The 72,089-nt window shown below is 42.8% G+C and overlaps 1 pseudogene; it reads right to left on the bottom strand.

The window, feature by feature from the left end:
• Window positions 1-11,967: 11,967 nt before the first annotated feature.
• LOC139582277 (methylmalonyl-CoA mutase, mitochondrial-like) lies at window positions 11,968-70,345 on the bottom strand (annotated as a pseudogene).
• Between the last annotated feature and the right edge of the window lie 1,744 nt (window positions 70,346-72,089).

The following is a 72,089-nucleotide window of genomic DNA, read 5'->3' as shown; positions in this document are numbered from 1 at the left end:
CAACACCTGCACAGGATCGGTACATCCGAACATCACACCTGCAGGACAGTTACAGGATGGCAACAACAACTGCCCGAGTTACACCAGGAACGAACAATCCCTCCATCAGTGCTCAGACTGTCCGCAATAGGCTGAGAGAGGCTGGACTGAGAGCTTGTAGGTCTGTTGTAAGGCAGGTCCACATCCGACATTACCGGCAACAACTTTGCCTATGGGCACAAACCCACCGTCGCTGGACCAGATAGGACTGGCAAAAAGTACTCTTCACTGACGAGTCGCGGGTTTGTCTCACCAGGGGTGATGGTCGGATTCACGTTTATTGTCAAAGGAATGAGCGTTACACCGAGGCTTGTACTCTGGAGCGGGATCGATTTGGAGGTGGAGGGTTTGTCATGGTCTGTGGCGGTGTGTCACAGTATCATCGGACTGAGCTTGTTGTCATTGCAGGCAATCTCAACTCTGTGCGTTGCAGGGAAGACATCCTCCTCCCTCATGTGGTACTCTTCCTGCAGGCTCATCCTGACTTGACCATCCAGCATGACAATGCCACCAGCTATATTGCTCGTTCTGTGCGTGATTTCCTGCAAGACAGGAATGTCAGTGTTCTGCCATGGCCAGCGAAGAGCCCGGATCTCAATCCCACTGAGCACGTCAGGAACCTGTTGGATCGGAGTGTGAGGGACACATTATTACATTTCTGTTTGTCACATGTCTGTGGAACTTGTTCAGTTGTTGTCTCAGTTGTTGAATCTTGTTATGTCCACACATTAAGTTTGCTGAAAGTTAACGCAGTTGACAGTGAGAGGATGTTAATTTTTTTGCTGAGTTTATTAAACTTCCAGCCTCTCAAGCCAGAGGCACAATGTATGAATTTATGGTTGGATCAGAATCGCAGTTATAATCATTGCCCAGTACGAATAATTAAGTGAAACGACAAGTCCAAATCCTTATCTCCATCCATGGCTAATTTAAGAAAGGGACAAGAACGACAACACAACGAGTTGCAACAATTCAAGTTGTGTCAATGAAGTTTGGCTTTTGACGTGATTGGTGCGAAGCCAAATCCAAACTGGATTCCCTTGACACTTTTTGTGGTGTGCCAGTACCATTCACAATTGAGCTTGCTCAGTTTAGCTCAACGCTGATTGACTATTTTTGTATACTTTTTTTTATCAAGAGAGGCCAAATGCTCGCTGGTTTCCCTTGCATTCAATGCTACGGGCGGAAACAATATTATACTATTTTTGGCCAGACAGCATCAGATAGATGGGCTACACAGAGACAGAGGGGCACTGTTTTATTCGTTCAGATGCTTTCTCCAGTGAGATACATTCAGCCTCTTGCAAATTGAAGGAAAATTATTAAACAAGAGACAAAAGACACATTACTTTTATGTTTCTTTCTTGGTCCATTTTTGGGCGAAGCCTGGTTTCTCTTGGCATATATGAAAACACGCCACCGTGTGAGAGTATTGACCTAATATACAAAATGACTATCCCATTGCCAGGTTTGTATTAATAAAGGTAATAAAATAAATTAAGGTAATAAGGTATCTTCAGGATACTATGCGCAAGTTAGGGAGACTTTGCAGAATAGCCAGCAGTAAAACTATGAATCAATAAGTAATCAAAATAAGTTGTTAAAGTTATTGATCTTATTTATCAAATGTAATACCTCATCTGAAGCATGGAAGCTTTAACATGAAACAAATCACATTATTTTTAATCACAACAGACTTAAGTCCAGTGACTTAACATGATAGTATGGATCACTTCAAAAAGTCATTAAGAATATTTCACAATCTCCTTGTTCTACCATAATATACAATATATTTTCAGTTTTCACAAGCATCTGTCTATATCAGTGTTGCCCAATCTATTCAAGGGGGACCACTCAGAAAGAGCACATTTTGTTCTAGCCCTGTCACGATCGTGTGGAGGAGAGACGGACCAAAATGCAGCATGTGGAAAATAAGCCATCTTCATTTATTATAACGACGAAGATGAACATGAAACGAAACACTTATACAAACTATACAAAAACAACAAACGTGAAGCTACAAACGCAAGTGCACACACAAACTACTTACGTTCAACATAGACAATTCCCCACAAACAGCTAAAGCCTATGGTTGCCTTAAATATGGCTCCCAATCAGAGACAACAATAACCAGCTGTCTCTAATTGAGACCCAATTCAGGCAACCATAGACTTTCCTAGATACCTACACTCAACCATAGACACAGCTAGACTACTATACTAAACATAAACCCAACTACTCTAATAAACCCCCTAAACCTTACAACCACCCTAGACACTACAAAAAACACATACATTCCCCATGTCACACCCTGGCCTAACTAAAATAATTAAGAAAACAAAGAATACTAAGGCCAGGGCGTGACAAGCCCAGAACTTACTGTACGGAACCAATCACCAAGTCCTAGTACCTGAATAGGGTTGTCCCCCGGGAATGTAATAAGAAACGCTGGTGAAGCTAGACAGATCTGTAGAATTATCTGTATATTATGGTGATGATTTTGGTAGAATTTCACAATCTCATTACTCTTTTTCTATCATCCTGAGCAGATATCACACCCCTACGTTTGCAGTTTTTCCCCCATGGCTGTTTTTTATGTACATATTGAGCCATTGTAGACTATATTATCGAGTTATATTGTTTGTCAGCAGTCTGTCTACATGGCCTGGCGGATCTTGTCCAGGCTCTTCTCAATGTTGTCGATCACCTACACTGAAGCCTGAGCGATTCTGGTCCCGGGGCCGAAGATACAGCACACACCACTCTGGTACAGGAGCTCATAATCCTGTATAGAAACATACAGCACAGATTTATATACTGTAAAACAGAGATTCTCAACTGGTGGGTCGCGATCCAAATTTGGGCCGCGGGAGGTTTTGAATATGTCATGGGTGTCTGAGTAAAAAATAATTATAAAATACTCCAGTCTGAACTTAAACGACTAAAACCAGATAGAAAGTGTATAAATGGAGATGATTTAGTGGTCTCAAACCAGTGAGCTTATTAACATTCTTCATCAAGAATATGAGCAATATGTAATTAATGACAAGGAAAAAGGTGGGAATGTTGTTCCCTTGACATATAATTGCAAAATGTACGATCAATATAGCATTACAAATTGTTTTCCAGATTTCATTGTAGCAAAAGAAAATCTATAATTTTGATGCGACTGAGACAACCTGGTTCAATTTGGGTCCTAAGGCAAAACCAGTTGAGAATCACTGATGTGGAAGATATAGGTTCCTAACAAAATTAAGAAAACAACAACATAAAGTGTCACTGAATGTACAACTGACTAGGTATCCCACATTCCCTTTTCCCCTTTCTTAATAGGGTGTTGGGCCACCACATCCAGAACAGCTTCAATGCACCTTGGCATAGATTCTACAAGTGTCTGGAACTCTATTGGAGGGACGCGACACCATTCTTCCACAAGATATTCCATAGTTTTTTTTGTATGAATTTACCATAAGTGTCAATTGGGTTGAGATCTCGTGACTGAGAGGGCATATGGTTTACATCGTTTTCATGCTCATCAAACCATTCAATGACCACTCATGCCCTGTGGATGGAACATTGTCATCCTATGGGGGCATAGCCATGGTAGACAAAATAATGGCCAAAATAATAACCCTAAGCATGATGGGACTTTAATTGCTCAATTAACTCAGGAACTACACCTGTGCGGAAGCACTTGCTTTCAAAACACTGTATCCCTCATTTACTCAACTGTTTCCATTATTTTGGCAGTTACCTGTACAGCACACACAACTCTGGTACAGAAACTCATAGCCCTACAACATTTTATAGACACACAGACAACATATTACTATAATAAAACTATACTGTACACACTACAGCACAAACCGGTCTGGAACAGCAATTCATAGTCCTGGGAAGAGATCATACATAGTTACAATGAGTAGAATCATATAACTATAATCACAATCAATACTTTTGAGTAGATCACACATAGTTCTGAAATGCACTGGAACGTTCACAGTCCATCCACTGTTGCTTCTAATGTAGAATGCTGAGAAAGACATCACTGAGAATAACATTCTCAGACCAAAGAGGATAAAGTGCATTTTATTTTTTAACAGAGCATGCAGGGACAGTAAACCTTAAAGAGAACCGTTATCTCCCTTAACCCACGACACTCGTGGGAATTGGCCTACATGGATAGGGCTAAATTAAAATGTTTCTTACAAAATAAATATAGAAAGCATATGCATAACCATGGTAGCTATTAAAAAAGGGAACAGTTTGAAGTTCATAGAAAAATTATTAGACTGAAAAGACAACAGTTCACCTGACAAGACATTACACTTGAATTTTTGTGCATTTTACATTTACTGTACTTTTCACCACAATTGTTGACAACGGAATCTGAAAATAGTCTGGATACATTCAGTAACATGATAAGAATATTCTTGGAAAATTTGGGGTAGGTGCAACAATTACAAGGGTTTGAGTGAGAGGTCTAACTGGTGTTTCCAAGTGGCCACACACCTCTCCAAAGTGTGTACAGTTCCTAATTCATTTCAATGCACTTTTATGACTCGAAGAGCCTTCAACTATAAGGTGCTTTTTTGAGCTCTCCTAGCTGTGCCGTTTAGGAACTAGAGCAAGCACACTTGTAGTTGTTTTAATTGGTACACAGCCCTGCATCCCTGCCTCTACACAATTACTGTCATTGTTTACGCAATCCAAAAATGGCACATTATACATCTGGGTCATGACTATCTAAATTGTAAAATATACTGAACAAAAATAAACGCAACATACAATAATTTCAACAACTTTACTGCGTTAGAGTTCATATAAGGAAATAAATAAATTTTAATTAATTAATTAGGCCCTAATTTATGGATTTCACATGGCTGAGCAGGGGCGCATAGGCCCACCCACAGGGGAGCCAGGCCAAGCCAATCAGATGAGTTTTTTTTCCCCACAAAGGGGCTTTAAGAGTCGGCTTATGGTAGAGAAAATAACATTAAATTACCTGGCAACAGCTCTGGTGGACATTCATACAGTCAGCATGCCAATTGCACAGCTGAAAACTGGCCTTCTTTAGACTAGTTGAGCATCTGGAGCATCAGCATTTGTGGGTTTGATTACAGGCTCAAAATGGCCAGAAACAAAGACCCTTCTTCTGAAACTCGTCAGTCTATTCTTGTTCTGAGAAATGAAGGCTATTACATGTGAGAAATTGCCAAGAAACTGAAGATCTCGTACAACGCTGTGTACTACTCACTCCACAGAACAGTGCAAACTGGCTTTAACCAGAATAGAAAGAGGAGTGGGAGGCCACGTGGCACAACTGAGCAAGAGGACAAGTATATTAGAGTGTCTAGTATGAGAAACAGATGCCTCACAAGTCCTCAACTGGCAGCTTCATTAAATAGTACCCGCAAAACACCAGTCTCAACGTCAACAGGCAACTCCGGGATGCTGGCCTTCTAGGCAGAGTTCCTCTGTCCAGTGTCTGTGTTCTTTTGTTTTTATTGGCCAGTCTGAGATATGGCTTTTTCTTTGCAACTCTGCCTTGAAGGCCAGCATCCCGGTGTCGCCTCTTCATGGTTGACGATGAGACTGGTGTTTTGCGGGTACTATTTAATGAAGCTGCCAGTTGAGGACTTGTCAGGCTTCTGAGGACTTGTGAGGCGACATTAATAATGTCTACACTGTATTTCTGATCAATTTGATGTTTGTTTTTTTGCCTACCTCCCTACTCTTCTACATTTGCACACACTGTACATAGATTTTTCTATTTTTCTTTTCTATTGTGTTATTGACTGTACGTTTGTTTGTGTGTAACTCTGTGTTGTTGGCCAGGTCGCAGTTGTAAATGAGAACTTGTTCTCAACTGGCCTACCTGGTTAAATAAATAAATAAAAACAATTTAAATGGACAAAAAAATGTGCTTTTCTTTCAAAAACAAGGACATTTCTAAGTGACCCCAAACTTTTGAACAGTAGTGTATATATTCGTATTCCATTCCTTTACTTAGCTTTGTGTGTATTAGGTAGTTGTTGTGGAATTGTTAGATTACATGTTAGATATTGCTGCACTGTCGGAACTAGAAGCACACGCATTTCGCTACACTCGCATTAACATGTGTATGTGACCAATAAAATGTAATTGATTTGATGTGTCATGGAAAGTGTAGATGTTCCTAATGTTTTGTACACTCAGTGTATATAGTCTTTAGTATTAATAAAGCAAATATAGTCTTTAGTATTAATACAGTATATAGTCTTTAGTATTATTACAGTATATAGTCTTTAGTATTAATACAGTATAAAGTCTTTAGTATTAATACAGTATATAGTATATAGTATTATTACAGTATATAGTCTTTAGTATTAATACAGTATATCGTCTTTAGTATTAATACAGTATATAGTCTTTAGTATTAATACAGTATATAGTCTTTAGTATTAATACAGTATATCGTCTTTCGTATTAATACAGTGCATCACCAGGAACTTGATCAAAGACGCTATTCCCCAGTACAGGTCTCTGGGGTGGTAATCATTAAAAGAGAGTGGGCCACTTTAATACATACATGCAACAGAACACATTTTATCCCTCGATGGAAATTTGACAACAAACATGGTTAGGATGAAAAAACCCATATAGCCAGCGCATGCCACGAAATGAGTGCCCTTTGATATTTTATGTAGAAATTGTGAACCAATATTGAATTTTAAATGCCTGTTATCAATAATTAAATCAGATTTTTAATGTGAAAAGACTTGCTAAAGTGCTCAAATTCAGCATTTTGAGATGTCTCTCCGTGCACCCTCTGACTTCCAGGACAATTTTAACCCACTTCCCCCCAACATATCTCCAAGTTTACACCATCATTGTAAAGCACTAGTAATTTTGTAGCTTTGACAAAGTAATTTCTGTAGATTAACATTTTTTCTCATGTAATTAGTGATACATTTTAAGTAAAACAACAATTTGTCTCTCATTTTAAGGTCAGTCCTGTTGAAAAGGAATTGAACTCTCATTTGAATATGGTGAAACTAATCCTTTTCAAATATTATTTTCAAAAGAAACATTGAACATCTTACAGTCAAACCATGGTGTAAAACCATGTAAACTGGTTCTAATCTTCTTGGCCATTTTCTGGTGCTTTGTGGTGGAAATCCACCCTGCATCCCACTGCTGGCTTGCTTCTGAAACTAAGCAGGGTTAGTCCTGGTCAGTCCCTGGATGGGAGACCAGATGCTGCTGGAAGTGGTGTTGGAGGGCCAGTAGGAGGCTCTCTTTCCTCAGGCCTAAAAAAATATCCCAATGCCCCAGGGCAGTGACTGGGGACACTGCCCTGTGTAGGGTGCCGTCTTTCGCATGGGACGTTAAACGGGTGTCCTGACTCTCTGTGGTCACTATAGATCCCATGGCACTTATCGTAAGAGTAAGGTTGTTAACCCCGGTGTCCTGGCTAAATTCCCAAGCTGTCCCTCATACCATCACGGTCATCTAATCATCCCCAGCTTACAATTGGCTCATTATCCCCCTCCTCTCCCCTGTAACTATTCCCCAGGTCATTGTTGTAAATGAGAATGTGTTATCAGTCAACTTACCTGGTAGAATAATGGTCAAATTAAAAAATAATTAAAAACTGAGTGGGTCGAGCATAGCACGTCAACCCTGTTACCTACCCACAAGATACAAGTCACAGGTTACCGATATAATTGAAGATTAGAAACAACTGCAGCTATCACAAACAGTGTTGTCTATCAGAATCTTAAAAACAGGCACGGACACCAACTCCCCTAACTTTAATGTCTTTGGAAGCATGTTCCAGGATGAAGTGGCATTATGGGGAAAAGATTGTTTCCCCATCTCAGTTCTAGCCTTAGGAACAGACAAGGACAGCAGCAACTGTGATCGAAGACTGTATTGAGTGACTGATCTGGTCAGTAAGGAACAGAGATACAAAGGGAGTTGTCCTATCAATGCTTTGTACACATTAAAGTGTACCAGTGCTTAACCCTCCTAGTGGAGAGAGAGGTCCATTGCACCATAGCATACAGATCACAGTGATAGGTGAGTGATCTAGCATTTGTAATACATCTTCAATCCCCAAGATACACTGTGTCCAGAGTTCTTAAGGTACTTGCTGAGGCCTGCGTATAGATCACCAAAATCCAGCACTGATTTAAAAAAGTGCTTTGAACAAGACCCTTTCCGACTAACATTGAAAAGCAAGATTTGTTCCTTAAATAGAAACCCAATTTCAACTTCAGTTTCTTGGTCAATGTGCTGTTTAAAATTCAGCTTTTCATCAAACAAAATCCCAAGATACTTATAGGTGGTGACCCTATCAATTTGCTGGCCTTTTTTATAGTTAAAATCTACAAGTGACTCAATCTGTTTACTTTCAGGGAAGAGAAACCCATACATTTTGTTTTCCTTGTATTAAGCACAAGAATTGGAGTGGGTCTAGGGTTTCTGGCATGATTGTGTTAATGTGAGCCATGACCAGTCCTTCAAAGCACTTCATGGCTACCAACGTGAGTGCTACGGGGCGGTAATCATTTAGGCAGGTTACCTTCGCTTCCTTGGGCACAGGGACTATGGTGGTCTGCTTGAAACATTTTGGTATTACAGACTCAGACAGGGATAGGTTGAAAATGTCAGTGAAAACACTTCAAGTTGATTAGCGCATGCTCGGAGTACACGTTCTGGTAATCCATCTGGCCCTACGGCCTTGTAAATGTTGACCTGTTTAAAGGTCTTGCTCACATCGGCTGCGGAGAGCGTGCTCACACAGTCTTACGGAACAGCTGTTGCTCTCATGCACGTTTCAGTGTTATTTGCCTCGAAGCGAGCATAGAAGTAATTTAGCGCATCTGGTACGCTCGTGTCACTGGGCAGCTCTTGGCTGTGCTTCCCTTTGTAGTCTGTAATAGTTTGCAAGCCCTGCCACATCCGCCGAGCGTTGGAGCCGGTGTAGTACAATTCGATCTTAGTCCTGTATTGATGCTTTGCCTGTTTGATGGTTTGTCGGAGGGTATAGCGGGATTTCTTATTAGCTTATGGGTTAGAGCCCCGCTCCTTGAAGCGGCAGCTCTAACCTTTAGCTCAGTGCCTATAACCTATACATTAATGAGGTCTCAGAGGGAAAAAATGGGGGGAAATTACCAGAAAAGTCCAGAAAATGCAATCAAATAGGCACAAAAGGTCTAACCATATATGATATCATTAGATATCCCAATAATGCCCACCCTACTGTCGTCCCATTTCAAGGCTGAGACGGCCCAGGTCTGTTTGATCTGGTCTGAATGGAATGTGGAATACAAAACACATGATTGAGAAGAGAAACAGACACAGGACAATACTGGACATTATCATCACTGAGGGATTGGGTCATGTGTTGCTTGACAATATTCATACTATGTTATTCAAAAGAGTCCTTGTGCACCAAATTAAAGCTTATCAGAGAAGCTAGAAAAAATTTAAGCTGATAATGTAATGAAAGTGACATGTAACTCTAGCTCTGTGTGTGTGTGTGTGTGTGTGTGTGTGTGTGTGTGTGTGTGTGTGTGTGTGTGTGTGTGTGTGTGTGTGTGTGTGTGTGTGTGTGTGTGTGTGTGTGTGTGTGTGTGTGTGTGTGTGTGTGTGTGTGTGTGTGTGTGTGTGTGTGTGTGAGAGAGAGCATGAGAGAGAGAGAGCGTGTGTGTGTGTGTGTGTGTGTGTGTGTGTGTGTGTGTGTGTGTGTGTGTGTGTGTGTGTGTGTGTGTGTGTGTGTGTGTGTGTGTGTGTGTGTGTGTGTGTGTGTGTGTGTACTCGGGCTGAAGTCCTGAGGTGTTGGATCAATAGTGATGCTGACATATGACTCAGTAACCATGAATGTTGACACCAGTGAAGAGTGTGTTTTTGACATAGGGCTGCACAACTAACCAAATATTAAGCGAAATTGCAATATGCGCAGTTTCCATATCGCAAGATGCTGCAATATTTTGAAATGCCACTTAGCCATTTGTAATGACGGTTTTGTTTTTTGTTTTACTTTTGATGTATTGCTTGCAGACACGGTCCTTGCTGATATGACGCCCTAGGTGAGACAAAAAAATGTACGCACTCCTCCTATCCTCGCAAAGTAGAATAGTAGCCTAGGCTAAACAGTGTCGGCCAACAACGCACTTTAATGAATGCCTATCCATGTGGTAGCCTACCATTAGTAAAACAGGCAGTTGCACTGGCTTTATAGTCCTGATACCTGACAAAGACAAATCATTTTGATTATTCTGAATATCAGCTACGACAGACGGCGTGTCCTAAAGTAAATTGAAATAAATTTACCAAATGTATATAATTAATCCTGCCTTAAATAAATAAAATCATTTAAAATACTTAGCCACAGAGGATCATTAGCTTCTTATTTAACCTAACCCCTCTGAATCAGAGAGGTGCATGGGGCTGCCTAAAATCGACATCCACGTCTTCAGCACCCGGGGACCAGTGGGTTAACTGCCTTGCTCAGGGGCAGAATGACAGAGTTTTACCTTCCCTGTCATTTGGTTACATAAATTCCTGTTAATGCATGTATTAATTAGTAATTTACCATTCTCATTCTCGGAGTGGAATTGTTGTTTTGGTTTATTTCATATCATAATTTACGAGTTTTATAAATGTTTTCATTGTCTTTTGTTTGGAGCACTCCATATGAGCGTGTGTATGTTTTTTTTCTCTGTGCTGTTAATGTTGACCGAGTGCCTGAGGATGCATAAAGTAGGCTACCTAGCCTGCTGCGTGCAACTGTAGGAAAGTGTGAATTTGGGGATGTCTGATTTCTGACCACCACTAATAACAAGCTGAGTTTAAATCATAAGTGGCACGCAGATTGGTAGAAATGGTAGGATAAGTTCTTAGCTTCCCCAAAAATGAAACTCACACGTTGCCTATTTCAGCTACCCAAAATGATCAGGTGTTGCGTTATCTTGGAAAATGCAGTTCGTATTTTCTTCTTCGCCATGTTCAGATCAGAAATTGACCAATCGCTAATTATCATGACAATTTAGCCCACTGAGGGAAACTCCCAGACAACAGTCGTGAGTAGCATAATTTCATTCCATAGGCTATTGTCAATTTTTCTTTAACCCCATCCTGTTTTTAGGATATGTTGTTTGTTAACATGTTAATTCATATTCACATCAAAGCACATTTTTATTTGATAAGGTTCCATTTAGGCCATTTGAAAGGAAACACGCATGACGTAAATAGTGTCTGTCTCATGAAATTGTCATAAATTTGGTTGCCCTGTAAGCTACAGAAATGGCCACAGAGGCTATATACTCGTTCTACCGTATAGGCTACGCTGCATCATGCCCCTGCCTTTGGCAAAGAGTGCACTGTTCATCAGCGTTCACCTTAATAGCCCATATGCCTCTCTATCCCCCCCATCTCTTCCTGGACTGGGCGAGAGAGTAAGAGGGGCCAGAGGAGAGAGATAGGCGAGAGGGATTAGGAGAGAGAGGTTGAGACTGCTGCCTACTAATGAAACTCAGGACTATAGGGTACAGTAGGTCTACCTAAGGGGAAGTAGCTACTAGAGCACCAATAACAGAACATAAGACTGAGAATAGCCTTATTGTGAAAACAGTGGTGAAACGGTAGCTTAACAGGCAGGTATGCAGCTTTGAAGTTGGTATGCCTATGTAGGGAATGTTTTGGTTGTATTTACCTTCCATGGAGTGGACCAGAAGGACTCACAGACACAGATGAATTACAGCTTTAATCATTTGAAAGGAGGCTTTACCGAGGTATGGCCCACATTTTTCCACGTACGAGTGTTATGTGGTATGTCTGCACATGTTAACATTGCTTTGTTAGAGGTCCATTGTTAGCACACTGAGTTCCATAGCGTGATCATTGTGTTATACCTGGCATACCTGATATATGACTGACTGCCGTAACCTGTAAGAATTAGTTAAGTTATGAATAAAACAACATTGAGGCCAGGATTCAATCCAAAGCAAATAAACAACCTATGCAAAGCAACAGATTTAAATATAAAGGCAACTTCCCAGACAATGGCAGAAATCACATTCGCTGTAAACGACTTAATCGCAGTAAACGACTTAATCGCAGTACACAGGTTGTTTATCTGCTTTTGTTTGAATCCCTGCCTCAGTTGATCTCCACACGCTGTCCTGGAGTTATCCTGTTCTTTGAAGACTTGAAGAAATTGAAAAAGTATTTATTTCCCAAGTCCAGTAGCTAGCTACTAAGTTCACCTGGAAAAACGGTCCGATGTCGAAGTCGAATCCCAGGTCGGCAAATCCCGTGGCGATGAACTGTCCTGGCCCATCTTGGCCACCAGCAGACGAGGGTTTCTGCCCTCGTGCTTCTTAAACTCCACCACCCTGGGAGAAGATTAATAAATCATATCAATAGTGAGACTCAGGAGGTTGACAACAGAGCAGAGGAGAAGACAATTTTAAGTATTATTCTCTTCTGCTTTTACCGGTTGTGTGCTGTAGAGATCTCCTCATGCTCTCCAAACTCGCTGCGATAGGCTCCACTCACCATTCTGGTGCTGGCTTTATGTTCCCCAAACACAGCCTTCATGGCATCCGTGATCTCCCCTACAGAACATCTGGGGAATACACAACAGCATGTCTTAACAAATCTTCTCTTTTAATCACATACAGTGGGGTCCGGAATTATTGGATCCCTTGAAAAAGATCAGCTAAAAAGACTGTATAAATAAATACTGAGCTATTTATTCTGGTCCTGGTGCCCTTGTTAAGGTCAACAACACTCTGTAGGAGTCCCAAACTTGGCCACAAGTGGATCTTCCAACAAGACAATAACCCCAAGCACAAATCAAATCCACAAAGAATGGTTAATTGACCACAAAAATCAACATTTTGCAATGGAAATCTCCGGACTTGAACCCCATTGAAAAGCTGTGGTTTGAATTGAAGAGGCTAGTCCATAAGCGCAGACAAATAATATCAAGGATCTGGAAAGATTCTTTATGGAGGAATGGTCTGATCCCTCCCAATGTGTTCTCCAACCTCATAAAACATTTTAGAAAAAGGCTCAGCGTCATTATCTTCGCAAAGGGAGGGTGCTAGAGTATTGAAAACAGGAGTGCCAATCATTTTGCCACCTATTTTATTTATTATTACTTGTTAAACTAAATATCTTTAGCTGAACAATTGTATTAGTGTAAAATATATATATTTTTTTAAATGTGAGCATACGATATAGCTCAGTATTTATATTATTTATTTTATACAGTCTTTTTTCTCATCTTAATCAAGGGATCCAATAATTCCGGACCCCACTATATATAAGCAGGGTTTTTTACAAGCTCTCCTTTCAATACTCCCTGCCATTTCAGCTTACTTTATTTATTTAACCAGGATAGTCCATTCAATAACAATTGCACTGCACTGATCGCAGGGGAGTCCTGGGTTCAAAGAAAAATGCTGTTATGTATTTCTTAGGTGATTGTATACGCAGTGCTGGGGAGTAGTGAACTACATGTAGTTCAACAAGTAATTTAACAACATTTTGCTGTAGCATGGTAGAAATCTTGGTAGTGTATTTAGTTGTTAATGACTTTTTTGCATTGTAGCGGTGTGGCTAATTACTGGATCTACACACGGCTTTTTTTGCAAAAAGAAAATATTGGTAATGGAGGCAATCATTTTCTTTCTTGTTCAGCATCAGATCTGCCTAATTCTCACTTACATTTTTGTGTGTGTGTTTAATAGGCTAAGTTACACATTATGTTAACATCTGACTCCAGAGAGATCTGTTGTTGCAATTTGTAGTCTATGACAATTCAAATTTAAGTATGATAATTTTTCACAAAGTAGTTTGCATGTAGTGAACTACTTTTTAAAAGTAACTTTAGTTAAGTAAAATACAGAAGGAATTCCATATTTTGTTATGTTACAGCCTTATCTTAAAATTGATAAAATAAAAAAATTGGCCTCAATCTACACACAATACCCCATAATGACAAAGTGAAAACAGGTTTTTAGAAATGTTTGCAAATTCATTACAAATAAAAAACAGAAATACGTTATTTACAAAATACCTTTTGCTATGAGAATCAAAATTGAGGTCAGGTGCATCCTGTTTCCATTGATCATCCTTGAGATGTTTCTACAACTCGATTGGAGTCCACCTGTGGTAAATTCAATTAATTGTACATGATTTGGAAATGCACACATCTGTCTATATAAGGTCCCACAGTTGACAGTGCATGTCAGAGCAAAAACCAAGCCATGAGGTCGAAAAAAAATAGTCCGTAGAGCGCCGAGACAGGATTGTGTCGAGGCACAATTTCCAGCATTGAAGTTCCCCAAGAACACAGTGGCCTCCATCATTCTTAAATGGAAGAAGTTTGGAACCACCAAGACTCTTCCTAGAGCTGACCGCCCGGCCAAACTGAGCAACCGGGGTAGAAGGGCCTTGGTCAGGGAGGTAACCAAGATTCCGATGGTTCTACAGTTCCTCTGTGGAAATGAGAGAACCTTCCAGAGGGACAACCATCTCTGCAGCACCACCAATCAGGCCTTCATGGTAGTGGCCAGATGGAAGCCACTCCTCAGTAAAAGGCATATGACAGCCCGCTTGGAGTTTGCCAAAAGGCACCTAAAGAATCTCAGACCATGAGAAACAAGATTCTCTGGTCTGATGAAACCAAGATTGAAATCTTTGGCCTGAATGCCAACCGTCACGTCTGGAGGAAACCTGGCACCATACCTATGGTGAAGCATGGTAGTGGCATCATCATGCTGTGGGGATGTTTTTCAGCGGCAGGGACTGGGAGACTAGTCAGGATCGAAGCAAAGATGAACGGAGAAAAGTAACAGAGAGATCCTTGATGAAAACCTGCTCCAGAGACTCAGACTGGGGCGAAGATTCACCTTCCAAGAGGACAACGGCCCTAAGCACATGACCCTTGAACCCGATCGAACATCTCTGGAGAGACCCAAAAATAGCTGGGCAGCCACGCTCCCCATCCAACCTGACAGAGCTTGAGAGGATCTGCAGAGAAGAATGGAAGAAACTGTCCAAATACAGGTGTGCCAAGCTTGTAGTGTCATACCCAAGAAGACTTGATGCTGTAATCGCTGCCAAAGGTGCTTCAACAAAGTACTGAGTAAAGGGTCTGAATACATATGTAAATGTGATATCAGGTTTTTTTTTGTAAACATTTGGGTACATTCATTCATTTCTGTCAATGCATGTATTACTTAATTAGTCATTTACCGTTCTCATTCTCGGACTGGAAACACTGTTTGCGGAGTTCACAACCAGCTACGCTTGTGAGAAACAAGTTTTGATTTATTTCATAACCATTACGAGTTTTGTAAATGTTTTCATTGTCTTTTGTTTGGAGCGCTCCATGTGAGCCATGAGCATGTCTGGTTTCTCTTTCCTGATAATGTTGAGGGAGCGCACGTGCCTGAGGACACACACAAGTAGGCTTACCTGGCCTGCTGGCCTGCTGTGTGCAAAAGGAGGAAAGTGCCCATTTGGCAATGTCTGATTTCTGATTGTCATAAATCACCACGTCCACCACCAAATAAGCTGAGCTTCTCAGTTATTTTTTTAACTTCCATTGCAAATGATAGTTCCTCAGTACTTGTAAAATCTTTCCAACACTCCTGGCCTCGATAATCACCAAGCCTCGGTGTGAAAGAGCAAAATATCATGATCTGATGATTCCATATATACAGTGGAAACGTCATACAAAAACAGCTGTCTATCAAGAGCTCACTGGAGCTGGAAACTCTGTGGGCTAGTTGATATAATGTTGCAAGTTAGCTAGCGACAGCTTTGGGGCGACCCAGTTGATGATTTGGTATAATGTTGCACTTCACTAGCAATAGCTCAATTCAAGACAGATAGAAAGGGAGGCAGACAAGCAGACTAGAGATGAATGAAATATTTCCTACTGTTTTAATTTTTCTACTTTACGTCTATGTATTTTACTTAGTTGACAATGAAGTTATAGGTTTACTGCTGCATTGGCCTATAGAATATATCTGAGTTCTACATTTACATTTTACATTTAAGTCATTTAGCAGACGCTCTTATCCAGAGCGACTATGCACTCATTTCTTTAGCCGCCAATAGATCAGTGCATCAATGTGTCCATATGGCAGAGGCTGGTGCTCTCACCTTAGTTGAATTTGAACTTTTTTGATTTTTATTGTTTGTCTTCAGATTTTTATGATGAACCACGTGACAATGATTTTGAGAAACAAAAACGTTATTATTGAAATTAAAGTTTCACAAAAATTAGCATATAAAAATGTGTAGAACTGGCACACAGATCGGTAGAAATGGTAGGATAAATTGTAAGCTTCCCCAAACTTGAAACTCCTGAGCTGCCTATGGTTTTTATTATAAACTGGCTGGTTTGAGCCCTGAATTCTGATTGGCTGAAAGCCATGGTATATCAGACCGTATACCATGGGTATGACAAGACGTTTAGTTTTACTGCTCTAATTACATTGGTAACCAGTTTATAATAGCAATAAGGCTCCTCGGGGGTTTGTGACATATGGCCAATATACCATAGCTAAGGGCTGTGTCCAGGCACTCCGCGTTGTGTCGTGAAAACGAACAGCCTTTAGCCGTGGTTTATTGGCCATATACCACAACACCTCCTCGGGCCTTATTGCTTAAGTATAACACTCATTTAAAAAAATGTGGAATGCGCAAGCACGTGCACACATAGGAGGTCCAGTGAAAAAACATGCTATGGAAACTATGGAAATCAAAGGCCAGTCCAACTGATTAGTTCTACCGCCTTTCCTGGGCGGAAATGATTATGCCATGGCGCAGCGTCACATATAAATGATTGCAGAGGAAACACTACCATCTCACATACTATATGGCTCTAGACAAAAGCAGTGCACTACATAGGGAATAATGGGCCATTTTTTACTTAGCCCATTTTCCATCAAATTTACCCATGTCTCCTTTGATTTCATATACAGTAATAAAATGTATATTAAATGTTATTTTTAATTGCATGTATAATCAAGTTAAAGTATGCAATTGCTGCTGAATTAAATGGTTTAAAAGTCCTATGAAGTGTAATACGAGACTAGCCACCATCCGCTACGATAAGAAAAGCGTCTTTACTTTTCCATCTGTTTTACAGCTTTATTTTATGGTGGCTAGCCTTGTGGGATTCCATACTTGTAGGGTGATCACTCGTCCTGGATTGTGCAGGACAGTCCCGCATTTTGGCCATTTTGGCCCGCAACCAAACAATCATGTCCCACTGTAACGAAAGTTGTCGGGAGAAGGAGAGGAGGACCAAAGTGCAGCGTGGACTGGGGACCCTTACAACGGACCCCGAATAGGAGGGAAACTCTGGCAGCGCCGGACAGGCGGGAGGCTCTGGCAGCGCCGGACAGGAGGGAGGCTCTGGCTGCTCCGGACAGGAGGGGGACTCTGGCTGCTCCGGACAGGAGGGAGACTCTGGCTGCTCCGGACAGGAGGGAGACTCTGGCTGCTCCGGAAAGGAGGGAGACTCTGGCTGCTCCGGGCAGGAGGGAGACTCTGGCTGCTCCGGGCAGGAGGGAGTCGCTGGAGGCTCTGGACTGGAGGGCGTCGCTGGAGGCTCCGGACTAGAGGGCGTCGCTGGAGGCTCCGGACTAGAGGGCGACGCTGGAGGCTCCGGACTAGAGGGCGACGCTGGAGGCTCCGGACTAGAGGGCGACGCTGGAGGCCTCGTGCCATAACTCCTCACTGGAGGCTTCGTGCCATGGATCTTCACTGGAGGCCTCGTGCCATAACTCCTCACTGGAGTCTTCATGCCATGGATCTTCACTGGAGGCTTTGTGCCATGGATCATTACTGGAGGCTTCGTGCCATGGATCATCACTGGAGGTTTCTTACCATGGATCATCACTGGAGGCTTCGTGCCATGGATCATCACTGGAGGCTTCGTGCCATGGCTCACCACTGGAGGCTTCGTGCCATGGATCATCACTGGAGGCTTCGTGCCATGGATCATCACTGGAGGCTTCGTGCCATGGATCATCACTGGAGGCTTCTTGCCATGGATCATCACTGGAGGCTTCGTGCCATGGATCATCACTGGAGGCTTCGTGCCATGAATCACCACTGGAGGCTTCGTGCCATGGATCATCACTGGAAGCTTCTTGCTATGGATCATCACTGGAGGCTTCTTGCCATGGATCATCACTGGAAGCTTCGTGCCATGGATCATCACTGAAGGCTTTGTGCCATGGATCATCACTGGAGGCTTCGTGCCATGGATCATCACTGGAGGTTTGGCTCTGGGAGAAGGCACATGACTCACCAGGCTGGGGAGACATGCAGGAGGATTAGGGCTTAGCACAGGCACAGGACTCACCAGGCTGGGGAGACATGCAGGAGGCCTCGTCCTTGGCCGAGGCACCGGATACACTGGGCCGTGGAGGCGCACTGGAGGTCTCGAGAAAAAAGCCTGCACAACCCGTCCTGGCTGTATGGTGACTTTGGCCCTGCACCTGCGGGGCGCAGGCACAGGACGCACTGGGCTGTGCAGACGCACTGGAGACACAGTGCGCAAAGCTGGCGAAGGATAACCCGGGCCGAGGAGACGCACTGGAGACCAGATGCGCTGAGCCGGCATCATCCCTCCTGGCTCTATGCCCACGCTAGCCCGGCAGATGCGAGGAGCTGCGATGTAGCGCATCAGGCTATGAACACGTACTGGAGACACCGTGCGCTCCACCGCATAGTATGGTGCCTGACCAGTACGACGCTCGCCACGGTAAGCACGGGGAGTTAGCTCAGGTCTCCTACCTGACTCCGCCAATCTCCCCGTGTGCCTCCCCCCCAAAAAAATTCTGGGGCTGCCTCTCGTGCACTTCTCCTCGAGCCAACTCCTCATAGCGTCGCCGCTCTGCTTTAGCTGCCTCCAGCTCCTTTTTCAGACGGCGATACTCTCCCGGCTGTGCCCATGGTCCTTTGCCGTCCAAAATTTCCTCCCATGTCCAGGAGTCCATGTTCCCACGCTGCTTGGTCCTTTGTTGGTGGGTGGTTCTGTAACGAAAGTCGTCGGGAGAAGGAGAGGAGGACCAAAGTGCAGCGTGGTACGTATCCATAATACTTTCAATCAAGATGAATACACGAAAAAAGAAGAAAAAAACGACCAACAAACAGTTCTGACAGGTGCAACAAACACTAACCAGAAAATAACCACCCACAAACAAAAATGGGAAAACAGGCTACCTAAGTATGGCTCTCAATCAGAGACAACGATAGACAGCTGCCTCTGATTGAGAACCATACCAGGCCAAACACATAGAAAACCTAGACCTACAACATAGAATACCCACCCACATCACACCCTGACCAAACTAAAAATAGAAACATACAAAGCAATCTACGGTCAGGGCGTGACACCCACATCACAACAAATTCAAACACCACCAATTTAGATTTTTTTGTTTGTCAGTCCGATATTCCAACCTCTCACGTAGCACTTATGAAAATATCTATATTATAACGATGTGGTAGCCTAAGCCTAATGGTAATTTTAAAAAAAATTCCAATCATTGTTGAGATCTGATATTCTGTGCAGTGCAAGACGAGTTGTAGTGTAGCCCAATGTCATAGGCCAGTGGTTCCCAAACTATGGGTCGCCTGAAATGAAAATGGGGTTGCGGGAGAAAATCCAGAATCCTGAGAATAAAATTATATATACAAACAATTATGTATATTATAATATCGACTTTGTATTTCAAAATCATTGTAATATGGTTAACCTTAATAATCAAAAATTCAACCAAAAAACGCACTTAACACTGTTAAACAAAGAATTTATGTTATTGCTAGCAATCAAGAGGAAACTGACTGAACGACTCAAACTCCCCAGCTTATGCTCCAAATGGACGTTAGCGGTGGCGGCCGAGATGCCCATGCATTGACTTTTGTTCACTATACATGTCGGGGGATGCTAATCACAAGGACATTATTCTGTCTCACGATTCCCGAGCATGAAACGGCATATGGGATGTTGACGAAAAACAGATTCCATATGGGATCGAATGGTGGGCTTTTGCACAGATGGAGCTCCATCTATCATGGGAGGGCGGGCAGGCCTCTGAACTCTGGTTATGAATGCGTCTCCCTCTGCTATATGGAGGCATTGTATGATACACTGAGAGCAACTGGCGGAAAAAGAGCTGAGCACAGAACTCGAGAAATACTGCAGCAGGTAACTTCGACTGTAAACTACATCAAACCACATCCACTGCGCTCACGCCTGTTCACAAAACAATGTGGAGATATGGGATCAGAGCATGACAATGTTCTATTTCACTCCGAGGCTTGGTGGTTATCGAGGGGGAGTGTTGGAAAGATTTTTCACATTGAGAGAGGAACTGTTGTCATTCACAATGGATGTAAAAACAACGGACTTGGTTGACTTTCTGTGTAATGAAAATAACAGAAAACAGCATCAGTAAGTGTTCCACATTAGTGATGACTGCTCATCTCCAACGCTTGGAAGGGCACTTTGGGAACAACTTCCCAATCCGTTGGACTGTTATCCTGGCTCAGTTGACATGCTGGTAAGTGAAATCGAAAAGCTGATCGAGCTCATGTGACCGAATGCTGCAGACAACGCATTCACTGTCACTACGGAGGAGTTTTGGTTCATGGCTCAAAGGGAATACCCTGCCGTCTTCCTCTGAGCATTAATTCCACATTCAAAACAACTGGGAACTTGGAAATCTCCGACTTCAGTGCATGCAAGACAACTGGGCATTCGGAAAGAAACAAGCTCCGAATGGGAAATCTTTTTCAACGGTCATCCAACTCAGAATTCCAACTCGGGAACTCAGGCCTCTTTCTAGAGCTCAGACTTTCCGACCTAAGATCACTGACATCAATATTTTACCTAGTATTTTTCTGAGTTCCCAGTTGTCTTGACAGCACCATAGATATAATCCTGACCACCCTGCCCTCTCAATACACCTCTGCTGTCTTCAACCAGGATCTCAGCGATCACTGCCTCATTGCCTGCATCCGTAATGGGTCTGCGGTCAAACAACCACCCCTCATCACTGTCAAACGCTCCCTAAAACACTTCAGCGAGCAGGCCTTTCTAATCGACTTGGCCCGGGTATCCTGGAAGGATATTGACCTCATCCCGTCAGTGGAGGATGCCTGGTTATTCTTTAAAAGTGCTTTCCTCACCATCTTAAATAAGCATGCCCCGTTCAAAAAATGTAGAACCAGGAACAGATATAGCACTTGGTTGACTCCAGACCGGACTGCCCTTGACCAGCACAAAACATCCTGTGGCGTACTGCATTAGCATCGAATAGCCCCCGCGATATGCAACTTTTCAGGGAAGTTAGGAACCAATATACACAGGCAGTTAAAAAAGCAAAGGAAAGCAAAGGCTAGCTTTTTCAAACAGAAATGTGCATCCTGTAGCACAAACTCTAAAAGGTTCTGGGACACTGTAAAGTCCATGGAGAATAAGAGCACCTCCTCCCAGCTGCCCACTGCACTGAGGCTAGGAAACACTGTCACCACCGATAAATCCACGATAATTGAGAATTTCAAGAAGCATTTTTTTTACGACTGGCCATGCTTTCCACCTGGCTACCCCTACCCCGGTCAACAGCCCTGCACCCCCCACAGCAACTTGCCCAAACCTCCCCCATTTCTGCTTCACCCAAATCCAGATAGCTGATGTTCTGAAAGAGCTGCAAAATCTGGACCCCTACAAATCAGCTGGGCTAGACAATCTGGACCCTCTCTTTCTAAAATTATCCGCCGAAATTGTTGCAACCCCTATACTAGCCTGTTCAACCTCTCGTATCGTCTGAGATCCCCAAAGACTGGAAAGCTGCTGTGGTCATCCCCCTCTTCAAAGAGGGAGACATTCTAGACCCAAACTGTTACAGACCTATATCTATCCTACCCTGCCTTTCTAAGGTCTTCGAAAGCCAAGTTAACAAACAGATCACAGACCATTTCGAATACCACCGTACCTTCTCCACTATGCAATCTGGTTTCAGAGCTGGTCATGGGTGCACCTCAGCCACGCTCAAGGTCCTAAACGATATCATAACCACCATCGATAAAAGACAATACTGTGCAGCCGTATTCATCAACCTGGCCAAGGCTTTCGACTCAATCACCACATTCTTATCGGCAGACTCAACCGCCTTGGTTTCTCAAATGACTGCCTCGCCTGGTTCACCAACTACTTCTCAGAGTTCAGTGTGTCAAATCGGAGGGCTTATTGTGCGGACCTCTGGCAGTCTCTATGGGGGGTGACACAGGGTTCAATTCTCGGGCCGACTCTTTTCTCTGTATACATTAATGATGTCGCTCTTGCTGCTGGTGAGTCTCTGATCCACCTCTACGCAGACGACACCATTCTGTATACTTCTGGCCCTTCTTTGGACACTGTGTTAACAACCCTCCAGACGAGCTTCAATGCCATACAACTCTCCTTCCGTGGCCTCCAACTGCACTTAAATGCAAGTTAAACTAAATGCATGCTCTTCAACCGATCGTTGCCCGCACCCGCCCGACCATCCAGCATCACTACTTTGGACGGTTCTGACTTAGAATATGTGGACAATTACAAATACCTAGGTGTCTGGTTAGACTGTAAACTCTCCTTCCAGACTCATATCAAACATCTCCAATCCAAAATGAAATCTAGAAATGGCTTCCTATTTCGCAACAAAGCATCCTTCACTCAAACATACCCTCGTAAAACGGACTATCCTACCGAGCCTCCAACACTCTACTCAGCAAATTAGATGCAGTCTATCACAGTGCAATCCGTTTTGTCACCAAAGCCCCATATACCACACACCTACCTGTATGCTCTTGTTGGCTGGCCCTCACTTCATATTCGTCGCCAAACCCACTGGCTCCAGGTCATTTAGAAGTCTTTGCTAGGTAAAAACCCACCTTATCTCAGCTCACTGGTCACCATAGCAGCACCCACCCGTAACACGCACTCCAGCAGGTATATTTCACTGGTCACCACCAAAGCCAATTCCTCGTTTGGCCGCCTTTCCTTCCAGTTCTCTGCTGCCAATAACTGGAACGCATTGCAAAAATCACTGACGCTGGAGACTCATATCTCCCTCACTAACTTTAAGCAACAGCTGTCAGAGCAGCTCACAGATCATTTCACCTGTACATAGCCCATTTGTAAATAGCCCATCCAACGACCTCATCCCCATAACGTTTTTTTTTTTTTTTTCCTTTGCACCCGAGTATCTCTACTTGCCCATTCATCTTCTGCACATCTATCACTCCAGTGTTTAATTGCTATATTGTAATTACTTCGCCACTACGGCCTATTTATTACATTACCTCCCTAATCTTACCTCATTTGCACACACTGTATATTAACAAGAAATGTGTGGAGTGGTTGAAAAACTAATTTTAATTACTGAAACATAAGTGTATGTAAACTTCCGACTTCAACTGTACCTGTTCCTGTTCTAACCTATTGCTTTATATAGCCACATAAATAACTTTCAAACCAGCTGTTCTTTATGATGCTTCGCAACAGAGGAAGGGATATGTGGTCATTCACAAGACCAGTGTTACTTGTGTAGATGCATTTACATTTTACTCAGCTAAAGTTGGATGAATTGCTTGTATTATTGTTGGGCATATCATGTTCCCACTTTGGGTATAATGAATAGTCAATCTTATCACGTGTGCTCCCTCTCCGGCCTCTAGGTCACTAGGCTGCTCGTTATGGTGCACACCTGTCACCATCGGTACGCACATCAGCGCATAATGACACTCACCTGGACTCCATCACTTCCTTGATTACCTGCGCTATATATGTCACTCCCTTTGGTTCCTTCCCCAGGTGTCATTGTTTCTGTTTCTTGTTTGTGTTACTTGTTTTGTTCATTTGTTTATTAAATGATGCACTCCCTGAACTTGCTTTCCGACTGCCAGCGCACGTTACAGGTCTTTTATGCATGTGCAAAACAAATTTCCTTCAAGAGCAATTCATTTAGACATATTTATGTTTTAGTCAATTTATCAGATGCTCTAATCCAGAGTGATTTACAGTCTGTACATTCATCTTTAGTAGGAAAAACATCCACATATCTGTCATGGTAGCGCTTTATATTACAGTGCTCTTTACACCGATACTTACCTGGTATTCTATTATATTGTTTGCTTACTTATTCAAATCATACTGCCAAAGTTTCCTTTAAAGTGACAATGGGCACAGGGTTGCTGACTACGGGACTAGCGAAGTATACTAGTTCCTCACCTGGCTCTGGCAGCCTCCACAGCCAGCTCCAGCAGGTTCCCCTCCCTGGTACGAGCACACTCCTCTATGGTCGCCAAACACCTCTTCGCAGCCTCAGCATTACTACTCGCCCTCACCTGCAGGAGAGAGACATAGACTTGATATACATATAGAAATAGATCTTAACTTACTTATTCCTTTAGCTCCTAGTGAAGCAAATGGCCTCAACAGTGCATCTCCAGCGAACCCTATATACAGTTTCTGCCAAATACAATAAATAAATGAAGCATTCAAAGAAAAGAACACCCTGCCCACAATCAAACATGGGAAATGTTAGATAACGCTGTGGGGTTGCTTTGCTGCCTCTGGTACTGGGGATTTTGAATGTGTGCAAGACATCATGGAATCAGCCGATTATCAAGGTGTTTTAGAGTGCAATGTGTCCAAAATCTGTCTCTCTGTTAAAGGTTGTGGGCCTTCCAGCAGGACAACAACCCTAAACAAACATCAAAAGCACCCTGGAATGTTTCAAGAAGGAACATTGGACTGTTCTGGAGTGGTCAGAGAAGAGTCCAGATCTGAATCACATCCATAACCTATAGTGAGAGCTAAAAACAGCAGTTGGTAGAGGGCACCCATCAAACATTGAAGAATGAGAGCAGTTTGCTGCTGAAAAGCGGCCAAATTGCCAGTAGGTAGAGCAAGCTCAGCAAGGGCGGCATGTGGCCTAGTGGTTAAGAGTGTTGGGCTAGTAACCGAAAGGTTGCTGTTTCGAATCCCAGAGCCGGCAACGTGGAAAAATCTGTTGTTCTGCCCTTGAGCAAGGCAGTTAACCCCCAACAACTAACCCCTGGGTGCCGATGAAGTAGATGTCCATTAAGGCAGCCCCCCCACACCTCACTGATTCAAAGGGGTTGGGTTAAATGCAGAAGACACATTTCGGTTGAATGCAATCAGTTGTGCATCTGACTAGGTATCCTCTTTCCCCTTGTGGCTACAGTTATCCTGGCCAAAGGCTGTGCTTCAAAGTACTAGCTCCGGGGTGCCAATAATTTTGTTCATGCCATTTGTCTTTATTTTATAAATTAAAATAGTAAACTTAAGTTACTAAAAATACATTTGGTTCTGCAATGTTGAAAATCCAATAACGCGTGGAGACAAAGTGTTGTTAAATGTCTTAGTAGAAAATATAGAATTATTTAATTATAGAATTATTTATTTAAGAAAAGGTCAAGGGTGCCAATATATTTGGCCGCAACGGTATACAGTGCCGTCAAGTATTCATACCCCTTGACTTAATCCACATTTTGATGTGTTACAGCCAGCAGCATACCACCCTGCATCCCACTGCTGGCTTGCTTCTGAAGCTAAGCAGGGTTGGTCCTGGTAGGTACCTGGATGGGAGACCAGATGCTGCTGGAACTGGTTACCAATGTAATTAGAGCAGAAAAAAAAAAAAATAATGGTCATACCTGTAGTGTATGGTCTGATATACCACGGCTGTCAGCCAATCAGCATTCAGGGCTCGAACCCCTGTTTATAATTACATTTAGACACAGTGCCATCACGCTCCAGTTTTTTCACATTTGTAATCCCAGTTGTTAACATGTGTTTCTGTCCTAATCAACCCTGTTAGAAACCCAGCACATTAATAGTGAAAACACAATACCAGATATTGGCAGCTTATCACTTGATAATGAGATTGTCTTAATTGACCTGTCCTGACTGGCCGAGGAGTCTTTTCCAGTAGCAGTGATTGTGAGTGTGATTGGGACAACAATATAGAGAATCAGGGAAAAAAAGAGGATGATGTCAGAAAGGCAGGAATTACGGATTAATAAAACGATGTCAGAAAGGCAGGAATTACGGATTAATAAGGGAAAATCACTATGGTAACTCAACCTTGAGTACCGGTAGTGAGCCCGTGATGGGTTTTTCCATTACAAGATTGAAGCTGCCAAGCTAATGACCTTGTTAGAAATTAATTGGCTACTAAACCCAGTCAGACAAAGGAATCACTAAATACTAAGCCTCGAGGACACAGTAGCACACACACCAATCAAGACGTGATCACACAGGAAACTGCAAGCTAGCAAAGGACGGAGAGGGGAGTGACACAGTATAGGCAGGTCGGCCACCAGGCAGACAGTCAGAACCGGGCACTAGGCCCATTTATCGGCAATCAAAAGCTGTCTTTAGCAATGGAATGGTGTATCCCGCAATTTCTTGCCCTGAAATTTTTCGCAACTTCCGTAAAGCAGGGCATATCATCAATGAATAGGCTACGATATTGAGATGAGCGAGATGCAACACTTCGCTCTCACACAGTCACACACAATACCTGTACGCCACACTGTTCAAAGAGTGGTAGCCAGCGCACCAAAACAGGGGAGAAGTTGAGCCTCGTGTCTCAACACTCTTAGTTGTTGCTGAAATTGACCCAATATGCGGTTTACTTTTTGGTTAGGGATTTTTCTTAACGTTAAGGATCACAATTTCACACCCCTACTGTGTAGAGTGTATTTTCAACCAGCAACTATCAGGAAATAACACTGATAAAACATAAACACTTTACAGTGTTCGTTTGATCAGTTATTGTACAATAAGATACAACACACAGATATTTTTTAAATACTTCATACTCAACACACCAGTGTTTCCTTCAGGTGTTTATTCAACAGCGGTGGCAGAGGTAGAACTGGGGGGTGTAAGATGGGTGGGGTCTTCCTAGAGAAACATTTTTACGATTATAATTAGGTTTCCATACAAACCTTTTATGCGAGTGGGATCTTTTTGTGATGGTAATATGTATTATGCAAGAAATGGCGCAAATATTGATATAATAACCATCATATCAAAGTAAACTTGGAGTCACGCAATGATATGTTGCATGGTCCTCCCACTACGACTCAGGAAAGCATGCAGTTTTAGGCTACAGATTAAATACATTTTGAACTTCACAGGTTGGTGAAAGTGCAAGGTGATGAGTTTGATGCCCCTTTCCAACAAATATCAAGGGTCTTATTCTGGTGACATGATGATCGATGCTTGGCTGCCATTTGACAAATAAAAATAATATTACTCTTTTATCCATAATCATCTCATCATGTAGGCTATACCCAAACTGTATTTGCGAGCTGTACGCTAGACCAGAGTGGGCACATTTGCTTTATAATGCTACATTTTTAATGACAACCATCAGTAGAGTTGAAAATGCGATGAAAACCCATTTAACTTATTCGGTACATGGGAATGTATTTTTATGTGCACTACGTCATCACACCGAGCCTTTCCCGCAACAAGTCAATTTGATGGAAACACATCTCTGGTGGGAAAATGCACAAATAGTTTTTAGGCAGATTTATTTTATATTCGCATAAAAATCTGTCACCAATTGGATGGAAATCTAAAGGACAATTACTCAAATGCATGAACATTTGAATATTCTCTCTTCCTTTGAAAGTTATCGGAAAATCGAGGACAGTTTAATTTGATCTCTTGATCTTAATGACATCGCCAACCAATTCTATTCGGTGAGCTGCTGCTAAATGAATATAGGGGAAACACTGCACACAGAGAACATAGTCAAGATAATCTCCTTTCCTCTTTTCTCCCTTTTGCTCTCCTCTCATCTCCCTCCCACTATCCTCTTCACATCCTCTCCTTTCCCACCTCATTGTCCTAAACCCAGTCTGACAAAGGATTCACTTATACTGTCTCGAGGATGCAGTAGCACACATACACACCAATCAAGACATGATCACGCAGGAAACATCTAACAATGCTTCATACTCAACATCTGAGATGTACCTCAGTAGAGATGCCTTAATAAGGAAGCACTGGTACAAACTCCTCTTCTCTGAAGATGCTTTAGGTAAGACATCTCATGACGTCAGATGACAACCAGCAATACTTCATAGTTAAGAGAATGTCAACTCTTGATGATGTCAACTCTTCAACTCTTGATGATCGGCTATGAAAAGCCAACTGAAAATTATTCATGATTATTATTTGACCATGCTTGTCACTTATGAACATTTTGAACATCTTGGCATAGTTCTGTTATAATCTCCACCCAGCACAGCCAGAAGAGGACTGGCCACCCCTCATAGCCTGGTTCCTCTCTAGGTTTCTTCCTAGGTTTTGGCCTTTCTAGGGAGTTTTTCCTAGCCACCGTGCTTCTACACCTGCATTGCTTGCTGTTTGGGGTTTTAGGCTGGGTGTCTGTACAGCACTTCGAGATATTAGCTGATGTACGAAGGGCTATATAAAATAAACTTGATTTGATTTGAATGTAAGTAAGTAAAGTAGCCTTGGCTCATAGCAGCAGGAGCCTATCTCCGTTTTCTATAGCATGAGGCAGCTTGATGTACAAGTACACCCCCTGAACAGTACACTAGTCTATCGCAGGGCATTACCCCCTATCTATCTCCTTTATGCTGAGTGACAAGCAGGCCACTGACACCAACCACAAGGCTACTGAGTTGGTCCAAGAACACAGACGAGCCCTTAAGAGAATCTCCTTTCTTAATTTCTCCCTTTCGCTCTCCTCTCTTCTCCCTCGTACTCTCATCTTCATATCCTCTAATTTCCCTCCTTCATTCCCCCTCTAACCCCCCCCACACGTCGCCTCTCTTGTCTCCTGCTCCTCAGTCCCCCTCCCTTCTCCCTTGCCCACCTTTCTATGAATAGGTCCTAAACCTGTCGTCTCCATTTGCCTCAGGTCAAAGTATATGATTGGTTCCATGGCCTGTCTAAAACCTGAAGGGATAACTCACCATAGACAAAACATTTTGAAAATAATGATTTAAAAAACTGTTGAACATTTGAACATAAAATTCAACTGAAATCTGTCTAAATGATGAGCTTTCTAAACTGAAACTAACAGAAAGAGGGAGAGAGGTGAACATATCTTATCTTCCTTTAAAAAGGTCCAATGCAGCTGTTAATAAAAATACACAGTACCAGTCATAAGTTGACACACCTACTCATTCAAGGGTTTATCTTTATTTTTACTATTTTCTACATTGTAGAAAAATAGTGAAGACAACAAAAACATTAAATAACACATATGGAATCATGTAGTAACCAAAAAAAAGTGTTAAAGCAAAATATATTTTAGATTCTTCAAAGTAGCCACCCTTTGCCTTGAGAGTCTTGGCATTCTCTCAACCAGCTTCACCTGGAATGCTTTTCCAACAGTCTTGAAGGAGTTCCCACAAATGCTGAGCACTTGTTAGCTGCTTTTCTTTCACTCTGCGGTTCGACTCATCTCAAACCATCTCATTTGTTGAATAACAAATGATGGTCCCACTAAGCGCAAACCAGATGGGATGGAGTACCGCTGCAGAATGCTGTGGTAGCCATGCTGGTTAAGTGTGCCTTGAATTCTAAATAAATAACTGACAGTGTCACCAGCAAAGCACCCCCACACCTCCATGCTTAACAGTGGGAACCACACATGCGGAGATCATCCGTTCACCTATTCTGCGTCTCACAAAGACACGGCGGTTGGAACCAAAAATCTAAATTTTGGACGTATCAGACCAAAGGACAGATTTCCACCGGTCTAATGTCCATTGCTCGTGTTTCTTGGCCCAAGCAAGTCTCTTATTCTTATTGGTGTTCTTTAGTAGTTGTTTATTTGACCATAAAGGCCTGAATCACACAGTCTTCTCTGAACAGTTGATGTTGAGATGTGTCTGTTACTTGAACTCTGTGAAGCATTTATTTGGGCTGCAATCGGAGGTGCAGCTAACTAATGAACTTATCCTCTGCAGCAGAGGTAACTCTGGGTCTTCCGTTCCTGCGGTGGTCCTCATGAGAGCCAGTTTCATCATAGCGCTTGATGGTTTTTGCGACTGCACTTGAAGAAATGTTCAAAGTTCATGACATTTTCCGAATTGACTGACCTTAATTTCTTAAAGTATTGATGGACTGTCGTTTCTCTTTGCTTATTTGAGTTGTTCTTGCCATAATATGGACTTGGTCCTTTACCAAATAAGGCTATCTTCTGTATACCAACCCTACCTTGTCACAACATAACTAATTGGCTCAAACGCATTAAGGAAAGAAATTCCACAAATTAACTTTAAATAAGGCACACCTGTTAATTGAAATGCATTCCAGGTGACAGCCTCATGAAGCTGGTTGAGAGAATGCCAAGAGTGTGCAAAGCTGTCATCAAGGCAAAGGGTGGCTACTTTGAAGAATCTCAAATCTAAAATATATTTTGAATTGTTTAACACCTTTTTGGTTACTACATGTGTTATTTCATAGTTTTGATGTCTTCATTATTATTCTACAACGTAAATAATAGTCAACTGCATTGTTGGTTAGGGCTTGTAAGCAAGCATTTCACTGTAAGGTCTACACCTGTGGTATTGGGCGCAAGTGACATACGATTAGATTTTTAAGTACCTACTTTACTTTATTGAATGATCGCTCATCATGAGCGGCACCGTTAGTGGGTTTATGTTTTCACATTATCCCAAAACAGTATATAGCCTATGTTTATTTATCACAATGTTTTTGGGATGTTCTGTTTTGCAATGTAAGGTTACACAATGTCTATTGTCTCTCAACCCCCCTGACATAAATAAACTCAGCAAAAAAAGAAACATCCTCTCACTGTCAACTGCATTGATTTTCAGCAAACTTAACACATGTAAATATTTGTATGAACATAACAAGATTCAACAACTGAGACATAAACTGAACAAGTTCCACAGACTTGTGACTAACAGAAATTGAATAATGTGTCGCTGAACAAAGGGGGGGTCAAAATCAAAATTAACAGTCAGTATCTGGTGTGGCCACCAGCTGCATTAAGTACTGCAGTGCATCTCCTCCTCATGGACTGCACCATATTTGCCAGTTCTTGCTGTGAGATGTTACCCCACTCTTCCACCGAGGCACCTGCAAGTTCCTGGACATTTCTGGGGGGAATGGCCCTAGCCCTCTGATCCAACAGGTCCCAGACGTGCTCAATGGGATTGAGATCTGGGCTCTTCGCTGGCCATGGCAGAACACTGACATTCCTGTCTTGCAGGAAATCACGCACAGAACGAGCAGTATGGCTGGCGGCATTGTCATGCTGGAGGGTCATGTCAGGTTGAGCCTGCAGGAATGACCTGCCTTGCAACATCCCTACAAGCCCTCAGTCCAGCCTCTCTCAGCCTGTTGCGGACATTCTGAGCACTGATGGAGGGATTGTGCGTTCCTGGTGTAACTCAGGCAGTTGTTGTTGCCATCCTGTACCTGTCCTGCAGGTGTGATGTTCGGATGTACCGATCCTGTGCGGGTGTTGTTACACATGGTCTGCCACTGCGAGGACCATCAGCTTTCCGCCTGTCACACTGTAGCGCTGTCTTAGGCGTCTCACAGTACAGACATTGCAATTTATTGCCCTGGCCACATCTGCAGTCCTCATGCCTCCTTGCAGCATGGCTAAGGCACGTTCACGCAGATGAGCAGGGAACCTGGGCATCTTTCTTTGGTGTTTTTCAGAGTCAGTAGGAAGGCCTCTTTAGTGTCCTAAGTTTTTATAACTGTGACCTTAATTGTATACCGTCTGTAAGCTGTTATTGTCTTAACGACCGTTCCACAGGTGCATGTTCATTAATTGTTTATGGTTAATTGAACAAGCATGGGAAACAGTGTTTAAACCCTTCAAAATGAAGATCTATGAAGTTATTTGGATTTTTACGAATGATCTTTGAAAGACAGGGTCCTGAAAAACACGCCTTTGTATTTTGACACTGCGCCAGATCCAGGTGTCAGAGGCTTTGTCAGAGGAAAGCCCCCAAAAATTGTCAAAGACTCCAGTCACCCAAGTCATAGACTGTTCTCTCTGCTGGCAAGCGGTACCGGAGCGCCAAGTCTAGGACCAAAAGGCTCCTCAACAGCTTCTATCCCCCAAGCCATAAGACTGCTGAACAATTAATCAAATGGCCACCCGGACCATTTCCATTGACACCCCCCCCCCCCCCCCCCCCCACACGCACTTTGTTTTGACACTGCTGCTACTCGCTGTTTATTATCTATGCAGTGTCACTTTACCTCTGCACCCCTGCACATTGACTCGGTACAGGTACCCCCTGTATATAACCTCATTATTTTTTATTGTTTTTTAAATGTTGTTTAGTTAATTTAGTAAATACTTTCTTAAGTCTACTTTCTTAACTGCATTGTTGGTTAAGGGCTTGTAAGTAAGCATTTCACTGTAAGGTCTACACCTGTTGTATTCGGCACGTGATAAATAACATTTGATTTGGAAATACAGTAGTAACAGCTGTATCTTTTAGTATCCTTCAGTTTTCTGTCCCCATCATTTCAGATTGACCATCTCGTTCATATGCATTGTTGCTGAGGCACTTGCTAGACACAAGCGGCGATGCAAGGTTGGCTGCAGGAGTATTTACATCATATTTACCATTTCAAACTGCTACTAACAATCCTCTGCATCTCTCTGTATCTTTTATTGGAAAACAGTGACCTTTGGTGCCTTCTTCCCTTGATTTTCTGTATAAAGTGCATCCAGGGACCGAACACTAGCTTGCTGCCATCTCTTTTTCCACTTTGCATAACTATCTTTACCTGCAATATGCCTAACTATCAACTCTATCAGCTCCTCCCCCCCCAATTTTTTTTATTTTTATCTGTGACATCAAGCTCCATATAAGGGCATATCGTGACCTAACCCGTCTCCTCCCCTTCATCTACACTGATTGAAGTGGATTTAACAAGTGACATCAATAAGGGATCAGCATTAGAATCACAGGATCAGGGAAAAGGAGAAGATGATCATGCTCACAATACAGTACAAAATGAGGTAAATCTGCTTCCCATCGCCATCTGTAGACAAAGTGAAGATGACAGAACACAAATCCAATTGTAACTAACACCAGCCAGCCTTGATTATAACTATAGGAAGCACAATCAGAAGGAAGAGAAAAAAAACATACCATTCCGGGAAACCCGGTAATCAATACAGAACGACGATATAGATCACTTTTCTGAACCTCTACTTGCAGTTGATTGCATCGATGGTTTTCGGAAATATGGAACACAAAACGTTTATCTACCATTTAAAAAACAATCTGGAAAATGCGTCTGCTAGTGGGTCCCGATGTGCGCTAATCAGTGAAGACAAGATTATACATTATGATGATGGCTTACCTAGACATCTGTATGTTAAGTATGTGTTGTGGGATTTAGTCTCCATTCCTGTGACTGAGGTGGAAAAATCAACAAGACAAAGACACATTTCCATTTTAACATAAAACTGCTGAGAAAGCTTTGAAATTGAGCTTGAACTCTTGACTTTCCTACTGAAGCTGATAGACAAAAGAGTCTACTGATAAATCTGGGTCTTGATTCAGGCTGGTTAAATTGACCAGGATCATAGGGCTATCAACAGGCTATTTGTTTAATCGGCATGGGCACGAATGCATCAAAAGTATGTACTGTAAGACAATGAGGGTTTGTTTTGTTGGGTAAGATTGTTGTTACACACCATCTTTATGAAATCCATTCATTTTAATTCTCTCCCAACCTCAAGTCTCATGATTCGGCCTTAATGTTATATTTCATGGACAAAAAAATAAAATAAAACTGAAACAGAAATGTATTCTATTCATAAAATAATAAAAGGATTAGGGTGATAGTGCTGGTAAAGATGTTGAGTGAGAGCAACGTGAGGGGAAATGACAAGAATAAGCAGTTAAAATGTAACAAATCAAATCATAAGCTTTAAATCAAAATGTCTTGTCACAAATAATACATTTTCAATAAGCAGTTAAAATGTAACAAATCAAATCATAGGCTTTAAATCAAAATGTCTTGTCACAAATAATACATTTTCATTAACCTTGTTATTATCTCATGTCTATTCCCTTAGATTAGCCGGTCGTTTGGGGGAAACTACTGTTAGAGAGAACAATGTGTTCCTTCAAACCAGTCGATCAAGAGATGGGGGATTTTGAGCAAGAATAATGTGTCCTTTCTGACTAGGGATCACTCTCTGGTTTCTAAGGGGAGAAATGGATTATCAATGTGACAATCAACAGTTATCTGTGTTAATAGCACCTAAATCTCTTCTAAAAGAATAGAATCTCTTTTATGAGGAAGATACATTTGTACCATGGGGAGTGAAGACAGACCCGGGCGGTCAGATTTGAGGCCGCATTAGTTGTACTCAGCAGTAACTTTGGGTGTCTATTGAAACCACACAAACAGACGCCGTATGTAACAGACGCCGTACGTTGCAGCAGCGGTTTCTGAACGTTGCATCCCCTTTGACTATCCAACCATAGCTCTGGAGCTAGGGCTTTTGATCTTTCTATTCCTCTTCCTTAATTTAGCAAAATGCTCTTATTTCGAGAAATAGGTGTTATTATGGGGGGACCCCATACATTTCAATATCATAGGCAACTGTTTGTTGTATACTGAACCACCGTTGCCTATGGAGTTATTACATTATTTAACATTTCCTTGTCTCTTTGTAGAGATAAAAATGATTCAAGGAAGATCAGTGCATTCTGGTGTAATGTAAATAACTGGTGAACAATATAATCATAAAGGCATCATTCTTTTTAATCTTTCAGTTGAACTTTGACTTCGCACTTCAAAGTTTAACCAATCCAAAGTCTAACCTTTTGTCAGCTTAATACATATCCCTTGAGGATAAAAATAAATAAAAAATCTAGGAAAACCTATTTGTAGTGTTATAGGTCAGAGGTTGTCAGACTGATGAGATATCTAGAGCCAGTCTAACAACATAACAACATCTCCCCGGGTTCCAAGAGGTTGTTATCCTTTTGGTATGATTAGGATTATGTAGCAAGGTCAAGAAAAACATGGCCTTAGCTTTGATGCATTGAAGCATTGTAGGCCAACAGTGCACGGCTTATGTTATATGACATGAACTTACCAGGAATCTCTTATGTTTCCTAGAGGTCTGGACCATTTAGACTATCATACTACTCCCGTAGAGCCATTATCTATGCTCTCTGACTGACCCACCGAAGGGTCTACCAGGCCCAAAGAGCAGAGCACACGTGTGTGTGTGTGTGTTGCCTCCCAGGCCCAGCAGCAGGTCCATATTTGGAAAAATGAACGTAAGAGAGCTTGAGGACTGGTTGGGTCATTTTACACATTGAGTCTTGGGGTGAGTGTGACCCTGACCTTCTTTATTTTGTCAATCTGCTTGTTGCGTACGTTGGTGTTGTCAATAGCCAGCACATCCACAGACTCCTCTTTCTCCAGACGGTACTTATTCACCACAACAATCACCTCTGAACCTGGGGGACACAACCAGAGAAACACACAGTCAGAGAGGGGACCGAGTCAAGCACACACACGTGTAACAGAGTAAGGAATATATTCTATTTTATTTGTGAGGTTCGCAAAAATTAGTTACATAAGCAGTGACTTCATGTTATTGAGTTCATGTTTGAATAATAATAATATATTTTAAATTATTCCTATTGACAGGTTTCATTCATGGGGACTTGACTGACGTCATGTGGTTGGTTGATAGTATTGCACCCTAGCTCCTGTATTATTTTTGACCATGATTTTCCCTAAGACTGTTTCATGCTGATGGAATTTATGGTAGGTAGGAAATGCTTCTCCACTCCTTTCCCAGTTAAAGGCACTTTCTTTTGATATAATTACGTCCAAATTGTCACAGAATATGTATGAACTAACGTACAATGTAATGACATGTAGTTTTATTGTAATCTAAAATGTATTATGGTTGTTTTAACCGAGTTTTCATGCTAACTTGTTAGCTGTGCTAGCTCTTGTCCTGTTAGCCATGTACACTGTTAGCTAGCTTGTTTTCAACATGTGCGCCCCAAACATAGAAGGTTCAACATTTTTGTTGAGTTATCCTTTTCTGTTGTAGGAGTGTGAGAAGCCATAAGTCAACTAACACTGCAGTGCATGTTATTGTCTGTCCCAAGTATGTGAAGGAATGTGTTGTCTACGGGGTATTTGTTCTATGTAATTGTGTATTTGATCATTTTACATGGAGCTCATATGAATTAAGAAAACATGTTAAAATACTATACGATCAAAACAAGAATAATATAAGGTTGTTTCATGCTGATGGAATTCATGGAGTTTGAGAGAAGCCAAAAGTCAACTAACACTGCGGTGTGTAAATGTCTGTCACAGAAATAAAAAAATAAAGTTTACATGAGCTCCAATACCATCCTGTCCATGCCTGCTGATTGGTTGCCTTGGAAAAAGTTAACAAGGCCAACCACTGCCAATGTTTACAAGAAGCACATCGTAAATGTGGTACTGGCACCAACCCTTTTTATACAGTTTTAGTCGGAAGATTACAAACACTTAGGTTGGATTCATTAAAATTAATTTTTCAACCACTCCACAAATTTCTTGTTAAAACTTCTTATGGCTGCAGGGGCAGTATTGAGTAGCTTGGATAAAAGGTGCACAGAGGTGCCCAGAGTAAACGGCCTGCTGCTCAGTCATAGTTGCTAATATATGCATATTATTATTAGTATTGGATAGAAACCACTCTGAAGTTTCTAAAACTGTTTGAATTATGTCTGTGAGTATAACAGAACTCATATGGCAGGCAAAAACCTGAGTAAAAATCCAAACAGGAAGTGGGAATTCTGAGGCTGGTGGATTTTCAACCAAGATCCTATTGAAATCACAGTGAGATATGGATGAGTTTGCACTTCCTACGGCTTCCACTAGATGTCAACAGTCTGTAGAACCTTGTCTGATGCCTCTACTGTGAAGGGGGGCCGAATGAGAGGGGAATTAGTCAGGTCTGCCATGACCTGACCATGCTTTGACCATGCGCGTTCACATGAGAGGGAGCTATGTTCCATCGCTCATCTGAAGTCAATGTAATTCTCCGGTTGGAACGTTATTCAAGATTTATGTTAAAAACATTCTAAAGATTGATTCAATACATCGTTTGACATGTTTCTACTGACTGTTACGGAACTTTTGGACATTTCGTCAGCTTTTAGTGAACGCGCTTCCTGACGTTGGATTTGTTCACCAAACACGCTACCAAAAATAGCTATATGGACATAAATGATGGACATTACCGAACAAAACAAACATTTCTTGTGGGAGTCCTGGGAGTGCATTCCGACGAAGATCAGCAAAGGTAAGTGAAGATTTATAATGCTTTTTATGAGTTTTGTGGCTTGCTTTTGTGGCTGAACGCTGTTTTCAGATGATTGAATATTGTGTTTTGCCGTAAAGCTTTTTGAAATCTGACACAGCAGTTGCATTAAGAACAACTGTATCTTTAATTCTATGTAAAACATGTATCTTTCATCAAAGTTTATGATGAGTATTGCTGTTATTTGACGTGGCTCTCTGCAATTTCTCCGGATATTTTGGAGGCATTTCTGAACATGGCGCCAATGTAAACGGAGGTTTATGGATATAAATATGAACTTAATCGAACAAGACATATATGTATTGTGTAACATGAAGTCCTATGAGTGTCATCTGATGAAGATCATCAAAGGTTAGTGATTCATTTTATCTCTATTTGTGCTTTTTGTGACTCCTCTCTTTGGCTGGAAAAATGGCAGAACTTTTCTGTGAGTTGGTGGTGACCGAACATAATCGTTTGTGGTGCTTTCGCTGAAAAGCCTATTTGAAATCGGACACTTTGGTGGGATTAACAACAAGATTACCTTTTAAAATGGTATAAAATACATGTATGTTTGAGGAATTTTAATTATGAGATTTCTGTTGTTTGAATTTGGCGCCGTACACTTTCACTGGCTGTTGTCATATCATCCCGTTAACGGGATTGCAGCCATAAGAAGTTTTAACAAACTATAGTTTTGGCAAGTCGGTTGTGCATGACACCAGTAATTTTTCCAACAATTGTTTATAGACAGATTATTTCACTGTATCACAATTCCAGTGGGTCAGAAGTTTACATACACTAAGTTGACTGTGCCTTTAAACAGCTTGGAAAATTCCAGAAAATTATGTCATGGCTTTAAATCAAAACAAAGTTTATTTGTCTGTCAAGTGCGCCGAATACAACAGGTGTAGGTAGACCTTACAGTGAAATGCTTAATTACAGGCTCTAACCAATAGTGCAAAAAAGGTATTAGGTGAACAATAGGTAGGTAAAGAAATAAAACAACAGTAAAAAGATGGGCTATATTCTCAGTAGCGAGGCTACATACAGACACCGGTTAGTCAGGCTTATTGAGGTAGTATGTACATGTAGATATGGTTAAAGTGACTATGCATATATGATGAACAGAGAGTAGCAGTAGTGTAAAAGAGGGGTTGGCGGATGGTGGGTGGGACACAATGCAGATAGCCCGGTTAGCCAATGTGCGAGAGCACTGGTTGGTTGGCCCAATTGAGGTAGTATGAATGTATGGTTAAAGTGACTACGCATATATGATAAACAGAGAGTAGCAGCAGCGTAAAAAGAGGGGTTGGGGGGGCCACACAATGCAAATAGTCCGGGTAGCCATTTGATTACCTGTTCAGGAGTCTTATGGCTTGGGGGTAAAAACTGTTGAGAAGCCTTTTTGTCCTAGACTTGGCACTCCGGTACCGCTTGCCATGAGGTAGTAGAGAGAACAGTCTATGGCTGGGGTATTTATAGGGCCTTCCTCTGACACCGCCTGGTGTAGAGGTCCTGGATGGCAGGCAGCTTAGCCCCAGTGATGTACTGGGCCATACACACTACCCTCTGTAGTGCCTTGCGGTCAGAGGCCGAGCAATTGCCGTAACAGGGAGTGATGCAACCAGTCAGGATGCTCTCGATGTTGCAGCTGTAGAACCTTTTGAGGATCTCAGGACACATGCCAAATCTTTTTCGTTTCCTGAGGGGGAATAGGCTTTGTTGTGCCCTCTTCACGAAAGTGTGTTTGGACCATTCTAGTTTGTTGTTGATGTGGACACCAAGGAACGTGAAGCTCTCTACCTGCTCCACTACAGCCCCGTCAATGAGAATGGGGGGCGTGCTAGGTCCTCCTTTTCCTGTAGTCCACAATCATTTCCTTAGTCTTTGTTACGTTGAGTAATAGGTTGTTATTCTGGCACCACACAATGCCAGAAGCTTCTGATAGGCTAATTGACATTTCAGTCAATTGGAGGTGTACCTGTGGATGTATTTCAAGGCCTACCTTCAAAATCAGTGCCTCTTTGCTTGACATCAAGGGAAAAATCTAAAGAAATCAGCCAAAACCTCAGAAAAAAGATTGTAGACCTCCACAAGTCTGGTTCATCCTTGGAAGCAATTTCCAAATGCCTGAAGGTACCACGTTCATCTGTACAAACAATAGTACGCAAGTATAAACACCATGGGACCATGCAGCCGTCATACCGCTCAGGAAGAAGACGTGTTCTGTCTCCTTGAGATGAACGTACTTTGGTGTGAAAAGTGCAAATCAATCCCAGAACAACAGCAAAGGACCTTGTGAAGATGCTGGAGGAAATGGGTACAAAAGTATCTATATCCACAGTAAAACGAGTGCTATATCGACATAACCTGAAAGGCTGCTCAGCAAGGAAGAAGTTACTTCTCCAAAACCGCCATAAAAAAGCCAGACTACGGTTTGCAACTGCACATGGGGACAAAGATCGTACTTTTTGGAGAAATGTCCTTTGGTCTGATGAAATAAAAATAGAACTGTTTGGCCATAATGACAATCGTTATGTTGGGAGGAAAAAGGGGGATGCTTGCATGCCGAAGAACACCATCCCAACCGTGAAGCACGGGGGTGACAGATTCATGTTGTGGGGGTGCTTTGCTGCAGGAGGGACTGGTGCACTTCACAAAATAGATGGCATCATGAGGCAGGAAAATTATGTGAATATATTGAAGCAACATCTCAAGACATCAGTCAGGAAGTTAAAGCTTGGTCGCAAATGGGTATTCCAAATGGACCATGACCCCAAGCATACTTCCAAAGTTGTGGCAAAATGGCCAACAAAGTCGGTGTGGCCATAACAAAGCCCTGACCTCAATCCTATAGAAAATGTGTGGGCAGAACTGAAAAAGCGTGTGCGAGCAAGGAGGCCTAGAAACCTGACTTAGTTACACCAGCTCTGTCAGGAGGAATGTGCCAAAATTCACCCAACTTATTGTGGGAAGCTTGTGGAAGGCTACCTGAAACGTTTGACCCAAGTTAAACAATTTAAAGGCAATGCTACCAAATACTAATTGAGTGTATGTAAACTTCTGACCCACTGGGGATGTGATGAAATAAATAAAAGCTGAAATAAATCATTCTCTCTAATATTATTCTGACATTTCACATTTTTAAAATAAAGTGATCCTAACTGACCTAAAACAGGGAATATTTACTAGGATTAAATGTCAAGAATTGTGAAAAACTGAGTTTAAATCTATTTGGCTAAGGTGATATAAACTTCCGACTTCAACTGTAGCTTCCTCTCTTATGTCTTCTGTTTCTTTCACACACACACACACACACACACACACACACACACACACACACACACACACACACACACACACACACACACACACACACACACACACACACACACACACACACACACACACACACACACACACACACACACACACCAACGTTCAAAGGCACTTAGAAATGTCATTGTTTTTGAAAGAAAAGCATATTTTTTCCATTAAAATAACATAAAATGTATCAAAAATACGTGTAGACATTGTTAATGTTGCAAATGACTATTGTAGATGGAAACAGCAGATTTTTTGTGGAATATCTACATAGGCGTACAGAGGCCCATTATCAGCAACCATCACTCCTGTGTTCCAATGGCACGTTGTGTTAGCTAATCCAAGTTTATCATTTTAAAAGACTATTTGATCATAAAAAAAAACTTTGCAATTATGTTAGCACAGCTGAAAACTGTTGTGCTGATTAAAGAAGCAATAAAACTGGCCTTCTTTGGAATAATTGAGTATCTGGAGCATCAGCATTTGTGGGTTCGATTACAGGCTCAAAATGGCCAGAAACAAAGAACTTTCTTCTGAAACTCGTCAGTCTATTCTTGTTCTGAGAAATTAAGGCTATTCCATGCGAGAAATTGCCAAGAAACTGAAGATCTCGTACAACGCTGGCTACTACTCCCTTCATAGAACAGCGCAAACTGTCTCTAACCAGACTAGAAAGAGGAGTGGGAGGCCCCGGTGCACAACTGAGCAAGAAGACAAGTACATTAGTGTCTAGTTTGAGAAACAGATGCCTCACAAGTCCTCAACTTGCAGCTTCATTAAATAGTACCCACAAAACACCAGTCTCAACGTCAACAGTGAAGAGGTGACTCCGGGATGATGCTATTTTAAATGGGCAAAAAAGTTGCTTTTCTTTCAAAAACAAGGACATTTCTAAGTGACCCCAAACTTTTTAACAGTAGTATATATATATTAGTACCAGTCAAAAGTTTGGACACACCTACTCATTCAAGGGTTGTTCTTTATTTTTACTATTTTCTACATTATATAACAATACTGAATACATGAAAACTATGACATAACACACATGGAATCATTTAGTAACCAAAAAAGATTTGAGATTCTTCAAAAAGCCACCCTTTGCCTTGATGACAGCATTGCACACTCTTGGCATTCTCTCAACCAGCTTCACCTGGAATGCTTTTTCTTACTGTTTTGAAGGAGTTCCCACATATGCTGAGCACTTGTTGGCTGCTTTTCCTTCACTCTGCTGTCCAACTCATCCCAAACCATCTCAATTGGGTTGAGGTCGGGTGATTGTGGAGGCCAGGTCATCTGATGTAACACTCCATCACTCTCCTTCTTGGTCAAATAGCTCTTACACAGCCTGGAGGTGTGTTGGGTCATTGTCCTGTTGAAAATCAAATGATAGTCCCACTAAGTGCAAATCAGATGGGATGGTGTATCGCTGCAGAATGCTATGGTAGCCAGGATTTCTAAATAAATCACAGACAGGGTCACCAGCGAAGCACCCCCACACCATCACACCTCCTTTTCCATGCTTCATGGTGGGAACCACACATGCGGAGATAATCCGTTCACCTACTCTGCGTCCCTCGACAACACGGTAGATGGAACCAAAAATCTCAAATTTGGACTCATCAGACCAAAAGGACAGATTTCCTCCGGTCTGATGTCCATTGCTCGTGTTTCTTGGACTAAGCAAGTCTCCTCTTCTTATTGGTGTCCTTTAGTTTTTGATAATGGTGGGACCCAGGCCTCTAATGTAAGCTCTGTTACAGTCAACTATGATATAGGCCATTTAACTTTGAGCCTGTTTCTTATACTGAGGTCTATAAAGCACTAAAGGCTATAGACAGTAAAAAGTCTGCAGGTCCAGACAACCTGGACCCCCACCTCTTAAAGATAGCAGCTGGTATTATTACTGAACCTGTGGCTCACATTTTCAACTTGAGTCTCTTGACCAATTCCATACCCAGCATTTGTCCTCGCACTGCTAAAGAGTGGAGATCCCTCAGATGCTAATAACTATCATCCTGTCTCTAAACTCCCTATCCTGGCCAGTCTGAGTCCCTAGTGAACTCACAGTTCAAAAACTTCTTCATTGAAAAGAACATACTGAGCGGGGTTCAGTCTGGCTTTAGATCGGGGCACAGCACCACAACTGCAGCTATGGCAGTGGCAAACGGCATTAATGCACTTGATAAAAAGCAACATTGTGCTGCTCTGTGGATTTATCAAAGAGCTTTGATTCAGTTGACCATAAATTGTTGCTTGCGAAACATTCTCAGAAACATTGGTCTCAGTGAAGGGGCAGTAAATTGGTTGAGGAACTATCTTTCTGACAGAACACAATGTGTGTATATACTGACAATCACATGTCTAGCTTTCTTGAGATTAATAGTGGTGTGCCCCAGAGTTTCATTTTAGCTCCTGAGTTGTTCTCAATAGAGACTGCCAGAGGTCCGGACAACAGGCTCTCCGATTTGACACACTGAACTCTATCAGAGAGGTAGTTGGTGAATCAGGCAAGGCAGTCATTTGAGAAACCAAGGCTGTTGAGTCTGCCGATAAGAATGTGGTGATTGACAGAGTCGAAAGCCTTGGCCAGGTCGAGGTCGATGAATATGGCTGCATAGTGTTGTCTTTTATCGATGGCGGTTATGATATTGTTTAGGACATTGAGCGTGGCTGAGGTGCACCCATGACCAGCTCTGAAACCAGATTGCATAGCCGAGAAGGTACGGTGGGATTCGAAGTGGTCGGTGATCTGTTTGTTAACTTGGCTTTCGAAGACCTTAGAAAGGCAGGGTAGGATAGATATAGGTCTGTAGCAGTTTGGGTCTAGAGTGTCTCCCCCTTTGAAGAGGGGGATGACTGCGGCAGCTTTCCAATCTTTGGGAATCTCAGACGATACGAAAGGAAAGGTTGAACAGGCTAGTAACAGGGGTTGCAACAATTTCGGCAGATAATTGTAGAAAGAGAGGTTCCAGATTGTCTAGCCCGGCTGATTTGTAGGGGTCCAGATTTTGCAGCTCTTTCAGAACATCAGCTATCTGGATTTGGGTGAAGGAGAAATGGGGGAGGCTTGGGCGAGTTGCTGTGGGGGGTGCAGGGCTGTTGACCGAGGTAGGGGTAGCCAGGTGGAAAGCATGGCCAGCCGTAGAAAAATGCTTATTGAAATTCTCAATTATCGTGGATTTATCGGTGGTGACAGTGTTTCCTAGCCTTAGTGCAGTGGCCAGCTGGGAAGAGGTGCTCTTATTCTCCATGGACTTTAGTGTCCCAGAACTTTTTGGAGTTTGTGCTACAGGATGCAAATTTCTGTTTGAAAAAGCTAACCTTTGCTTTCCTAACTGCCTGTGTATATTGGTTCCTAACTTCCCTGAAGAGTTACATATCATGGTGGCTATTCGATGCTAATGCAGTACGCCACAGGATGTTTTTGTGCTGGTCAAGGGCAGTCAGGTCTGGAGTGAACCAAGGGCTATATCTGTTCCTGGTTCAAATTTTTTTGAATGGGGCATGCTTATTTAAGATGGTGAGGAAGGAACTTTTAAAGAATAACCAGGCATCCTCTACTGACGGAATGAGGTCAATATCCTTCCAGGATACCCGGGCCAGGTTCGATTAGAAAGGCCTGCTCGCTGAAGTGTTTTAGGGAGCGTTTGACAGTGATGAGGGGTGGTTGTTTGACCGCAGACCCATTACGGATGCAGGCAATGAGGCAGTGATCGCTGAGATCTTGGTTAGTGTGATATCTATGAGGGTGCCCGTGTTTACGGATTTGGGGTTGTACCTGGTAGGTTCATTGATCATTTGTGTGAGATTGAGGGCTTGAGCTCTGAAGATAGATGAGGGGGCAATCAATTCACATATGGTGTCCAGGGCACAGCTGGGGGCAGAGGGTGGTCTATAGCAAGCTGCAACGGTGAGAGACTTGTTTCTGGAAAGGTGGATTTTTAAAAGTGTAAGCTTGAATTGTTTGGGTACATACCTGGATAGTAAGACAGAACTCTGCAGGCTATCTCTGCAGTAGATTGCTACTCCACATTCTTTTGCAGTTCTGTCTTGTCGGAAAATGTTATAGTTAGGGATGGAAATTTCAAGGGTTTTGGTGGTCTTCCTAAGCCAGGATTCAGACACGGCTAGGACATCCAGGTTGGCAGAGTGTGCTAAAGCAGTGAATAAAACAAACTTAGGGAGGAGGCTTCTAATGTTAACATGCATGAAACCAAGGCTTTTACGGTTACAGAAGTCAACAAATGAGACCACCTGGGGAATAGGAGTGGAGCTAGGCACTGCAGGGCCTGGATTAACCTCTACATCACCAGAGGAACAGAGGAGGAGTAGGATAAGGGTACGGCTAAAGTCTATAAAAACTGGTTGTCTAAACTGGTAGGATGTGAATACAGTGGAGGTAAACCTAGGCATTGAGTGACGATGAGAGAGATATTGTCTCTAGAAACATCATTTAAACCAGGTGATGTCACGGCATGTGTGGGAGGGGGAACTAACGGGTTAGCTAAGGCATATTGAGCAGGGCTAGAGGCTCTACAGTGAAATAAGACAATAATCACTAACCAGAACAGCAATGGACAAGGCATATTGACATTAGGGAGAGGCATGCGTAGCCAAGTGATCATAGGGGTCCAGTGAGTAGTTAGGCTGGCTGGAGACACGGCGATTGAGACAGCTAGCGGGCCGGGGCTAGCAAGCTACCATAAGGGCCTTAGAGGGACGTCGCAACGGAAGAAGTCTGTTGTAGCCTCCTTGTGCAGAGCCTCCTCGTGTGGTTAGTAAGCAGACCAGTTGTGATGGATTAGTAGGGTTCCGTGTAGTAAAGGGGTCCAGTCCAATTGGCAAAATAGGTATAGTGGCCCAAGAAATTGGCCGATGGATCTCTTCAGCTAACAGTCCAATATGCTCTAGACAGCTAGCGGGCCGCGGCTAGCAGGCTAGCAGATGGGCATTCAGGGGACGTCGCGACGTAGGAGCCAGTTGAAGAACCCCCTCGGGCAGATTACATCGGTAGCCCAGTCGTGAAGGATCGGCGGGGCTCCGTACCGGCAGTAAAAGGGGTCCATGCCAATTGGCAAAATAGGTATTGTAGCCCAAGGAGTGGCTGATGGACCTCTTCAGCTAGCCGGGAGAAGGACCTAGCATGGGCTAGCTCCCTGTAACGCTTGTCGTGGTTGGAAGAAGAGGAGGACCAAAGCGCAGCGTGGTAAGTGTCCATAATGATAATTTAATAAATCAAACAGAACACTGAATGAAATAACAAAAGTACAAACAAATAACCCGAAACAGTCCCGTATGGTGAAAACACTAACACAGGATACAACCACCCACAAAACACAAAGGAAAACAGGCTACCTAAATATGGCTCCCAATCAGAGACAACGACTGACACCTGCCTCTGATTGGGAACCATACTAGACCAAACACATAGAAATATAACCATAGAACAAAACATAGAAAAACAACATAGAATGCCCACCCCAACTCACACCCTGACCAAACTAAAATAAAGACATAACAAAGGAACTAAGGTCAGAACGTGACATGAACCTCCCCCAAAGGTGCGGCCGCAAAACCTGAACTCCGGCCGCAAAACCTGAACTTATAGGGGAGGGTCTGGGTGGGCATTTACCGCGGTGGCGGCTCTGGAGCGGGACGAGGACCCCACTCCACCATAGTTTCGGCCCACTTCTGTGACACCTTAGGAGCGGCGACCCTCATCACCGACCCTTGATTGAACACCCTAGTAAAGGGCACCACTGGACTGAGGGGCGCCTCTGGACTGACGGGCGCCTCTGGACTGAAGGGCGGCTCAGGCACCTCCGGACTGAAGGGCGGCTCAGGCGCCTCCGGACAGACGGGCGGCTCAGGACAGACGGGTGGCTCAGGACAGACAGGCGGCTCAGGACAGACGGGCGGCTCAGGCGGCTCAGGACAGACGGGCAGGACAGACGGGCGGCTCAGGCGGCTCAGGACAGACGGGCGGCTCAGGCGGCTCAGGACAGGAGGGCGGCTCAGGACAGACGGGCGGCTCAGGACAGGAGGGCGGCTCAGGCGGCTCAGGACAGGAGGGCGGCTCAGGACAGGAGGGCGGCTCAGGCGACGCTGGACAGACGGGCGGCTCTGGAGGGTCCGGACTGGAGGGAGGCTCTGGAGCATCCGGACTGGAGGAACACACAGGAGACTTGGTTCTTAGAACAGGCACAGTACTCACGAGGCTGGAGAGATCTACTTGGAGGCACAGGATAGACCGGTCCGTGGAGGCGCACTGGAGGTCTCGAACTAAGGGCCTGAACAACCCGTCCTGGCTGGATGTTGATTTTAGCCCGGCACTTGCGGGGCGCAGGCACAGGACGCACTGGGCTGTGCAGACCCACGGGAGACACAGTGCGTAGGGCTGGTGCCATATAACACGGACCGAGGAGACGCACTGGAGACCAGATGCGCTGAGCCGGCTTCATGATAATTTAATAAATCAAACAGAACACTGAACGAAATAACAAAAGTACAAACAAATAACCCGAAACAGTCCCGTATGGTGAAAACACTAACATAGGATACAACCATCCACAAAACACAAAGGAAAACAGGCTACCTAAATATGGCTCCCAATCAGAGACAACGACTGACACCTGCCTCTGATTGGGAACCATACTAGGCCAAACACATAGAAATATAACCATAGAACAAAACATAGAAAAACAACATAGAATGCCCACCCCAACTCACGCCCTGACCAAACTAAAATAAAGACATAACAAAGGAACTAAGGTCAGAACGTGACAATCCCGGGTAAAAGTCCGACTTCAGCTGTATATGGTTGGATGACAAATTGTCCTTTAAAGTTCATGTGGATAATCTTGTGACAAAGCTTAAATTGAAATTGGGTTTTTATTTTCATAATAAGGCTTGCTTCCCGCTTATGGCTAAAAAGAAGCTTGTTCATGCCACTTTTCTCTTTGTAATTGATTATGGTGACTTGTTGTATATGCATGCAGCCTCCTCTGTCTTACAGAGACTGGACTCTGTTAATCATGCCTCCTTGCGCTTTATTACAAATGCCAAGTCACTCACCCACCATTGCACCTTGTACCAAATGGTAGGTTGGACCTCACTTTATATGCGCAGAAAGATACATTTATATGTGTTCATCTACAAAGCCCTTTTGAGTAAACTCCCTCTTTACCTCTGTAGTCTGGTCTCCTTCACCACCAACAGTTACCATACTCGGTCTGCTAGGTGTTGCTACTTAAAGTCCCCAGGACATTCACAGTATTAGGCAAGACTGCCTTCTCTTCTTGTGCACCAGAGGCATGGAATGGTCTACAATCCATGCTTCATCTAGATATGTTAGTGCCACTGATACACATGCTAAATATTGATGGGAGACTCTGTTACAGAGGAGTGTAAATGCTATTTTTAGGCTGGATCATGTTGTTGTATGTTTTAATTATGTAATGTATTGATTGTTGCTGCCTTCTTGGACAGGTCTCCCTTGAAAAAGAGAATCTGGGTCTCAATGGGCTTTTCCTGGTTAAATAAAGGTTAAATAAATAAATAAAATGTGTGGTTTCTTTGCAGCAATTTGACCATGAAGGCCTGATTCACACAGTCTCCTCTGAACAGCTGATGTTGAGATGTGTCTGTTACTTGAACTCTGAAGCATTTATTTGGGCTGCAATCGGAGGTGCAGCTAACTAATGAACTTATCCTCTGCAGCAGAGGTAACTCTGGGTCTTCCTTTCCTGTGGTGGTCCTCATGAGAGCCAGTTTCATCATTGCGCTTGATGGTTTTTGCAACTGCACTTGAAGTTCTTGAAATTGTCCATATTGACTGACCTTCATGTCTTCAAGCAATGATGGACTGTCGTTTCTCTTTGCTTATTTGAGCTGTTCTTGCCATAATATGGACTTGGTTTTTTACCAAATAGGGCTATCTTTTGTTTACCACCCCTACATTGTCACAACACAACTGACATGCTCAAACACATTAAGAAGGAAAGAAATTCCCCAAATTAACGTTTAACAAGGCACACTTGTTAATTGAAATGAATTCTAGGTGACTACCTCATGAAGCTGGTTGAGAGAATGCAAAGCTGTCATCAAGGCAAAGGGTGGCTACTTGTTTAACACTTTTTTGGTTACTACGATTCCATATGTATTATTTCATGGTTTTGATGTCATCACTATTATTCTACAATGTAGAAAACAGTAAAAAAGTCAAACACTAAAATGAGTAGGTGTGTCCAAACTTTTGACTGGAACTGTATATATTTTAAAAGTTAATTAGTTATACTATTTTGATATTGATTACTGCACTGTTGTGTAGAGCTTGCAAGTTAAGCATTTCACTGTACTCGTGCATCTGACAAAAAAACTTAAACACCAGCCCTCACCATGTTCATAGGACCCGGCACTGTGCAGGCATCTGATAAGGACAGCCTCGGGTCCTCGATCCTCGAGCAGATCAAACACTTTGAAGGAGAGGTTGGTGCTCAGTGTTTGTGTGTGTGTGTGTGTGTGTGTGTGTGTGTGTGTGTGTGTGTGTGTGTGTGTGTGTGTGTGTGTGTGTGTGTGTGTGTGTGTGTGTGTGTGTGTGTGTGTGTGTGTGTGTGTGTGTGTGTGTGTGTGTGTGTGTGTGTGTGTGTGTGTGTGGGCGCGTGTGAAAGCATACATGCGTGCGTGCGAGGGAGACCATATATTATGTGTGTGTGTGTGCGAACTATGGTTGAAATTACAATATTATGTTATAATGCTGTTATTGCATCAAATGGTTGTTTTATGCAACAGAATAAGGGGTTGTTAGAACGCTCATCTGTGTGTGTTCTTCTGAGGATGGGCCTCTGGAAGATTTACAATGTCTTTGGGTGATACCACATTCCAGAGCATGAGTTAATGTTTCTGTTCTATATGGTACCACGGAGAGATGACCCCAGGGCTAGACCTTGGTCTCTACACAAAGATAACTGTTTTTACAGCAGATATTGTCTGCTGTAAATTATAAGTATCTTTCATACAAATCTTAACCTTGTGACCCATTCCATACATCTGTTGTTCGTCATGTAGACTGAAGGGGGTGAATCTTGGCTATAAAAGACCTTTGTATCTTTGTCTCGGGGCTCTCAACGAATAACCTGAGGGTAATTCACCGACCAGCCATTATTAACGTAGAGCACTCAATCGATTCACTCTTTATGTACTTGTTTTTCCTTTTTTGTACTGACCTGCTCCCTTATTAATAAGTGAATAAAGATGTAGTTTAAGTATAACTCTGACTTGTGTGATAAGTTTCTCTCTCCTCATTTGATATTAAAGAAATGAACCACCACAGAACGTGTACGTGCGTGCGTGCTAGAGAGACCGTATGTTATGTGTGTGTGAAGCACAAAAAGACTGCGCTTTATATTGTAACACTTTTGAGAGCTGCTGGATTTCATTGCTACCTCCCTTTACCCGGCAAGCATGGAGAGATGACAGCAATACAGAACTGGATATAAGAGATCATCCATCTACAGTGGGGAGAACAAGTATTTGATACACTGCCGATTTTGCAGGTTTTCCTACTTACAAAGCATGTAGAGGTCTGTAATTTTTATCATAGGTACACTTCAACTATGAGAGACGGAATCTAAAACAAAAATCCAGAAAATCACATTGTATGATTTTTAAGTAATTAATTTGCATTTTATTGCATGACATAAGTATTTGATACATCAGAAAAGCAGAACTTAATATTTGGTACAGAAACCTTTGTTTGCAATTACAGAGATCATACGTTTCCTGTAGTTCTTGACTAGGTTTGCACACACTGCAGCAGGGATTTTGGCCCACTCCTCCCTACAGATCTTCTCCAGATCCTTCAGGTTTCGGGGCTGTCGCTGGGCAATACGGACTTTCAGCTCCCTCCAAAGATTTTCTATTGGGTTCAGGTCTGGAGACTGGCTAGGCCACTCCAGGACCTTGAGATGCTTCTTACGGAGCCACTCCTTGGTTGCCATGGCTGTGTGCTTCGTGTCGTTGTCATGCTGGAAGACCCAGCCACGACCCATCTTCAATGCTCTTACTGAGGGAAGGAGGTTGTTGGCCAAGATCTCGCGATACATGGCCCCATCCATCCTCCCCTCAATACGGTGCAGTCGTCCTGTCCCCTTTGCAGAAAAGCATCCCCAAAGAATGATGTTTCCACCTCCATGCTTCACGGTTGGGATGGTGTTCTTGGGGTTGTACTCATACTTCTTCTTCCTCCAAACACGGCGAGTGGAGTTAGACCAAAAAGCTCAATTTTTGTCTCATCAGACCACATGACCTTCTCCCATTCCTCCTCTGGATCATCCAGATGGTCATTGGCAAACTTCAGACAGGCCTGGACATGCACTGGCTTAAGCAGGGGGACCTTGCGTGCGCTGCAGGATTTTAATCCATGACGGCGTAGTGTGTTACTAATGGTTTTCTTTGAGACTGTGGTCCCAGCTCTCTTCAGGTCATTGACCAGGTCCTGCCGTGTAGTTCTGGGCTGATGCCTCACCTTCCTCATGATCATTGATGCCCCACGAGGTGAAATCTTGCATGGAGCCCCAGACCGAGGGTGATTGACCGTCATCTTGAACTTCTTCCATTTTCTAATAATTGCGCCAACAGTTGTTTCCTTCTCACCAAGCTGCTTGCCTATTGTCCTGTAGCCCATCCCAGCCTTGTGCAGGTCTACAATTTTATCCCTGATGTCCTTACACAGCTCTCTGGTCTTGGCCATTGTGGAGAGGTTGGAATCTGTTTGATTGAGTGTGTGGACAGGTGTCTTTTATACAGGTAACGAGTTCAAACAGGTGCAGTTAATACAGGTAATGAGTGGAGAACAGGAGGGCTTCTTAAAGAAAAACTAACAGGTCTGTGAGAGCCGGAATTCTTACTGGTTGGTAGGTGATCAAATACTTATGTCATGCAATAAAATGCTAATTAATTATTTAAAAATCATACAATGTGATTTTCTGGATTTTTGTTTTAGATTCCGTCTCTCACAGTTGAAGTGTACCTATGATAAAAATTACAGACCTCTACATGCTTTGTAAGTAGGAAAACCTGCAAAATCGGCAGTGTATCAAATACTTGTTCTCCCCACTGTATCTAGATCTCTCCTTACCCCCACACACTATAGGCAGGTTGCCTAGCGGTTAAGAGCGTTGGGCCAGTAACCGAAAGGTTGCTGGTTTGAATCCCTACGCCAGCAAGGTGGAAAAATCTGCCGTTCTGCCCTTGAGCAAGGCAGTTAACCCCCAACAACTGCTCCTAGGGTGCCGATGACGTTGGCATAGATTAAGGCAGTTCCCCGCACCTCTCTGATTCAGAGGGGTTGGGTTAAATGTGGAAGACACATTTCGGTTGAATGAATTCAGTTGTGCAGCTACTAGGTATCCTCTTTTCCTTCAAATAATTGTCTCACTTCTAAGCCTCAGACTGTTTTGTAACACACACACACACACAGTCTTTCACTTTCCCCTGGCCAGTTTTCACTAGGCCTTTGATGAATGTATGATCCAAACCACAGCTGTGGAAACAGACCTCTAAGACCCTAAATGCTCCTTAATTCCAGGCAGACTTGTGTTGCTATGCTCCCGGGCAGAACACTTAATCCACCTGCCACAGGCAAATAGTTTAATGTGTCTATGTGTTCCACAGTCTGTGTGTGTGTGTGTCTGTGTGAGGGCACTCGCGTGCAAATACATATCCACTTTTAAAAATACATACGTGCATAGTTGGAGCTGCATGTAGGCTATGTGAATTAAATTCGCTAAAACCTCTGAGCACAGCTTGGGCTATATAAATGCATATTCATACCGGGAGGCTGGAACAAAACTTTCCAATTCATAACCAGTTATAAAATAGCCTCTGGGGTAAATTTGAAAGTGAATGAATGCATGAATCCTGAGGGGAAACAGCAAGTCAGAAAGTCGTGCATCAACCATGCCCTCATGGGGTGTATTTAAGCAATAAGGCCCAAGGGGGTGTGGTATATGGCCAATATACCACAGCTAAGGGCTGTTCTAAGGCACGTCGCAACACGTGCCTGGATAGAGCCCTTAGCTGTGGTATATTGGTAATATACCAAAACGACCCGAGGTGCTATTATAAATTGGTTACAAACTTAAATAGAGCAGTAAAAATAAATACTTAGTTAGTCATACCCATGGTATACGTCTGATATACCACAGCTTTCAGCCAATCAGCATTCAGGGCTCGAACCACACAGTTTATAAACGTAGATAAGAGTTGACCAACTCTCTGGTCTTCCTGGTGAGATACTGGGTACACAGACTTTCTTTCCTACCTGTTGATCAGATCCCGGATGTCTCATCTCCCTCTCTAGTGACATTAAAGAACTGGACAGATGAAAGCTAATTCCAGGTAGTACTGTTGACAACCGCCACAATGTTTCCAACTACACAGAGATATGCACAGCAGGAGTGCTTGGTTGTAACAGTCTTCCAGAACTAGTCAAATGCGAATGTCACTTCTGTTTTTAGTTTTTCCTTGAATAACAAATGTAAGCCTATGACTTCACGATACTATCTGGGTACTGCTTCAAGATTTATCAGACATATTCTTTGGAGTGGAAACTGACAGTTGAAAACGCATAAGAGACCACAGTTAAATGTATGACACTAAACCACAGCTCCCTGACTGAAGTTGGACTATTGAGACCACAGTTAAATGTATGACACTAAACCACAGCTCTCTGACTGAAGTTGGACTATTGAGACCACAGTTAAAGGTATGACACTAAACCACAGCTCTCTGACTGAAGTTGGACTATTGAGACCACAGTTAAAGGTATGACACTAAACCACAGCTCTCTGACTGAAGTTGGACTATTGAGACCACAGTTAAATGTATGACACTAAACCACAGCTCTCTGACTGAAGTTGGACTATTGAGACCACAGTTAAAGGTATGACACTAAACCACAGCTCTCTGACTGAAGTTGGACTATTGAGACCACAGTTAAAGGTATGACACTAAACCACAGCTCCCTGACTGAAGTTGGACTATTGAGACCACAGTTAAATGTATGACACTAAACCACAGCTCTCTGACTGAGGTTGGACTATTGAGACCACAGTTAAAGGTATGACACTAAACCACAGCTCCCTGACTGAAGTTGGACTATTGAGACCACAGTTAAATGTATGACACTAAACCACAGCTCCCTGACTGAAGTTGGACTATTGAGACCACAGTTAAATGTATGACACTAAACCACAGCTCTCTGACTGAAGTTGGACTATTGAGACCACAGTTAAAGGTATGCCACTAAACCACAGCTCTCTGACTGAAGTTGGACTATTGAGACCACAGTTAAAGGTATGACACTAAACCACAGCTCTCTGACTGAAGTTGGACTATTGAGACCACAGTTAAATGTATGACACTAAACCACAGCTCTCTGACTGAAGTTGGACTATTGAGACCACTGGTACCAGACTATCTTACACATCACGTCAGCTACTTCCTCCGGGTCTTAAAATTACATCTTCCCTTATTTTTTTATTTAACCTTTATTTAATTAGGCAAGTCAGTTAAGAACAAATTCTTATTTACAATGATGGCCTACCAAAAGGCCTCCTGCGGGGACGGGGGCTGGGATAAACACAAAATCACAGCAAGAGAGACACCACAACACTACATAAAGAGACACCTAAGACAACATAGCATGGCAGCAACACATGACAAAAACATGGTAGCAACAACATGGCAGCAGACCAACATGGTGCCAGCACAAAACATGGTACAAACATTATTGGGCACAGACAACAGCACAAAGGGCAAGATGGTAGAGACAACAATACATCATGCGAAGCAGCCACAACTGTCAGTAAGAGTGTTCATGATTGTAACGGCAGCCTTCCTCCTCTTCACGAGAAGAGAAGGTGTAGCAAGGATCGGACCAACACGCAGCGTAGCCAGTGCTCAACATGTTAATTTAAAATGAAACTGTGAACACTTACAACGATACAAAATAACAAAATGTGGCAAACCGATACAGCCCTATCTGGTGCAGAGAAAATACAAAGCCAGGAAACAACCACCCACAAACCCCAACACAAAACAAGCCACCTATATATGATTCCCAATCAGAGACAACACAAAACACCTGCCTCTGATTGAGAACCATATTAGGCCAAACATAGAACCAGACAAACTAGACACACAACATAGAATGCCCACCCAGCTCACGTCCTGACCAACACTAAAACAAGCAAAACACACAAGAACTATGGTCAGAACGTGACAATGATTGAGTCTTTGAATGAAGAGATTGAGATAAAACTGTCCAGTTTGAGTGTTTGTTGCAGCTCGTTCCAGTCGCTAGCTGCAGCGAACTGAAAAGAGGAGCGACCCAGGGATGTGTGTGCTTTGGGGACCTGTAAAAGAATGTGACTGGCAGAACGGGTGTTGTATGTGGAGGATGACGGCTGCAGTAGATATCTGATAGGGGGAGTGAGGCCTAAGAGGGTTTTATAAATAAGCATCAACCAGTGGGTCTTACGACAGGTATACAGAGATGACCAGTTTACAGAGGAGTATAGAGTGTAGTGATTTGTCCTATAAGGAGTATTGGTGGCAAATCTGATGGCCAAATGGTAAAGAACATCTAGCCGCTTGAGAGCACCCTTACCTGCCGATCTATAAATTACGTCTACATAATCTAACATCGGTAGGATGGTCATCTAAAATCAAGGTTATTTTGGCAGCTAGGGTGAAAGAAGAGCTATTACGATAGAGGAAACCAAGTCTAGATTTAACTTTTGCCTGCTGCTTTGATATGTGCTGAGAGAAGGACAACATACCATCTAGCCATACTCCCAAGTACTTGTATGAGGTGACTACCTCAAGCTCTAAACCCACAGAGGTAGTAATCACACATGTGGGGAGAGGGGAATTCTTCTTACCAAACCACATGACTTTTGTTTTGGAGGTGTTCCGAACAAGGTTAAGGGCAGAGAAAGCTTGTTGGACACTAAGAAAGCTTTGTTGTAGAGCGTTTAACACAAAATCTGGGGAGGGGCCAGCTGAGTATAAGACTATCATCTGCATATAAATGGATGAGAGAGATTCCTACTGCCTGAGCTATGTTGCAGATGTAAATTGAGAAGAGTGTGGGGCCTAGGATTGAGCCTTTAGGTACTTCCTTGGTGACAGGCAGTGGATGAGACAGCAGATGTTCTGACTTTATACACTGCACTCTTCGAGAGAGGTAGTTAGCAAACCAGGCCAAAGACCCCTCAAACACACCAATACTCCTTAGCTGGCCACAAGAATGGAATTGTCTACCATATAAAATGCTTTGGCCAAGTCAATAAAATAGCAGCACAACATTGATTAGAATCAAGGACAATGGTAACATCATTGAGGACTTTTAAGGTTGCAGTGACACATCCATAACCTGAGTGGAAACCAGATTGCATACCAGAGAGAATACTATAGACAATCAATCAACTGACTGGCTTTCTTTAAATCAACTTTTGATAAACAATGCAAAATAGAAATAGGCCTATGACAGGATCAGCTTGATCTACCAATTTAAATAAAGGACGAACAGTGGCTGCCTTCCAAGCAATGGGAACCTCCCCAGAGAGGAGACAGGTTAAAAAGGTCAGAGATAGGATTGGCGATGATGGGAGCAGCAACCTTAAAGAGGAAAGGGTCTAAACCATCTGACCCAGATAGTTTTTTGTGGTCAAGTTTAAGGAGCTCCTTTAGCACCTCAGACTCAGTGACCGGCTACAGGGAGAAACTTTGTAGTGGGGCAGGGGAAAAAGAGGGAGGAGCATTGGGGCTAGTCGCATTAGAAAGGGGTGGGAGATGAGGAAATGTTGGATGGCAAGTTACATACTGTAGGTCAGGGTTCCCAAATAGGCAGCCTGCATATATACTGAACAAAAATATAAATGCAACATGTAAAGTGTCGGTCCCATGTTTCATGAGCTGAAATAAAAGATTGTCCATACACACAAAAATATTGTTTCTCTAAAATGTGGTGAACAAATTTGATTACATCCCTGTTAGTGAGCATTTTTCCTTTGCCAAGATAATCCATCCACCTGACAGGTGTGGCATATCAAGAAGCAGATTAAACAGCATGATCATTACACAGGTGCACCTTGTGCTGGAGACAATAAAAGGCCACTCTAAAATGTGCAGTTTTGTCACACAACACAATGCCACATGTCTCAAGTTTTGAGGAAGTGTGCAATTGGCATGCTGCCTGCAGGAATGTCCACCAGAACTGTTGCCAGATAATGTCATGTTAATTTTTCTACCATAAGCCGCCTCCAACGTCGTTTTAGAGAATTTGGCAGTATGTCCAACCAGCTTCACAAACGCAGACCACGTGTAACGACGCCAGCCCAGGACCTCCACATCCGACTTCTTCACCTGCGGGATCATCTGAGACCAGCCACCCGGACAGCTGATGAAACTGTGGGTTTGCACAATTTCTGCATAAACTGTCAGAAACCATCTTCAGGGAAGCTCATCTGAGTGCTTGTCATCCTCACCAGGTCCTTGACCTGACTGCAGTTCAGCGTCGTAACCGACTTAAGTGATCACCGGCATGCTGGAGAAGTGTGGTCTTCACGGATGAATCCCGGTTTCAACTGTACTTGGCAGATGTCAGACCACGCATGTATGGCATCATGTGGGCAAGCGGTTTGCTGATGTCAACACAGTGCCCCATGGTGGAGGTGGGGTTATGGTATGGGCAGGCATAAGCTATAGACAAACACAATTGCATTTTATCGATTGCAATTTGAATGCACAGAGATAACGTGACAAGATCCTGAGGCCCATTGTCGTGCCATTCATCCACCACCATCAACTCTTGTTTCAGCATGATAATGCATGGCCCCGTGTTGCAAGGATCAGTACACAATTCCTGGAAGCTGAAAATGTCCCAGTTCTTCCATTGCCTGCGCACTCACCAGACATGTCACCCATTGAGAATGTTTGGGATGCTCTGGATCACCGTGTACGACAGCGTGTTCCAGTTTCTGCCAATATAAACCAACTTCACACAGCTATTGAAGATGAGTGGGACAACACCCCACAGGCCACAATCAACAACCTGATCAATTCTATGCAAAAGAGATGTGTTGCGCTGTATGAGGCAAATGGTGGTCATACTGACTGGTTTTCTGATCCAGGCCCCTACTTTTTTTTTAAGGTATCTTTGACCAACAGATGCATATCTGTATTACTGTGAAATCCATAGATTAAGGCCTGTTGGGTTCTCAGAATATGAAATATACTTATTCATGTCACTGAGGGAGAGAGGGTAATGTATAACGTTTACATTATGTCAGGATATGTTATTGTTAGCCATCAGGGATCCTATGGGAGGAGAAGAGACACAGTCTGGTACCAGGCACCCTGACAGCCGTGAGTTGGGGAGGAGTGAGCACTTTGGGGTAGAGGTCAGGTCAGATGAAGTGAGGAAGAACAGATATCACCAAGGTTCTGTCTAGCAACAGGGATGCATTTGTTGTTCGGATGTGTAGGAGGAGACTCAGCCTAGGAGGAACGGCTAAATATCAGTGCTTGTGTGATTTTTTTTTTGTCTAATGCAGCTGTATTGATCCTCTGGGAAGAATAAACTTGGTTAATTGACGCTAGGGGTCAGATTTTTTTATTTTTTTTTAAATAACGTTCCCAAGGTAAATGGACTATTTCTCAGGTCCAGATCGTAGAATATGCATATAATTTACAGATTAGGATAGAAAACACTCCAAAGTTTCCAAAACTGTCAAAATATTGTCTGTGAGTATAACAAAACAGATTTTGCAGGCGAAAACCTGAGGAAATCTAACCCGGAAGTGATTATTATTTTTTTTATCTGTGTTTCATTTCCCGTCTTTCTTCCATTTAAAGGGGTATCAACCAGATTCCTTTTCCAATGGCTTCCTCAGGCTGTGACCAGGCTTTAGACATAGTTTCAGGCTTTTATTTTGAAAAATGAGCGAGATTTTTCAAAACTAGCTCTCCATTTTCTTTCTCTCTTTTATTGAATAGGTTACGGTCCGGTTTAAATATTATCGATTATGTATGTTAAAAACAACCTGAGGATTGATTATAAAAAACATTTGACATGTTTCTACGAACATTACGGATACTTTTTGGAATTTTCGTCGAACGGAAAGAGGCTGTAGTTTTCCGAACATAACGCGCAACCCAAATGTCATTTTTTTGTTATAAAAGTAATATTTATCGAACAAAAATAACATTTATTGTGTAACTGGGAGTCTCGTGAGTGCAAACATCCAAAGATTATCAAAGGTAAGCGATTAATTTTATTGCTTTTCTGACTTTCGTGACCATGCTAATTTGGGGCATTGATTGATACACTCACAAAAGCTTGGATTGCTTTCGCTGTAAAGCATATTTTCAAAATCTGACACGATAGGTGGATTAACAACAAGCTAAGCTGTGTTTTGGTATATTTCACTTGTGATTGCATGATTATAAATATTTGTAGTAATATTTTGCGCCCTGCAATTCAGCGGTTGTTTAGGAAAATTATCCCGCTAAAGGGATCCGTAGCGCAGAGAAGTTAAGCTTTCATAGTGTCCGTAGAGTTTTTTACTCTGAGAATTAAAACCTAACAGGCCTAAGGAATTGATTTCAATTGACTGATTTCCTTATATGAAATGTATTCAGTAAAATCTTTGAAATTGTTGCGTTAATATTTTCTGTTCAGTATATAACATTTTTGTTCTTGGACATATAATAATAGAATCACCATGAAATTAGCTCAGTGATTTTAATTTCTAAAATCTGTTCCCAAGTATTTCCACGCATAAATGGAGGCAAATGTGATTGTATCCAAATGGATTATGTTTTTGTCAAATACTATAAATGTTAGGGATTCTTGGGATACAAATTATTTATAACTATGTTCTGCCCCTCAAGGAAAAATCTGCCCACGGCTGAATGTACTTGGGGACCCCTGCTGTAGGTAATGTCTATATACAGTATATACTCTATATATACACTCACAGTATATATACTGTGTGTGTGTGTGTGTGTGTGTGTGTGTGTGTGTGTGTGTGTGTGTGTGTGTGTGTGTGTGTGTGTGTGTGTGTGTGTGTGTGTGTGTGTGTGTGTGTGTGTGTGTGTGTGTGTGTGTGTGTGTGTGTAGGGCTCTAAACTAACTTTTTCACTGATGGTACTGGTGCTACCAACTTTTTCAGTTGATGGCACCAGCACATGATTTGGTCACACCAATTTCTTCTGATAATAATGACCTGACCTGTCCCATGATGTACCTAGATTCAATACAGAACCAGGCTAGTAATGACTAGCTATTTTTTTAATTAGCATGCCCTTTGCAGGGCTTGACATTCAGGTAAATTTGCCAGTGCCAACTGAAAGCTACTGGCCCGAATGAAAAGACTACAGGCCTGGGAAAGCAGGTAGTCTTACTCTTTAGTCAACATTTAGTTGGGGAGATTTTGGGGGAAAGCCTTTAGAAATGATCATTCAAACAGTGCATGATGACTGGAATGCCCATCGCAAAGATTCAACCAAGACTTTTTGAAAACCTGGTCTGCATACCCATTGCTGTTTGAATAAATCTTGATAATAAAAACAAAAAACTAATTGTGAACCATCTAAAAACAAATTGTGAACCATCTATTAGCTACATTTCTTTCACTGGCACCCTAGCTACCAGTTAAAAGTTGGTGTCACACTGCCAAGTCAAAGGGTCGCAAATGCAAGAATTTTGGTCAAGGGCACAACTTTGGTTTTAGAAGAGGGGGTGGGACATACAGTACCAGTCAAAAGTTTGGACACACCTACTCATTCAAGAGTTTTTCTTTATTTTTACTATTTCCTACATTGTAGCATAATAGTGAAAACATCAAAACTATGAAATAACACATATGGAATAATGTATTAACCCTAAAAAAGTGTTAAACAAATCATTGAGAGTGGCTACTTTGAGATTCTTCAAAGTAGCCACCCTTTGCCTTGATGACAGCTTCACACACTCTTGGCATTCTCTCAACCAGCTTCATGAGGTAGTCACCTGGAATGCATTTCAATTAACAGGTGTGCTTTGTTAAAATTACATTTGTGGAATTTATTTCCTTAATGCATTTGAGCCAATCAGTTGTGTTATGACAAGGTAGGGGTGGTATACAGAAGATAGCCCTATTTGGTAAAAGACCAAGTCCATATTATGGCAAGAAAAGCTCAAATAAGCAAAGAGAAACGACAGTCCATCATTAATTTCAGACATGAAGGTCAGTCAATTCAGAAAAGTGAAGAACTTTGAAAGTTTCTTCAAATGCAGTCGCAAAAACCATCAAGAGCTTTGATGAAACTGGCTCTCATAATGACCGCCACAGGAAAGGAAGACCCAGAGTTAACTCTGCTGCAGAGGATACGTTTTTTAGAGTTACCAGCCTCAAAGTGCAGCCCAAATAAATGCTTCAGAGTTCAAGTAACAGACACATCTCAACATCAACTGTTCAGAGGAGACTGCATGAATCAGGCCTTCATGGTCGAATTGCTGCAAAGAAACCACTACTAAAGAACACCAACAAGAAGAAGAGACCTGCTTGGGCCAAGGAACACAAACAATGGACATTAGACCGGTGAAAATCTGTCCTTTGATCCAAATTTGAGATTTTTGGTTCCAACCGCCATGTCTTTGTGAGACGCAGAGTAGGTGAACGGATGATCTCCACATGTGTGGTTCCCACCGTGAAGCATGGAGGTAGGCATGGAGGTGGTGGTGTGATGGTGTGGGGGTTCTTGCTGGTGACACTGTCTTTCATTTATTTAGAATTCAAGGCACACCTAACCGGCATCGCTACCAAAGCATTGTGCAGCGATACGCCATCCCATCTGGTTTGCGCTTAGTGGGACTATCATTTGATTTTCAACAGGACAAAGACCCAACACACCTCCAGGCTGTGTAAGGGCTATTTGACCAAGAAGGAGAGTGATGCATCAGATGACCTGGCCTCCACAATCACCTGACCTCAACCCAATTGAGATGGTTTGGGATGAGTTGGACCACAGATTGAAGAAAAAACAGCCAAAAAGTGCTCAACATATGTGGGAACTCCTTCAAGACTGTTAGAAAAGCATTCCAGGTGAAGCTGGTTGAGAGAATGCCAAGAGTGTGCAAAGTTGTCATTAAGGCAAAGGGTGGCTACTATGAAGAATCTCAAATCTAAAATATATTTTGATTTGTTTAACAATTCTTTGGTTACTACAGGATTCCATAGTTTGATTGTCTTCACTATTATTCTACAATGTAGAAAATAGTAAAAATAAAGAACAACCCTTGAATGAGTAGGTCTGTCCAAACTTTTGATTGGTACCGCATATATTTTTGTAAATATATTTTTTATCCGGTTGGATAAACACTCCAAACAGCCTAGCCGACTGCTCGGAAGTGTCCGCATGGTCCTAAAGCATACCGCTGCCTCGTTTTGTATCACATTCCAATTATAAAACTTGGGGAGACAAAAATGCAATTTCAGACTGTGCCCTTGGTTTTGGTGGCAGTTTTGAGCCCTGGTGTGTGTGCATGCGTGCCTACCTGCGTGTATCTTCAGAGCGAGCAGTAAAAACTGCATGACATGCATTTTTGAAAGAGCAGCTATGAAATGCGGAGTGGAGAACTGATGCTTTCCAGCACTACCCGCTAGTGTTCGGGGAAAATGTCTATACAGTTACATATCGGGATAATATTTGACGATATATTATATCGTTTTGACAATATCGCAATATTATTTTGTGCTAGTTGTCTATACCTGCACCAAAACGCCAGTATTTCTCCTTAATATCTTGTTCTCCATTTTATTTTTAATTAGGGAATCAATTTGTTTTGGCACTTTCATTTCACTGAATGATGAAACTTCTCATGGCTCCCTCGTGTCCCTCTGCAGCAGACATATGGTGAGCAATATGTTTGGAACATCGAATCAAAAAATCACATATACAGTAGAATCGTGATAATCGTAATACATATCGTATCGGCACCTAAGTATCATGATAATATATTGAGGACCCTGGTAATTCCCAGCCATAATACCCACTAAATTACACCTCGGGCTTATAGGAGGGGAGGGGAGATGGAAGGGAGAAAGAGGAGGGAATAAGAGACTGAGGAGGGAGGGTGGGAGGAGAGAATAAAGGGGGGACAGGGAAGTGGGGAGATGGGAGAAGGACAGAGGTGCACGTGTGCCTGCACTACACAAGTGTGTGTGTGTATTGCTGCAGTACCTGAGTCAATGCGAGCCTGTCTGCGAGCAGCACACTCCTAGATGCGTAGTTTAGGAATGCCTTCAGCCACAGCTCTGGCCATGCCTCCCACCTCCTCGATCTCATTGATAAACTACAAGAAAGGAAAAGACATGTCAATAAACTACACATAGAGGAGACACATGGAAAAACATTTGAAGTACTGAAACAACAGAACACAATCAATACAAACAACCATTAAAATTACAATAAAGGGTGTGCAACCCCATGGGCCCAAGCCCTGACCTCCAAACCCTCACCTTCAGGGCAGTCCTGTAGACATCGTCGGTCAGCGCCTCCATCATGTGTGACCCTCCCCAGGGGTCAGCAACCTTGGGTATCCCAGACTCCTCTTGGATGATGATCTGTGTGTGACGTGCAATGCAGGCGCGCTTCACCGTGGGTAGACCCAAAGCCTCGTCAAAAGAGTTGGTGTGGAGAGACTGGGTCCCTCCGAACACCGCAGCCATCGCCTCGGTCACCGTACGCACCACGTTGTTATACGGGTCCTGGGGAAAACAGAATACAACACAGAAAGGTCACAATAGATTAAATTAGACTAGACTACGTGGTGTAAAGAGACTGTGTGGGACAGGAAGTATCCTCTATCAGCACAGGTGAAGAAATTCTCAGACGACAGCTAAGTTCGATGTTTATTAGATGACATAAGACCAGACGAGAGTGGGTTCACCCTTCATTAATGACTTGGCCACAATCAAAGTTATTGTGTTTGTCCTCCCCCCACCTGTTCAGTGAGGGACCAGCCTGAGGTCTGACAGTGGTTCCTGAGGAGCAAAGACTTGGCCAGCTTAGGTTGAAACTTCTCCTTGATGAGTGTGGCCCACAGCCTCCTGCCTGCCCTCAGCTTGGCTATCTCCATGTAGAAGTTCATATCGATACCCCAGAAGAATGACAACCTGGAGAGGAGACAGAGGGATATAGAGTGTTGTTGTATGTACAAGTACCTGAGTATCAAAGGATTTTTGAAGAACATTTTATTTGGTGTTAACATTACTTGAGAAATAGTTTGACAAATTGAGTGATGTTTGAAGGGACCTGCATTATTGTAGATGTCAGATGGACTAAATGAACGATGGAGGGCAATTCCACAATAACAGAATGATGCAGAGACTGATTGTTCACATTAAACTGCATGTCAAACAAAAAACAATGATTGCAAAGTTAAACAAACCATACAACTCTATGCAAAAGGACAACTTCTAAAAAATGTTAACTGAAAACTTTACAAAAATACAACAGTGCAGATGAAAAGTTTGGTAACAGAATGATGGCACAAACAGCACAAACTTTGCATCTGCTATGTTCTTCAAGTAAATGTGTATTTGTAAAATGTTCAGTGGAAATTGTTAAAAGTAGTCCTTGTGCATAGAGTTGTATGGTTTGTATAATTTGTAATCATAGTTTTTTTCATTGGTTTTTGATTCCCTGAGGTCCTGACAAGATTTTTTTTTTTTATTAAGTTGGAGGAGTTTCTCTTCTGCACTGTTTAACCAATAGAGTAAATGTGGAGGAGGAGTTAAGATCAAGTATTGCCTTATTAATGTCAAAAAACAGAACTCGTGTTTCCATTTCCACTGAAAACCACATGCCTCCTGTTGCATCTGAGCTCGCTGAGAATGCTGTGCAATTGCCCTCGACAAAACACAGGCTGGCTAAAAATCATGGCTAAACGAAAGAACAGTCAATTCACAGCAACTTTAAAAAGGGGGGTATGTCCTTTGACCTCGCTGTCAATCATATGGCTCTACATCAATAACATGACATGAAGCAGCGAGCCAGGAAATCACAGACAACCACTCCAGAAACAACCCATAGATAGCACTTAAGCACCATGCAAGAATGAGGTCCCGGGGACAACACACACGTATGATCTCACTGTGTGTGTTACCTGGGGGCGAACTCGTCGATAGTGAGGCCCAGCTTTCAGCCCAGTACGGCAGTACTCCAGGCCGTTGGCGATGGTGTAGGCCACTTCCAAGATGGCGTCCGCGCCGGCCTCCTGGAGATGGTACCCACTGATGGAGATGGAGTTGAACTTGGGCATGTGCTGCCAGAGGAAACAACAAGTTGGTCATCCAATCAAATCAATCATAATCAATCAATCATGATAGGGAAACAGTGCGTTTCAACATGGCCCTCCTGTGTTTGAGTTACATGCCTGTATCAAGTCAGACATTATTTCCATGGAAATAAGAAGAGGACCTTTACTGTATTTGTGAAGCAGCGAGATACAGAGGACGCTTTACCCTGTTGTAGTTGTTATGTCTTACCTTGGATGTGTAGGCGAAGATATCGGCAATGGCGTGCATGGAAGGTTCGGGGGGGAAGATATAGGTGTTGTGCACCATGAACTCCTTCAGGATGTCATTCTGGATGGTTCCTGTCAGCTTCTCCTTGGGCACGCCCTGCTCCTCCCCCGTAACAATGAACATGGCCAGCACCGGGATCCCTGCCCCGTTCATCGTCATGGAAACCGACATCTTCTCCAGAGGGATGCCATCAAACAGCATCTTGGTGTCCTCCACGGGATCTATGGCAACCCCCGCCATTCCGACGACACCGTGGACGCGGGGGTTGTCGGAGTCGTAACCTCGGTGAGTCGGGAGGTCGAAGGCCACCGAGAGACCCTACTGACCCGCTGGGGGGGGGGGGGGGGGGGGGGGGGTTAGGGTTAGGGGGGGTGGGGTGAGATTATGTATTGTAATGGGAGAGGTGACTGTCTCAACCAAAATTAAGCACTTAAAAATATGCATTTAAAGCAGCAATCAGGAGTTGAAACAATAGTGTTCTTCAAACTTAGGAGGATGAAGAAATTTGGCTTGGCCCCTAAGACTCTCTCAAACTTTTACAGATGCACAATTGTAAGCATCCTGTCAGGCTGTATCACCGCCTGGTACTGCAAATGCAACCGCACCGCAGGTTTCTCCAAAGGGTAGTGCGGTCTGCCCAACGCATCACCAGGGACACACTGCCTGCCCTCCAGGACACCTACAGCACCCGATGTCACAGGAAGGCCAAAAAGATCATCAAAGGCAACAACCTCCCGAGCCACGGCCTGTTCACCCCGATACCATCCAGAAGGCGAGATCAGTACAGGTGCATCACAGCTGGGTCCGAGAGACTGGAAAACAGCTTCTATCTCAAGGCCATCAGACTGTTAAATAGCCATCACTAGCCAGCTACAACCTGGTTACTCAAACCTGCCCTATATACACAGACATGGAATCACTGGTCACTTTAATAATGGAATACTAGTCACTTTAAAAATGTTTACATACTGCTTTAATCATCTCATAGTTATATACTTTATTCTATTCTACTGTATTTTAGTCAATGCCACTCTGACATTACTCATCCTAATATTTCAATATTTCACTTATAGATTTGTGTGAATTGTTAGATATAACTGCACTGTTGGAGCTAGGAACACAAGCATTTTGCTATACCCGCAATAACATCAGTAAAATATGTGTATGTGACCAATAAAATTTGAGCTGATTTAGGCCATCAGTTGTATAATTTGTCAATATACAGTGCATTCGGAAAGTATTCAGACCCCTTGACTTTTTCCACATTTTGTTACGTACCTTATTCTAAAATTGATTCAATTGTTTCCTCATTAATCTACACGCAATGCCCCATAATGACTAAGCAAAAACAGGTTTAGACATTTTAGCAAATTTACATAAGTTTTCAGACCCTTTGCTATGAGACTCGAAATTGAGCTCAGATGCATCCTGTATCCATTGATCATACTTGAGATGTTTCTACAACTTGATTGGAGTACACCTGTGGTAAATTCAATTGATTGTACATGATTTGGAAAGGCACACACCTGTCTATATATGGTCCCACAATTGACAGTGCATGTCAGAACAAAAACCAAGCCATGAGGTCAAAGGAATTGTCTGTCGAGCGCAAAGACAGGAGTGTGTTGAGGCACAGATCTGGGGAAGGGTACCAAAAGAAATGCAGCATTGAAGGTCCCCAAGAATACAGTGGCCTCCATCATCCTTAAATGGAAGAAGTTTAGTGTACAGGCCTCGGTGTAACGCTCATTCCTTCGACGATAAACGCGAATCCGACCATCACCCCTGGTGAGACAGAACCGCGACTCGTCAAAGAGCACTTTTTGCCAGTCATGTCTGGTACAGCGACGTTGGGTTTGTGCCCATAGGCAACGCTGTTGCCGGTGATGTCTGGTGAGGACCTGCCTTACAACAGGCCTACAAGCCCTCAGTCCAGCCTCTCTCAGCCTATTGCGGACAGTCTGACCACTGATGGAGGGATTGTGCGTTCCTGGTGTAACTCGGGCAGTTGTTGTTGCCATCTTGTACCTGTCCCGCAGGTGTGATGTTCAGACGTACCGATCCTGTGCAGGTGTTGTTACACGTGGTCTGCCACTGCGAGGACCATCAGCTGTCCGTCCTGTCTCCCTGTAGCGCTGTTTTAGGCGTCTCACAGTACGGACATTGCAATTTATTGCCCTGGCCACATCTGCAGTCCTCGTGCCTCCTTGCAGCATGCCTAAGGCACGTTCACGCAGATGAGCAGGGACCCTGCGCATCTTTCTTTTGGTGTTTTTCAGAGTCACTAGAAAGGCCTCTTTAGTGTCCTAAGTTTTCATAACTGTGACCTTAATAATTGCCTTACATCTGTAAGCTGTTAGTGTCTTAACGACCGTTCCATATGTGCATGTTCATTAATTGTTAATGGTTCATTGAACAAGCATTGGAAACAGTGTTGAAACCCTTTACAATGAAGATCTATGAAGTTATTTGGATTTTTACAAATTATCTTTGAAAGACAGGGTCCTGAAAAAGTATGTTTCTTTTTTTGCTGAGTTTAGTAAAGTAGAGGGGGAAAAACTTCAATAATTGAACCTGACAGTCTATTTCCAGACAGAACACAAAATGTATTGGTGCCACTCAGCTTCAGAGGACCTGGGTTAATTAAAATTATTATATAATATATCACGTCCCAGAGGACTGGGTGATGTCGCCCTCTGAGACCGACGTGAGAAGGGTCTTTAATCAGGTCAACAACCGCAAGGCCACGGGCCCTGACGGTATTCAAGGGCGCCTTCTCAGAGCATGCACAGAACAGCTGGCAGGTAATTTTCTAAGTCTCCTTGTCCCAGTCTGTAATCACCACATGTTTTAAGATGACCACAATCATCCCTGTTCCTAAGTACTCTAAGGCTTCATGCCACAATGATTACCGCACTGTAGCACTCACTTCTGTAATCATGAAGTGCTTTGAGAGGCTGGTTATGGCACATATTAACTCCACCATCTCAGCCACCCTAGACTCACTCCAATTTGCATACTGCCCAAACAGATCCATAGATGACGCAATCTCAATTACTCTCCACATTGTCCTCACCCACCTAGATAAGAGGAATACCTACGTGAGAATGCTGTTCATTGACTACAGCTCAGCGTTCAACACCATTATTGCCTAAAAGCTTGTCACCAGGCTTAGGACTCTGGGTCTGAGCGCCACCATCGGTGGCTGGATCCTGGACCTCTCCCTCAATGTCAGCAAGATCAAAGAGCTGATCGTGGACTACAGAAAAATGGGGGGGGGGGGCAAGCCCTTATCCACCGACGGGTGGCATTGGAGCAGGTAGACAGTGTCAAGTTCCTCTGTGTCCAAATCACCAAAGACTGAAAGTTTGGCATGGGCCCTCAAATCATGAAAAGGTTCTACAGCTGTACCATTGAGAGCATATTGACTGTCTGCATCACTGCTTGGTAGGGCAATAGCTCCATGCCATCCAGGACCTCTATATCGGTGTGAATAGCAGGCCCGGATAATCGTCAAAGACCCCAACCACCCAAGCCATAGACTATTTTCTCTGCTACCGCATGGCAAGAGGTATCGGTGCATCAAGTCTGACACCAACAGACTCTTCAACAGCTTCTATCCCCAAGCAATACAACTGATAAATAGCTAACAAAATAGCTACACAAACCGAGTTTCCCTTGTATCTTTATTGACCTTTTAGTTCAGTATTCAGTCACTATGCACACTAACAGGGACCCACACACTCACACCGTCATTTGCTCACTAACACATAATACGCACATACATTTATACTGACTCTACACACTGTTTATCTTATATCCTGTTTCCAAGACACCTTACCCCTATACATATCTACCTCCATCAATCCAGTATCCCTGTCTCCTTACCCCTATACATATCTACCTCCATCAATCCAGTATCCCTGTCTCCTTACCTCTATACATATCTACCTCCATCAATCCAGTATCACTGTCTCCTTACCCCTATACATATCTACCTCCATCAATCCAGTATCCCTGTCTCTTTACCCCTATACATATCTACCTCCATCAATCCAGTATCCCTGTCTCCTTACCCCTGTACATATCTACCTCCATCAATCCAGTATCCCTGTCTCCTTACCCCTATACATATCTACCTCCATCAATCCAGTATCCCTGTCTCCTTACCCCTATACATATCTACCTCCATCAATCCAGTATCCCTGCACATGTAAATATGGTATTGGAACTGACTTAAATATTTCTTGTATATAGTATGCTTACTTACTTTATTGTGCATTTCATATTTCTTATTTCTCGTGTGTTTTTTCTTAGTACTACATTGATATTGATTATTGAATTGTTGGGTTTTGAGCTTGCAAGAAAGGCATTTCACTGTACTTGTGCATGTGACATTAAAACTTGAAACATATAACCCCATTTGATCAAACTAGGCAGTACCTTTAATGTTGTCCTGGTATAACTTGTTGCTCTCCTCCACGGTGCTGAAGCCAGCATATTGCCTGATAATCCAGGGCCTGAATGTGTACATAGTGGGGTAGGGCCCCCTAGTGTAGGGGAAGATGCCCGGAAGCTTGTCAGGCTTCATAGCAGAGTCTGCTTTAGTGTAGACGGGTTTGATGTTGAGTCCCTCCGGCGTGCGTCAGATCAGGTTTTCTGGGTTCTTCCCCTTCAGCTGTTTCTTGGCCAGACTGGCCCACTCCGGGTGCAGGTCTACCTCATCCTGACAGAGCGCGGCAGTACGGAACTGTCTGGAGTTTTTCTGTGAGTGTGTGTTGGTGTATGTATGTGTGTGTAAGGAGCAGGGAGCTCCTAGGAGTCGGCGTACAGCCAGAGCTGCACATTTTTTTATGGAATATCTACATAGGCGTACAGAGGCCCATTATCAGCAACCATCACTCCTGTGTTCCAATGGCATGTTGTGTTAGCTAATCCAAGTTTAGCATTTGAAAAGGATAATTGATCATTGGAAAACCCTTTTGCAATTATGTTAGCACAGCTGAAAACTGTTGTTCTGATTAAAGAAGCAATACAACTAGCCTTCTTTAGACTAGTTGAGTATCTCTCTGGTCACTCCCAAAGCCAATTCCTCCTTTGGCCGCCTCTCCTTCCAGTTCTCTGCTGCCAATGACTGGAACGAACTACAAAAATCTCTGAAACTGGAAACACTTATCTCCCTCACTAGCTTTAAGCACCAGCTGTCAGAGCAGCTCACAGATTACTGCACCTGTACATAGCCCATCTATAATTTAGCCCAAACAACTACCTCTTCCCCTACTGTATTTATTTATTTTGCTCCTTTGCACCCTATTATTTCTATTTCTACTTTGCACATTCTTCCACTGCAAATCTACCATTTCAGTGTTTTACTTGCTATATTGTATTTACTTCGCCACCATGGCCTTTTTTTGCCGTTACCTCCCTTATCTCACCTCATTTGCTCACATTGTATATAGACTTATTTTTCTACAGTATTGTTGACTGTATGTTTGTTTTACTCCATGTGTAACTCTGTGTTGTTGTATGTGTCGAACTGCTTGCCTACCTGGTTAAATAAAGGTGAAATAAATAAATAAAATAAAAAAATCTGGAGCATCAGCATTTGTGGGTTCGATTACAGGCTCAAAATGGCCAGAAACAAAGATTACCCAAGAAGGGAACAGGCTAGATGTGTAAATTAGAAATTAATTCATAGGCTGGGCTATTAATCCACCATTCCTATGCTAGCCTATATATTATGCCAAGCACAATATTGGACAAAAGGAGCCTAACGTTACTCTTCAGTCCAAGGACCTTACATGTTCTGTTTAAAGGGTGAATTGGCTCCGCATGCCAAAACTCAATCTAAACATCGATTCTCAATTGCGGTATGGTTCTAGAAAGACAAATTCCTCTATTTTCATATCACTTAGTTTTTTTTCTTATCACAAATGCAAAACACACACTTACTGTACACTGTTTTAACCGGCTTGCACAGTTGCAGCCACCAGTATTTTTCAGGGACAACATGTTTGTGGCATCAGTCTTACGTTTACACACAAGTGTTCGGACACGCAGATGGCTAATTAGCACAGGTTGTCCACTCTGTCTTCTGTAACAAATGCTGTGACATGGAAATATGGACATGTGGGAACCCTAATCCTATAAAAAGGTGTGTTTTAATTTCACCTTCAGTTAGTTGTTGTGGCAATTTCCTGTATTACCAAATGAGGAGAGTTACAAACCACACACCAGTCAGAGTTATACTTAAACTTCATCTTTAATAATATGAGCTTTACAATAGCCCTTTGACTATCATATCAATTCAGTGTCTATAATGAATTCTGAGAGTGCCTACAGAAGCATACAAAGATATTTTATAGCCAAGATACACCCCTCTCAACTTACATGACGAACCACAGATCTTAGGAACAGTTCACAAAGAAAGACTTTTACTTGAGAGAGGAGTATCCCATAGCCAGATAGCATTCGCTATAAATTATCGTTCAGTTTGGTCTCTAAGATGAGGTTCTAATCTCGTTCCTGGTACTTCATAGTACAAAAACACCAACTCATCCAATGGCATATATCAATTGTCAACTCTAGACACTCCCATCTCAAGTAAATCCCCTCTTGACCCCACTCCTGGACAAGCTCACTG

This window comes from Salvelinus alpinus, chromosome 8 (genome assembly GCF_045679555.1).
Source record: "Salvelinus alpinus chromosome 8, SLU_Salpinus.1, whole genome shotgun sequence".
Taxonomy (NCBI): domain Eukaryota; kingdom Metazoa; phylum Chordata; class Actinopteri; order Salmoniformes; family Salmonidae; genus Salvelinus; species Salvelinus alpinus.
Note: the sequence above shows the minus strand (reverse complement) of the source record. Positions and strands in the feature narration are given on the sequence as shown.